The 56,058-nt window shown below is 42.7% G+C and overlaps 2 protein-coding genes across 3 annotated transcripts in view; both read left to right on the top strand.

Annotated features, from left to right (window-relative positions):
* Window positions 1-3,551, top strand: part of crk (v-crk avian sarcoma virus CT10 oncogene homolog) — a 54,466-nt gene extending 50,915 nt beyond the window's left edge. Inside the window, exon 3 of the mRNA XM_061718643.1 lies at window positions 3,497-3,551. Coding sequence (XP_061574627.1) covers window positions 3,497-3,523 — 27 coding nt within the window. The 3' untranslated portion in view covers window positions 3,524-3,551. The remainder of the gene's footprint in view (window positions 1-3,496) is intronic.
* Window positions 3,552-17,723: 14,172 nt separating this feature from the next.
* LOC133441396 (14-3-3 protein epsilon-like) lies at window positions 17,724-47,872 on the top strand. 2 transcript variants are annotated; one of them, XM_061718638.1, is made up of 6 exons: window positions 17,724-17,946; window positions 20,717-20,916; window positions 25,032-25,138; window positions 29,461-29,667; window positions 30,160-30,296; window positions 46,700-47,872. In XM_061718638.1, exons 1-6 carry the CDS (start codon window positions 17,883-17,885, stop codon window positions 46,753-46,755), a joined length of 771 nt encoding a protein of 256 aa, XP_061574622.1. In that variant the 5' UTR covers window positions 17,724-17,882; the 3' UTR covers window positions 46,756-47,872. The 2 variants fall into 2 exon arrangements, with proteins under 2 accessions (XP_061574622.1, XP_061574623.1); XM_061718639.1 differs by having other exon boundaries at window positions 17,725-17,946; window positions 46,703-47,872.
* The last annotated feature ends 8,186 nt before the right edge of the window (window positions 47,873-56,058 follow it).

Here is a 56,058-nt window from a genome sequence, read left to right as displayed (position 1 = left end):
ATATATATAATAATAATACATTTTATTTATATAGCGCTTTTCAGGGCACTCAAAGACGCTTAATTAAGCTTAATATATATATATATATATATATATATATATATATATATATATATATATATGTGTGTGTGTGTTTTATCATTTTCGAATCGCTGCTTGTAAACTAGTCTACGGTAAACTACTTCCGTAGGCTATATATATATACATACATACATGTTTTTTATTTTGTTATATAAATAAGTTAAAAAGACATCATTATTAGTAAGTACATTTATATTATATAGGCTATATATATATATATATATATATATATATATATATATATATACAGTATATATATATATATATATATATATATATATATATATATATATATATATATATATATATATATATATATATATATATAATGTGTGTGTTTTATCATTTTCGAATCGCTGCTTGTAAACTAGTCTATGGTAAACTACCTCCGTAGGCTATATATATATACATACATACATGTTTTTTATTTTGTTATATATGTATATAAATAAGTTAAAAAGACATCATTATTAGTAAGTACATTTATATTATATAGGCTATATATATATATATATATATATATATATATATATATATATATATATATATATATATATATATATTCATGTTATATTTTAATAATATACATCCCATATTGGAATAAATATGTAAAAAATATTAACTGGAAGAAGGTCTGGCTCTCACCCAACCAATACCTGGTGACAAACAAAGTTAAAGAAATTTAAGTTAAGTTAATTCATTAATTCTATCCTACAAATGATCACATTGTAAAAAGATTCAAAAGAAATATCGATTCAAACTGTACTTTTTGTTCTGCAAATTCTGAAACAATGACACACTTATTCTGGCTGTGCCCCATTGTTCAAACGTTTTGGAGTGATATGTGTAATTTTGTGTCGGAAAGAATTGATATTGATTTTAATTTATTTTGGAAGGATGTGTTGTTTGGTGTTTTTGACCATGTAACAATTAGAACAAAGCCAAAAGAAACATTTATTATTAATTTGTTGATTATCCTCGCAAAATTCCACATCCACAAATCCAAATTCTTACGCAAAAAACACTTTTTTTTTTACTTTTCATTGTGAATTAAAACAGTATCTGGACTCTATTAAGTGTTCTACTAATTCAAAAGCAATCAAAATCATAAATGTTTGTAAATGTTTTGGCTTTCTGTTATAATGTGTTGTGCTTTTTGTTTTGTTTTTTATTTGAGTAATACTCTTTATCCCCCCTATATTCTTAATCCCCCTGGCTCCTGTGTTGTTGTACTCTTATGTATTAACAACTGTTTTGTATGTCTGTCTGTTTATGTTTTTTGTAATATGAGAACTATTCAATAAAGCTTGAAGACCAACTTCCGGTATGAACTTCCGGTCTGGACCTCCGGTATGCATTGGTTTTGTTTTTTATTTGAGTAATACTCTTTATATGTTATAATTCAACGTGAAATTGAATAATGTGAAGTTTTGTTATCATTGTAGCCTACTGTTTGCAAAGGTTAATTTAAAAAAAAAAAAATTAAAAAAATATATATATTAACGAAGTGACCAACTTCCGGTATGGACTTCCGGCATGGATGGAACTATGGCGGCGCCCTTGTCGGCCATCTTGCCTGCAGCCAGGTCCCTCTCAAATTAATTGTGGCTGCCAGAGAGGAAGAAGGATGCAGCCAGGCAGAAATTAAAATTAGAAAAACGATTTTATTATTATTTAAAGACTTATGGCTATATATGTACTGTTGTTTTTTAGTGTATTCATTTATAATTTTTCAAAAGTTTATTAAAAAAAAACAAAAAAAACAGCTGCCTGCATGGCGCCCCCTGGCATGCTGGCGCCCCTAGCATTTGCCTAACCTGCCCTATGGGCGGCACGGTCCTGTCTGTGCTGATCACTGACACACCGGGTCGGAGCGGATTTGGTCATGATGTTTAACCTGTGTTTTGTGATTAATAGGCACGGGTTTTAATTAAATGTAATTTACGAAGGATGATTTCACGTTCAATAAGATAAGTAATCAATAAAACACAAAGTTTTGGCACAAAGGCTTGGCCTGCTTGTGGGCGAGTGGAGGGGGGCACATTAAAAGAAGGTGGCAAGATATAAGGCGAAGAACTAAAGAAAAAGTGGCCTTTAATAAAACTTGTGCAACCATTTTTAAAATAGCATGCAGCAGAATAAAGACTCTCTCTCTGCGTATTCTTTGATTTTGGATGTCGCCTCCTTGCCACAATAACCGCAGCAGCAGATTAGCACCTTCCTTTCGAATGTATTAAATACAGACGCAATCACAATACGCGCAATTACTTTCAGGCTTGGTAAATCTCATTGCGTGTGGTAAATTAACCTATTTGCATTTTCCCCCTCCCAGTATTTAGCGCTCTCTGGCGGTTACGCCCCATATTGATTATTCATCAGGGCAAAAGTACTAAATGAATAGCGTGCGCTATTCTGCGGATTTCAGAGACGCAGTCGTCTTTGCACGCCGTTAGTAGATCAGCTCGCACATTGGTTTGCGGGTGCTGTCAAGTTTGCACAGGTTTTTACGCACGCAAACCTTTAGTAAATCAGGTCCTTGGTGTTTTGTGTGTGTATTACACATTACACCTTTTATTTGCTTACTTTATTTTCAAGAGATTCAGATATTTGGGGCAGAGCTGAATCTTCTTTGCAACAAATTCATCTACCAATGTTGGAAGCATGTGTGAAAAGTTCTGGAGGTGTTTCATGTGTGTATCTGAAGTCTTTGTCAAATGAAATTTGGAACTCCAGGTGCTCAGTTGGTGTCCAGATAACCAGCTTGCAGCCCCAGGCACATCACTGCCAGCTGGACCTGAAAGAATAAATATAAAAGATGGCTTACAGTTTGTTTTAATGAAGGTTCACAAGTGCCTGTGACATTAGTTCATAGATTATAAGTAACAATATTTTCCCACCTGGAGGTCCACTTTGCCCATTGGGAAGAATGAGATACTTCCCATCTTCTAAGCATTTCTTCACTTCTTCAGGTCGTCCTTCCATCCCTCAATAGCAGTAGGCAGAGGTAAGATGATATTGTCCCGTTTGAGCTGTGACAGGTGGTGTTCCCACATGTTTTATATCCCCAGAGCTCGAAGAAAGAGGGTTAGCGCGTCCACTTAGCATGTAAACAAACGCCGGTTCCGGTACGCGCCGGATGTCGCGCCCATAATTCACGCAAAGCCTCATGGGGGCTAGGAATAAGGTGGATAGAACAAGACTATAATAGTCTCAAACATAGCTTTGTGGTAGATATGCTACTATAGGCCTATGCTGCAGGGGGGCACCAACATGATCCACTGAGCACCCCTCCTTCTCTTTCCTTTCTCAGTTATTAGTTAGAAGTATCTCTTAACCATCATCGTTCTCTATTGTTCTTGTAGTTTGTTGTGCTGGTCTGCCCCCACCTCCTTTTCTCTTCTGTGCATGTTTGCAGGCCAGAGCTTCAGGAGCAGCATGCTGATCTGCAGCCCCCCCTCTGATCATCTCACTGCTGCTTCCACCTGTCTGTGTGGATGTCTGGTGGATATCTACCGACATCTTGGCCTGCACCGCCCCCCTCCGACCACCTCAGTGTCAGCTGTCTACATTTGTTTATATAGTCATCCCTATAGTGCACCAGTTAGCCATGGTGTCTGTGTCTCTCCTTTCTCTGTTCTTCATTCTCTGTCTGTTCTCTCTTTTCCTGCTCTGTCCAGCTGGCCTCCAGCAGGAGGGTCCCCCCCTTATGATCCAGGTCCTGGTCCAGGTTTCTTCCCTCCTAAAAGGGAGTTTTTCTTGCCACTGTTTGGCTTAAGGTTTTTCTCCCACTAGGGGAGTTTTTACCTGCCAGTGTTTATTTTATGTTTAAACATGTGTCAAAACAGCAGTGGCAGATCAACACATTCCTGGTGCAGAGTCGTGCTCATGGGAAGATGCAGCCGTGATGATGCTGGTCGGGGTTTAGTCCACCGATCATCAAACATCTGAGCTGGATACAGAGGTTCTTCGGTTATCAGTCGACTGATACCGACTTTACTCCAGATATTTCATAAATTAATCTCCTGACATGTGCGTGCTGCTCCACCTGGCCGCTGCAGCTCGTCCCCGTCAGGCAGCGCAGCAGCTCTCTGCTGCGTCTGTCTGGTTCTGAATCAGCGGGACAATCCCAAGTAACACGTAGTCAAACCAAACGGAGCAAATACAGAAATATCTCCGCTGTTTCTCATCATCAGTTGCTGCATCGGCAGGACTTGGAGTGCAGTCTCCTGATGGCTCTGGTTGAACGGCCCCACAAACCATCTCAGATCGCGTTGTTTTCTTTACCGAGATCACAAGAAAATCAGAACAGTGATCTCCTGCGAACGCAGTTCAAACAGCAGGTGTATCCGCCCCTTTAATCTGATTGGTTGCAGATCCTTCTGTGTTAAAAAAAACGTATTTGTGGATCGAGTCACGTCAGGGGAGTCTCAAAAGTCACACGCAAATCCAGCGCAGCTCACAGACAAAAAAACTTTGTCAGGTTATATTTGTGTGTGCATCAAAAATACATTTGTATATCTTGTCCTACGCACGTGTGAATTGTTCTGTGCATGTGTGAAACGGTGTGTGTATTTGCAAATCGGTCTGTGCATTTGTAAAACTGGTCCTGTGCACGTGTGAAACGGTGTGTGCATTTGCAAATCGGTCTGTGCATTTGTAAAACTTGTCCTGTGCATTTGTCAATTATGAGACTGTTCTAGCTCCATACATCACTGTTCACAGATGGAGTAGGTTAAAATAAAAAGCATTTATGACCACCACAACATAATGGTCATTTGTCATTGCACCACTGGACACATTTGTTGACTTCAGTGAAGTACCAGGACATGTCTCTCTTTGTGTAGCAGACTGTGGATTTAAGGATGTGTAGTGTGGTCATCAAAAAATGTAAAAAAAAAAAAAAAAAAAAAACATATCTGGGTGACTATTTGTAGTCATTTATATGAATTCTGAAAGTATGTTGTTCAATTAAATTAAAAAAGACTTTTTGGGCGGGGAGATGAATAATTGCTGTAGTTTTCATGATTTCAGTCTCTTCAGAGATTCACTGTACTACTTTATTACAGATTTATCAGCTGTCAGCTGAGGTGGCTTGGGCATCTGTATCGGATTCTCCTGGACGCCTCCCTAGGGAGGTGTTCCAGGCATGTCCCTCCTCCCTAGGGAGGTGTTCCAGGCATGTCCCTCCTCCGTAGGGAGGTGTTCCAGGCATGTCCCTCCTCCCTAGGGAGGAGTTCCAGGCATGTCCCTCCTCCCTAGGGAGGAGTTCCAGGCATGTCCCTCCTCCCTAGGGAGGTGTTCCAGGCATGTCCCTCCACCCTAGGCAGGTGTTCCAGGCATGTCCCTCCTCCCTAGGGAGGTGTTCCAGGCATGTCCCTCCTCCCTAGGGAGGTGTTCCAGGCATGTCCCTCCGGGAGGAGACCCCGGGGAACAGCCGGAGGAAGAGCCGGAGGAAGAGCCGGAGGGATAGGTGGAGGAAGAGCTGGAGGAAGAGCTGGAGGAAGCTCTGAAGGAAGATGTAGCAGTGTGAGTGCCACGGGGGCCCGACCAACAGGATGGAGAGGACACGGAGTTTCGTGCAGACCCTTTTATTACAGCAGTTCATCCACACGCGTGCACAAGCACCTTCACAGCAGCTTCACAGGAGACCCTTGCTGCTGTGCAGCTATGCCTTATGAAGGCTGGCAGGGTGGAGAGGCTGATTGGGCCCACCTGTGCCCTAATCAGCCTGAGTGGCTGCAGCTCCTCCACCCTGCCACAGAAGAGTTGGAGGAAGTGTCTGGGGTGAAGGAAGTCTGGGCATCTCTGTTGAGACTGTTGCCCCCGCGACCCGGGAACGGATAATTGGTGGAAAATGGATGGATGAGGGGATATTTATTACAGAGGGCAGAAAGATAACCTGTAACAGTCTGTGCTGCACAGTCACTGGCTCTGATGTTGCTCCCCCAGCGGATGACTGGAGATGTGATTGCGCTCTCCATGACAGACTTATAGAAGATAAACAACATCCAGCTGCAATAGCTGAAGGACCTAAGCTTCCTCAAGAAGTAAAGTCTGCTCTGTCCTTTCTCATCATAAGCAACATCAGTGTTGTATCTCCAGTCCCATTTGTTGTACAGGTGAACACTGAGGTATTTGTAGTTCTCCACCTCTACGTCTTCTTTAATGAAGGAAAAACTATTTGACTTAATCTTGGCCCTCTTAAAATCCATAATCCTTTGTCTTGTTCACATTGAAGATGAAATTAGTGCTCCCACACCATGCCAGAAAACTGTTCACCAGTTGTGTGTACTCAATCTCTCGTCCACTGACACACCCAACAATTGCAGAATCGTCTGAGTATTTGTATACAAAGATAAGACTCGTACTTGTACTGGAAGTCTTAGGTGTACAGTGTGAAGAGGAATGGTGAGAGTACAGTCCCCTGTGGTGCTCCTGTGCTGCTGACCACCTATTCAAACACACAACCTTTCAGTATCACAAACTGTTTGTCAGATAGTCAAATCCAGCTGATTGTCCAGGTGATTGTGGAGGCATCCACCTGTGTCTTCTGGAGTGGGTTACATAGGGGTTGCAGGCTGGATGGTGTTAAATGCACTGGAGAAATCAAAGAAGACGATCCTCACAGTACTGCCTGCTTTGTCCAGATGACCAGATGTGGGTTCGTTCAAGCAGGTGTATAATGGCATCTTCAACTCCAACCACATAATGATGAGCAAACTGTACTGGGTCCTGGAAAGTGCTTATCTGCTTATTCAGGTGGGCTAATAAAAGTGTCTCCATTGATGAGAGAGATTAGACTTTTTTTTTTTTTTTTTTTTTTTTATACCTTGTCTGCACACATATTATTGATTGATACCATGACGGTAGAAACCAAAAGTGTATATATGTGCATTATTACTATATTTAATATATACATATATATACGCACACATATGCGTACACATACATAAATATACACATACAAACCCAGTGTTTTTTTGTTTTTTTTTTTGGGGGGGGGGGGGGGGGGGGGGTGACGACATCCACTGCCAATCCAGGAAGCAGGAACACACGGAGACACACGTCAAGCACTGGAAATCTGCAACAAAAAACCACAAACAAAGCACGAAACCGGCACGGAGCCAACCAAAACAATAACAGCAATCGACCCAAATCTTGAGATCTGATCGCAGTCTGAGCTAAGCTATCGCTACCGCTACCTAAACCCAAAGACTAGAGAGCCAGCATGCAGGTGAACAAGCCAGTGTGTATGTCTATGTGTGTGTATGTATATGATCATGCATGTGACTAAATGACTATATGTGTGTGTGTGTGTGTGTGTGTGTGTGTGTGTGTGTGTGTGTGTGTGTGTGTGTGTGTGTGTGTGTGTGTGTGTGTAATAAACCAAACAAAGCTCCACCTGAAGTGTATCTATAGTGGGGGAGGGGGGGGAGCAACCCCGCCACCCGCGAGACCAGAGGCCGACCCGGAAGAGCCCGGAACCCAGGCCACCAGCAACCCCACAGAGGGGAGAAGTAGGAGGGAGGCAACCCACCGCCTGCGAGGCCCCCCCCCCCCCCGGCGGCGGCCGAGGGGGCCCGCGGGCGGGGCCCCCACGGCGCAGAAAGAAGCAGCCAGGGATCCCACGGCGGCGGACCGCGACCCAGGCAATCCCCGGCCACCCGGCCCGGGCCGGACACGCGGCCAGGAGGCCCTCACCCTTCAGGCCAACGACCCCCACCCGGCAGGGGGCCAGCCAGCCCGGAGAGACAGAGCCGCCCCGGCCGCCGACGCGGGCAGGCGCACCCGTCCCCCACGAAAGTGGCCCTCCAAGACCAGAGGGGCGCCCCGCCGCAGAGGCAGCGGGGGGGACCGTAGACGGGCCCGGAGAGAGGGAACCCCCCAACAAGGCGACACCCGCGCAGGCCCGACAACGGAGGGCCCCAGACCCAGGCATCCCATTCATTCATCCATTCACCTATCCGATACCTATACTAATAATAATATAACATAATAATAATACTAATAATAATAATACTAATAATAATAATAATAATAACCATCTTTGTATAATATAATATTGATAAATTATTAAGTTTTTGATGTCCTGCCAATGGAGGCTCAAATCCTCCATGGCAGGACCCTTCCATACCGCATTCTCACCGACACAGACATACAATCACGCACCGTTTCCCCCTCCCCGGGGGGGTCCAGCACCGCCAGAAGGCACCCCAGGCTGCACGGCGGGCCCCGCCAGGCCCGGGTAACCCGACCCACCTGTCCCAGGCCGGTGAGGGAACGCGGGTGATGTGGGACCCCCTCCCGCCCCTGATGTTGAGTGCATGTGATTAATGCCATAAAAACAGGGAGGAGGGAGGGCCAAGTATCGATTGACACCGCCCCCCCCCCCCCCTCCCGAACTACGTGTCCTTGTCAAGTGTATTTATAAAGTGTTGAATGTGCAGTGTCTATTTTGCTGTCAAAACCGTGAGGCGGGGAGTGCCGGGCCACGCGGGGCGGTGCCCCCCACGACCCGGACCCCCCGCCTTTCGCCTATGTGCGTATGAATCGTGTAGGGGGGGCAAGAGGGGGAGCGGAGGCCGAAGCCAGGAAGCAGGACCAGCAAAGCCGGCCCTGATAAGACACCCGCGTCCCCCCACCGGCCATCCAGTAGACGGGGGCCGGCCCTTAGATTAGACTTTTTTAGTACTTGAACAAGTTACAGTGTCTTCCACAGCACTGGAATCTTCTTCTGGTTCAGGCCAAGGTTGGAAAGATACTGTTGAATCCCACATAGCTGATCCACACAGGCTTCCAGGACTCTATGGCTGGTGCTATCCAGACCTGCAGCCTTGATCTAGTTCAGTCTCTCCAATTGCCTCTTCAACTGACTGCTAGAGACATACAGGCAGTAGGGGAGGTGGAGGAGGCCCAGCATATCCTGATGTGATATGAGACAACGATGGGGAACCACCCAAGATCCATGACTGAGCATGTGACAGGAAGCTGAGGTGTGACAGGGAAACTGTGGGTAATGGGAGGTCTGTTTGGCTGGGGGTGGGAGAAAAAGATGTTGAGGTTGTTTCTGAACTGAACCTGATGAAGTGTGTTCAATATTTTCTTCCTCCTGTACACCCCTTTGTTGTCTGTAATTTTGATTTTCAGTTCAAAAACTGACCTCAGTAATTCTCTCTCCTTCCCTTAACCTTTTTTTTCTTGTTCAGTTATTTTGGGTCACTGGTGATCCAGGGTTTGTTATTAGGGAGGCACTTCACTGTTTTTGTGGGGATGATGAAGCGGATATACTCAGCAACACTCAGAAATGACATTGATGGGGGCGCTGTTGAGCAGTTAATGGAGTAAGACGTGAGTTTGGAGGCTCCTGCCGATTTTGATTTAAATTGAAATTTTTCTGCGCTTTTTGTCTCATATTTGAGCTTGTTTTACTCCGCTCCATTTATTGTTGGCAAGATTGATTTTGGTCTACGATAAAATGGCTGGGAAGAGCATAAAAACTCGCAACACTGTTCAAACCCATCTGAGGCCCAGCCCGAAAGCTACGACCCCGTCCTCGAGTGAGCCTGCCACCCCCGCTGAGTCCGTCCCGCCGGGAGCCGACCCTGACATGGCTGCTCTTAAGTTCGAATTGCTGGCTTCGCTGAGGGCTGACATCGCTGATATTTTTGAAAAGGAGCTACAGGCGACTCTCGGGGATGCCCTGTCCAATATTCAGCTCGACCTGCAAGCCGTGAAAGCTCAGCTGGCGAAGGATAAAGCTGATACTGATGCTGATGTGGCTGCACTGAAAGGTACCGTTGTGGAAATGGAGCAGGCTCTCACCGAGTGCACCGACGACGTCGCTCAGATGAGAACCACCATCGAGGGGCTCACTGCCTGCGTAGCCAAGCTGGAGGACAAATGCGAGGACTTGGAGTCCAGGTCCCGGCGCAACAACGTCAGGATCATTGGAATACCGGAGGGTCCCGACACCTGCACCACCGCTGCTGTTGCTGCCATGCTGAAGGACGCGTTCGGGTTGGAGAAGGAGCCACTTTTGGACCGGTCCCACCGGACCCTGCAGCCTAAACCCAAGCCGGGGGATCGACCGAGGGCCATTGTGTGCAGGTTTCATTATTACAGTGATTGTGCGGACATTTTGCGCCGCGCGAGAGAGCTGCGGGAGATTAAAGTCCGTGGTTTGACCATCTCCGTCTTCCCCGACCACACTGCAAAGATAGCCCGGGCTCGGGCTGCTTTCAACGAAGTCAGGCGGAAACTTCGTGGCATGGAAGGTGTTCGGTATGGGCTGTTTCATCCAGCGCGGCTTCGGATCACATATAACGGGGTGGAGAAGGATTTTGTTTCAGCGGAGAAAGCCGGTGATTACGTCAGAACGCTGATTGACGGGTGAGCTGTAATGACTCTTATACAGCCGGCTTTTTCACTCTTCACTGCACTCAGGTTTACCTCTATAAAGTTATGATTGTTATATTATTGGTTCGAGTTATGGACACATTAATCTCAAATCTATCTTTGCACTAATGAGTGGTTTTCCACCCTGCTGCACTAACTAGGTTAGTGTAACTTTTGTTTGTTTGAAATATGGGCTTTGTTTAATTGTTTTTATTTATTTACAGAACAGTAGAAATTACTGCATGTGCACTATTTTATTTTGAGTTTTTTGCATAGAGCTGTGACTTGGTTTGTTATTTAAAATATTTTTCTTTGCTGCATAGGCTACTGCCTATATTTCTATATTTCTGATCTCTATGAACATTTTTCTATCATTATCTTATTGGGATGTTCCCTACCAGACAAAACAAGTTTTTGTTGTGTCAGTTTTTTAAATTGTAATTGCCGTTTAGCGCATACTGTTAATCTGATTTGAAATCGGCAGGGGTTTTTCTTTTCTCTTAGTTTTTTTTTCTTTTTTTTCCCTACTTCTGTAGGTTCTGCTTACTCTCCGAGTTGTTTTCACTTTATTGTGGACAACTTTTGGTCACCTTGGGATACCCTGCTGTCTCCTTTGTTCTGGGGTTTTATGGAGACTTTTGGGGTTTGTGTGTTTAGGGGTGTGTTGGGGGGAGGGTGTCCCACCACGGCTCATTATGGCTACCTGTATTTTTGTTGTTTATTGTATTTAAATGGTTAACGGCAATATAGGTCCCAGCATTGCTGGGTCAGGCACACCTCTCAGATTTATTAGCTGGAATATCAGAGGAATGGGTAACCCTGTTAAGAGATCTAAGGTTTTTACACATTTGAAACGCTTAAACTCTGATATAGTATTCTTACAGGAGACTCACCTTCAGGTTAAAGATCACCACAGACTACAGTGCCCGTGGGTGAGTCAGGTCTTCCACTCAAACTTTAACTCAAAAGCGAGAGGAGTTGCCATTTTACTTAGCAAAAAAGTACAGTTTACATCCACTACTATCATTGCGGATAAGAATGGCCGTTACCTTATAGTCGCTGGAACCCTAATGCAAAAGAAGGTTTTGTTGGTAAATGTGTATGCACCAAACTTTGACGATGTTGATTTTGCTAATAGATTATTGAGTAATCTCCCCTTTTTAAATACTCACCTGTTGATTTTCGGTGGGGATTTAAATTGCGTGTTTGACCCAAAGTTGGATCGGTCTAATCCACATACTCTGACTCAATCTGCTATGTCTAAAACATTCTCTGACTTTATGAGGCAGAATGGTCTTGTTGACCCATGGAGATCCCGTAACCTTTTCGTAAAGAAATTCTCTTTTTTTTCTCGGGTGCATCAGTCGTATTCAAGGATTGATTATTTTTTTATAGATAGCACTCTCAATTCGTATGTAGTTTCCTCTGACTATTTAGGCATCGTAATATCTGACCATGCTCCTTTACTATTAGATATTCAATTATCTACTTACAAATGTAGCCCACCACTTTGGAGATTTAACTCTCTTCTTTTGTCAGATAAGGAGTTCTGTGACTTCATTTCGAATTCTATTGATGAGTTCCTTTCTTTCAATCGTAATGACTCCACTTCATGCTCACTGCTGTGGGAGACATTTAAATCTTATATTAGAGGACAGATTATTTCTTATTCTGCTCTTTCTAATAGAAGGCTCAATGCTAGGCTTAAAGTACTTTCATCTGCGATTGGTGACCTTGATCAAAAATGTGCACTGAACCCTTCTCCTGAACTGCTTAAACAGCGTTTAGATTTACAGGCGGAGTTTGATCTCATATCAACCAAAGAGGCGGAGCGCTTGTTATTACGCAGTCGTGGCTCTTATTATGAGCACGGTGACAGGGCCAGTCGTTTACTGGCTCATCAACTACGGCGACAGGCCGCTTCCCGTTTGATACCCAGTATTAAAAACGCTAGTGGTACAATTACTACAGACCCCCTGGAAATTAATGCTACTTTCAAATCATTTTACTCCTCATTGTACAAAGCTGACTTTCCTACAAACGATGCTAGAATGGATGACTTTCTTCAAAATCTTTCTAATCCTGTGATCGATCCTAATATTGCTGAACAACTGGACTCCCCTCTTTCTCTTGAGGAAGTATCCAATTCTATTACATCTATGCAGTCCAATAAAGCCCCCGGAAAATTGGCACCACTACTCTTATCCGTTTTTAACGAATCCTTGGAATCTGGTTCTTTACCACCAACTTTGACACAAGCCACTATAGCTCTCCTTCTTAAAAAGGATAAAGATCCAACCTCCTGTGGTTCCTATAGACCGTTATCTCTGCTTAATGCTGATGTGAAGGTGCTGGCTAAAGTAGTCGCATCTCGCTTAGAGAACATTCTCCCTTCTATTATATCCAAGGAGCAAAATGGGTTTATAATGGGACGCCAACTGTTTTTTAATACCCGTACACTTTTTAATATAATTTACTCTAAGCATTCGGCTGTACTTCCAGAGCTTGTAATTTCATTGGACGCTGAAAAAGCTTTTGACAGGGTACAGTGGAAGTACCTGTTTGCAGTTTTGAAAAAATTTGGATTCGGTGATAAATTTATTTCTTGGATTCGCCTTCTTTATTCATTTCCAAAAGCTAGTGTGCATACTAACGATATCTATTCTGATTATTTTGTTCTCAGTCGTGGTTGTCGTCAAGGCTGTCCTTTGTCACCTTCTATTAAATTAAGGTCCTCTCCCGTTTTTAGAGGAATCATTCGAAATGGTATTGAGTACAAATTATCATTATATGCAGATGATTTGTTATTGTATGTAACTGATCCTGCGACTTCTATCCCTGCTGTTTTGGGTGTTCTGGAGGATTTCAGTTCCTTTTCGGGTTACAAATTGAATTTGGAGAAAAGTGAATGTTTTCCCATTAACACTGCAGCATGTCTCCTCCAACATAAAGACCTGCCTTTTCGTTTTAGTATGTCAGGGTTTAAATACTTAGGTATAAATGTGACGCGTTCAATGTCTAACCTTACATCAGCTAATTTTACTCCTCTTATCTCAAAGATTACATCGGATATTCAAAGGTGGGGCAACCTCCCCCTTTCATTGATTGGCAGGATCAATGTTGTCAAAATGAATATTCTACCAAAAATTCTTTTCTTATTTCAGTCAATTCCCCTTTTTCTACCAAAACACTTTTTTGACTCTCTTGATAAGATCATTTCTTCTTTTATTTGGACTGGGAAGTCACCAAGGGTTCGTAAATCTTTATTGCAGACATGCAAACTTAGTGGTGGACTTGCATTACCCAATTTTCAATTTTACTACTGGGCTGCTCACATCCATAAGCTTTGCTACTGGTTACAATCTCCCGACACCTGCTGGTGTAAATTAGAACTATCGTCTTGTAAGGGATCCTCTATAGCTGCTTTACTTTATTCTTCTTTACCTACTAAACTCTCTTCATACACTGATAACCAAGTGGTTCTTAATACATTAAAGATCTGGTATCAATTTAGACAACACTTTAAATTCATAGCTATATCTTCTTTGGGTCCTTTAATCAATAACCACTTGTTTCCTTCTTCACTTTTGGACTCAACATTTTCGGTATGGTATGACAAGGGTATCAAACAATTCAAACATTTATATGTAGATGGTGTCTTTGATAGTTTTGCCAATTTGTCATCTAATTATGGCCTCCCTGTTACTCATTTGTTTCGCTATTTTCAGATTCGTAATTTTGTCTCCAAGTCTTTCCCTAATTTTCCCTCTGTACCTCCAGAGCAACCTTGGGAAAGCTTGCTTTCACGTACTCCACATCAAAAAAGAATGATTTCAAATGTATATAACTTCATTCTGGCACTGAACAGTCAGTCAAATGAGAGGATTAAGAATGCATGGGAAAGGGAACTGGGAATTCAACTGTCGGAGGAGGTTTGGGAATGCGCTGTAGGTAGGATACAGTCTACGACTTCTTGTGCTCGTCTTGGACTTATCCAATTTAAAGTTCTACACAGGGTGCATTTTTCCAAGTCAAGACTCTCTGAAATATATCCGGAAGTGGAAGACACGTGTGATAAGTGCCATGGCTCTCCCTGTCACCTCAGCCATATGTTTTTTCTTTGCCCTGAACTGAATCATTTTTGGACTGGCTATTTTTCCATTATGTCTGCTGTTCTTCAAGTAAATCTGCAGCCTTGCCCGTTGATTGCTATTTTTGGAATTCCTGATGCCTCGCTTGCACTGAATTCTTTACAAAAGGACATTATATCTTATACATCCTTACTAGCTAGACGTTGTTTACTGTTGCACTGGAAATCTGTTAAATATCCTTCCATCTCCCGGTGGCTTAAAGACACCATGTTCTTCTTAAAACTGGAGAAAATCAAGTATACATTGAGAGGATGTACGGAGAAGTTTTTTCACAAATGGCAACCCTTTATTTCTTATTTTACAAATCTAGAGGTACTGCCCAACTGAGTGTTACTGTTGTTGTTGTACTTTGGAATGTATGAGTAACCACTATTATCTGTTGTCATCTTGAGCCGTGGGGGGGCGGGAGGAATGGGAGTGGTGGGCGGGTGGGAGGGTAGGTAGTTTGTTGTTTGTTCTTTTTTTTTACAATTTAACTGTATTATTTACTATTCTACTTGCTTTTTTGTATTTTAAGTTCTGTATAGGTTTAACAGAAAAATGTAGACTGTGATTAAGTGACTGGAATTGTCTTATGTTCTTTTTCAATAAAAACATTGTAAAAAAAAAAAAAGAAATGACATTGATGTCATTTTGCATACAGAGAGGAAGTGGAACATCTGGTGGCTTGGTGCAGAGACAACAACCTCTGCATCAATGTGAAGAAGACTAATGAGATAGTGGTGGACTTCAAGGAAGAACAGACCCCCCCTGAGGAAGTGGCCTCCAGTCTCAGGTACCTTGGAGTTCATCTGTCCGAAGGACCTCATCTGGAGCTGCAACACTTCTTGCCTGCTCAAGAAGGCACACCATGGACTCTACTTCCTGAGGAAACTGCAGCATGCTGGACTGGGGAGCTCTGTACCAAGGATTTTCTACTGCTGTGCAGTAAGAAGCATCCTCAGTACCAGCTTCACGGTGTGGCACGGCAGCTGCCCAGCTGCAGAGATGAAGGTGCTGCAGACGGTGGTGAACGCTGCTAATAAGATTGTGGGGGGCAGCCTCCCCACCACCACAGACATTTTTACCAATAGATGTAGAAAGAGGGCTCTCTGCATTGTCCAGGACTCCCCCACCCTGCACACCCTCCCCTCAACCCCCTAACCTCAGGCAGACAGCTGAGGAACATCCGGAGTAGAACCAGGCTGAGAAACTGCTTCTTTCCAGTTAGACTGCTGAAATCCGATGGTGCACGCTAGCCCCCATATCCTTTCACCTCACACCAGGTGCAATATCAAGATTTTGCAATATAGGCCAGTGGAAAATTGGACAACCTCTTTTGTTTTAATTGCGTTTTTGCACACGTGTTTTTTTAATGTACTAAACTGGGCTATTTTGATTCTTATTGCTTTGTTGTTGTCTTTATAGCCTATATTACTATATTTGTTTATTTTTGTTTTACATTTTTCTCTAATTTAAATTATTTAACATAATTTGTCTCTTATATTGGGCTAAAACTAAGGAGTATTACATTTTGTGCCTTCTCAAATGTACAGTGGGGCAAATAAGTATTTAGTCAATCACTGATCGTGCAATTTATCAGTCAAGAGACTGAAAATCAATACAAAACTTGTTTCTGAATAGGGACACAACTCATTACAGCTGTATTAAGTTATAATCAGTTCACATAACATTACGATTACTTCAAGTTACTTTACTACAGTATACTGAAATCAAGATTTTCAGTTCGTAAAGGGAGGAATGATACATATTTTTGACATGAATTGATTTTGAACAAAGACAATACTGCTTTCTATCAGTTCATGAAACAGAATGAAACAAGTCACTTTTCATTCTTAGTTATTAATAAACCCTCGATTCACACAAAAACTGCAGCAAAGGGCAGTGCTATTTCATGTTCAAAATCCCTCATAATTTTGTCTTGTAAGTTAGTTTTACTCTCAGTTTAAAGACTGTACTGAATGTACAATATTTCTCACAGGTTGACTGTGATTTTTCAATACAGCACAACAATTAATAAAAAGCCTCTTTTACTGGAGAAAAAAAGGGGCTCGTTTCAACTCTGGTTTATTTTTTTCTTTCTGGAGCAGGAAAATGTAAACATAGTTTACACTTGCAAACTTATAGATAAAAATTTGTCATTTTGTGAGTCCACAGGAGAGCAAAACAGGCATCAACCTCCAACACGCAGCTTGTGTTAATTGTACTTCGCTCAGGCAATAGAGTGCACAAGAAGTTTCTAAAGACTTAATAACGTTACAGAAATCCTGTTTGTTATTTTCCATTCAATAATAAGCAGTACTCGAGTTGTAAAAAAAATCAGGGGGGATGGTGGATTTTATCATATGGGGACAGATAATTTGTGCTGATTACAAATAATATAATATATTACAAATAATAGCAGTGAACAAAACACCTGCAGAAATACTGCAGGAATGACATAGCAGCAGTTAAATGCAGCCTTCTGTAAGCTTTAAATATCCACTGGGCTTACATCAAATACATCAAAACACAACAATGAAAAACAGTTTTCTGAACTTATCAATATGACTCTGTCCTTCACAGGATAAGTAAAATGGATCACTGCAAAAACTCAAAATGTTAACAAGAATATTTGTCTTATTTCTAATTAAAATGTCTAAGTTTAGTAAAAAAAATATCATTGAACTTAAAACAAGACTCATCACTGGAAAAAACAACAATTCAAGTAGATTTTCACTTGAAATAAGTAGAAAAATCTGCCAGTGGAACAAGATTTTTTTTGCTTGTAATAAGAAGACAAATCTTGTCCCACTGTCAGATTTTCCTACTTATTTCAAGTGAAAATTTACCTGAAACAGGTGAAAATTGTCAAATAAGTTATTTTTCTGGTGATGACTCTAAATGTTGAAATAGCAGTAATACCACATTCATTGTTCAGTTTTACAGGGAGGATGATTTTGATCTTTTTTATTTCAGGAGGGATGCCACCTCCCCTCATCCCTCCTCAACTCCAGTACTGATAATAAGATACAAATAGGTGCTAGCAGAAAAGGGCGTATGTATATAGTATGGGAGGCCGGAGTGCGCATGCGCAGGGCCGGTGCAGACCGGCTGCCATCTTTAGTCTCTCCAGCCATCGCTGCGCTGGTGCGGAACAACCGGGAACAACGCTCCACCTCGACCAGTTGATCTGTTACAGGACTGCGCTCTCCTCCTGCACATCTGTCAGCTACACTTTTCTAGCTTGCCACTGTACTTGCATCTTGTTACACAATGGGAGAGCGGGAAGACCTAGTTTATCAGGCAAAACTTGCCGAACAGGCCGAGCGATATGACGGTAAGCTGCACTTAGAGGGCCGGCTCTGATTGGATCTCCTCCCCCTGCGAGCAGGCTGATTTATGGTTCCGCGTTACACCAACGCAGAGCCTACGTAGTAGGGTACTCGGCGACGCGCTCCATACGCCGTCGATTTAACGTGGAACCATGAATCAGGCTTTAGCACCACTCAGCTCCCTTGTTTGCCATGGCCAGCTGCGTTACTGTCATTGTTTTTCAGCTAACCGTTGATAGACATAACGGATGGCTATTTCTTTGTAAGAAATTCTCATGAGATCAAATCGCATGCGCCAGCGCTTTGAAGCTTTTTTGTTATGCCAAAACTAAAGGGATGTGATGGACACAGTGCTGTTAGCGATGGGGCTACAACAAAATGGCGGATGCTGAAGCGTGAGCTGTCAGGAGAAATATTCTCTCTGTGCTCTGCACTTTAACACTGGAAATATTCTCTCTGTGCTCTGCACTTTAACACTGGAAATATTCTCTCTGTGCTCTGCACTTTAACACTGGAAATATTCTCTGTGCTCTGCACCTTAACACTGGAAATATTCTGTCTGTGTTCTGCACCTTAACACTGGAAATATTCTCTCTGTGCTCTGCACTTTAACACTGGAAATATTCTCTGTGCTCTGCACCTTAACACTGGAAATATTCTCTCTGTGCTCTGCACTTTAACACTGGAAATATTCTCTGTGCTCTGCACCTTAACACTGGAAATATTCTCTCTGTGCTCTGCACTTTAACACTGGAAATATTCTCTGTGCTCTGCACTTTAACACTGGAAATATTCTCTGTGCTCTGCACTTTAACACTGGAAATATTCTCTGTGCTCTGCACTTTAACACTGGAAATATTCTCTGTGCTCTGCACCTTAACACTGGAAATATTCTCTGTGCTCTGCACTTTAACACTGGAAATATTCTCTGTGCTCTGCACCTTAACACTGGAAATATTCTCTGTGCTCTGCACTTAAACACTGGAAATGTTCTCTCTGTGCTCTGCACCTTAACACTGGAGCTACTGGATCAACGTTAGTGTCTCTGTAATGATGAACCTAACACATAACGGGGGACTATGGTAACAGTAATAGTTAGTTGAATCATGAGTGGGGTGTTTCCTATCGAGCAGGCTACACACATCGATCTGCCAAGGTGCACCACTCTTTTCCTCTCTTTTACACTTCTAATATACTATTAGACTTGGTCTTATATAGGCTGCTTTTGGACGAGTATCTTTGCCATCGGTCATACCAGTAACGTTAAATGAATGTATCATGACTCATTCATGGGATTTGGACTGAAAGTAGCAGACTTATAGAGTGATATATGGTTTCTGACTAAATGGTAACCTTGCTGGCTTCAAAAAGGTATGATTTTGCAGGATGACACCATACAGGACTGTCTCAGAAAATTAGAATATTGTGATTTTCTGTAATGCAATTACAAAAACAAAAATGTCATACATTCTGGATTCATTACAAATCAACTGAAATATTGCAATCCTTTTATTATTTTAATATTGCTGATCATGGCTTACAGTTTAAGAAAACTCAAATATCCTATCTCAAAAAATTAGAATATTCTGGGAATCTTAATCTTAAACTGTAAGCTAGGGCTGGGCGATATGGACCAAAAGTCATATCTCGATATTTTCTAGCTGAATGGCGATACTTGATATATATCGATATTTTTTCTGAGACATAATTGGGGCTTCCCCCAAAGCATTATAGCATAGCATCTCTGTTAGCTTCATTTTTTTCTGAGGCAAACTCTTAAAAAAACAGTCAGTTTTAATACAAAGCCTCGTACCAAATGTCACACAGGTTCCTTTATTAACAGAGGTCTGCACAATATCAAAATGTATAAAACAAATGAAATAAAAATAAACTGCCTGCATATATAGAATAAAAATGCTTCTTGAATAAATAAAACAAATATCCCTTTCCTGCATAACAATTAAATTAAAATACACTGTGCAATTACAATGTAAACAGTAACAGGCAGACTTTTCCACTGAGGTTGACAGTTGTGCAAATAACAAAACATTTGTGCAAGTCTCAAATAAAAAATTCAAGTCAATTTGTCACAAAATAAGCTATATCAAAATCATAATTTTTTTTTTTTTTTAAATCGATATAAAAGATATTGTCTCGTACCATATCGCGTTTGAAAATATATCGATATATATTAAAATCTCAATATATCGCCCAGCCCTACGAGCAATTATTACATAAACAATGGCAGGTAAAAAACTCCCCTAGTGGGAGAAAAGCCTTAAGCCAAACAGTGGCAAGAAAACTCCACTTTAGGAGGAAGAAACCTGGACCAGGACTTGGATCATAAGGGGGGACCCTCCTGCCAGACTGGGGGTCGGGGACGTCAGCAGCACAGCAGGCAGGTGGAAGCAGCAGCGGGATGACCAGGATTGGTTAAAAAAACCCAGTAATGTCACATTGAAACCAGTCTTAGATGTCAGGTGATGACATCAGGAACCGTCAACCATAACACAAGATCTTAGCCAGTCAACTCAATGATAGTGTTTTAATTAATTATGTCAAGCATGAATTACAACATCTACATCACCATCCATTTGGTGCTTTAGACATCAACTCCTGTGCAGTTTTTTTGGATTTAAACTCATTTAGACAGCCAATACAAGAAACTTAATAACTAATCTTTAAGTATACCTTTTAGATGCAGTGTAAATTTTAAAACGTAATAAAAAATTGCTGTCATTGTGCACAAAATACTAATTTTTGTCTCTTTAACAGAAATGGTGGTGTCTATGAAGAAAGTGGCAGGTATGGATGTGGAACTCACAGTGGAGGAGAGGAACCTGCTATCGGTGGCCTACAAGAACGTGATTGGAGCACGGAGAGCCTCCTGGAGGATAATCAGTAGTATTGAACAGAGGGAAGAGAGCAAGGGAGGTGAAGAGAAGCTGAAGATGATCAGAGAATACAGGCAAACGGTAAACCCTCATTAAAAACACTGAGATGTATTGTCAGGATTACAAACTGTATTTAGGCTGTCCAAGGATCCCCCTTCATGTTTATGTTTATTATTCATCCCACAAGGAGAAATGAGTCCTGTGCTTTTAACCCTCACTAGTTGGACTAGGAGCAGCGGGCTGCCAGGGGAGCACCGGTAGTTATGGTTAAGGGCTGGAACCTCGGTCCCCCAGACTGGAACCTCAGTCCCCCAGCGCTGGAACCTCGGTCCTCCAGGACTGGAACCTCCAGGACTGGAACCTCGGTCCTCCAGGACTGGAACCTCGGTCCTCCAGGACTGGAACCTAAGTCCTCCAGGACTGGAACCTCAGTCCTCCAGGACTGGAACCTCCAGGACTGGAACCTCAGTCCTCCGGGACTGGAACCTCCAGGACTGGAACCTCAGTCCTCCGGGACTGGAACCTCCAGGACTGGAACCTCGGTCCTCCGGGACTGGAACCTCGGTCCTCCGGGACTGGAACCTCCAGGACTGGAACCTCAGTCCCCCAGCGCTGGAACCTCGGTCCTCCAGGACTGGAACCAGGATTGGAACCTCCAGGACTGGAACCTCAGTCCTCCGGGACTGGAACCTCCAGGACTGGAACCTCGGTCCCCCGGGACTGGAAACTCCGGGACTGGAACCTCCAGGACTGGAACCTCCAGGACTGGAACCTCCAGGACTGGAACCTCCAGGACTGGAACCTCAGTCCTCCGGGACTGGAACCTCCAGGACTGGAACCTCAGTCCTCCAGGACTGGATCCTCGGTCCTCCAGGACTGGAACCTCAGTCCTCCGGGACTGGAACCTCCGGGACTGGAACCTCGGTCCTCCGGGACTGGAACCTCCAGGACTGGAACCTCAGTCCTCCAGGACTGGATCCTCGGTCCTCCAGGACTGGATCCTCGGTCCTCCAGGACTGGAACCTCGGTCCTCCAGGACTGGAACCTCAGTCCTCCGGGACTGGAACCTCGGTCCTCCAGGACTGGATCCTCGGTCCTCCAGGACTGGAACCTCAGTCCCCCGGGACTGGAACCTCCGGGACTGGAACCTCCGGGACTGGAACCTCCAGGACTGGAACCTCAGTCCCCCGGGACTGGAACCTCCAGGACTGGAACCTCAGTCCTCCGGGACTGGAACCTCCAGGACTGGAACCTCCAGGACTGGAACCTCCAGGACTGGAACCTCCAGGACTGGAACCTCCAGGACTGGAACCTCCAGGACTGGAACCTCAGTCCTCCGGGACTGGAACCTCCAGGACTGGAACCTCGGTCCTCCAGGACTGGAACCTCCAGGACTGGAACCTCCAGGACTGGAACCTCGGTCCTCCGGGACTGGAACCTCGGTCCTCCGGGACTGGAACCTCGGTCCTCCAGGACTGGAACCTCCAGGACTGGAACCTCCAGGACTGGAACCTCGGTCCTCCGGGACTGGAACCTCGGTCCTCCGGGACTGGAACCTCCAGGACTGGAACCTCAGTCCCCCAGCGCTGGAACCTCGGTCCTCCAGGACTGGATCCTCGGTCCTCCAGGACTGGATCCTCGGTCCTCCGGGACTGGAACCTCGGTCCTCCGGGACTGGAACCTCGGTCCCCCGGGACTGGAACCTCGGTCCCCCGGGACTGGAACCTCCAGGACTGGATCCTCGGTCCTCCAGGACTGGAACCTCGGTCCCCCGGGACTGGAACCTCGGTCCCCCGGGACTGGAACCTCCAGGACTGGAACCTCCAGGACTGGAACCTCAGTCCTCCGGGACTGGAACCTCCAGGACTGGAACCTCGGTCCCCCGGGACTGGAACCTCCAGGACTGGAACCTCCAGGACTGGAACCTCCAGGACTGGAACCTCCAGGACTGGAACCTCAGTCCTCCAGGACTGGAACCTCCGGGACTGGAACCTTGGTCCTCCAGGACTGGAACCTCAGTCCTCCGGGACTGGAACCAGGACTGGAACCTCCAGGACTGGAACCTCGGTCCTCCAGGACTGGAACCTCGGTCCTCCGGGACTGGAACCTCCAGGACTGGAACCTCGGTCCTCCGGGACTGGAACCTCCAGGACTGGAACCTCGGTCCTCCGGGACTGGAACCAGGACTGGAACCTCGGTCCCCCGGGACTGGAACCTCCAGGACTGGAACCTCGGTCCCCCGGGACTGGAACCTCCAGGACTGGAACCAGGACTGGAACCTCCAGGACTGGAACCAGGACTGGAACCAGGACTGGAACCAGGATTGGAACCTCAGCCCTCCGGGACTGGAACCAGGACTGGAACCTCGGTCCCCCGGGACTGGAACCAGGACTGGAACCTCGGTCCCCCGGGACTGGAACCTCGGTCCCCCGGGACTGGAACCAGGACTGGAACCTCGGTCCCCCGGGACTGGAACCAGGACTGGAACCTCGGTCCCCCAGGACTGGAACCAGGACTGGAACCTCGGTCTTCCAGGACTGGAACCAGGACTGGAACCTCGGTCCCCCGGGACTGGAACCTCGGTCCCCCGGGACTGGAACCTCGGTCCCCCGGGACTGGAACCTCGGTCCCCCGGGACTGGAACATCCAGGACTGGAACCTCGGTCCCCCAGGACTGGAACCTCGGTCCCCCGGGACTGGAACCAGGACTGGAACCTCGGTCCCCCGGGACTGGAACCAGGACTGGAACCTCGGTCCCCCGGGACTGGACCCTCGGTCCTCCAGGACTGGAACCTCGGTCCCCCAGGACTGGAACCTCGGTCCCCCAGGACTGGAACCTCGGTCCCCCAGGACTGGAACCTCGGTCCCCCAGGACTGGAACATCCAGGACTGGAACCTCGGTCCCCCAGGGTCCTTAGTGACTCATTTTCTCAAATCTGTTCCTTGTTTCAAAGAGATCACAGGTTTATTGGTATGAGCAGCTACAGGACAGACTGCAGAGTCGTAGCTGCAAGTCCTCCCTCCATTCTCCTACTTGTTATAAGAAATAGCTGCTATAATTGAAGAAACAGTTGGACATTTTTTTTTAATGTCTTGCAAAGAAAATGCACCTTGATTTTCAAAGTTGCTAAGTTCTGTATTTGGGGATCCATCGATCCATTATTGACATGAATGCAGGATGAGTTTTCTTTTTCTTTTGAGAACGTCGATAAAGTTCAGTCATCCTACATTGGGTGTGTAGACTTTTATTTCACATCCACAACAAATGCTGGTGCAGTTCCATCAACATGTTGTAAATTGTGCTGTAAACGTGACATTGTGAACAGTGCCAGATACAGACGATGACTGTCCTGAAAAAGCACCTCAAAAGTTGTGTGAGTGAAATAAAAAGCGTTAATACTAACTTTAACATAATGGTGATCAGCACTGAAAAACTGTCAATTACAAGCAACAAAAAATATGTTGTATAATATCACAATGAAAAGACAGTAAAAAATGATCTATGAGGCTGAAAAAAGAATGTTAAATTGCCAATCTCATGATTTATTACTCAGGTATATGAAATGAAATTGCCACTGCATTGAATCCATCACTGGCAACTTTAAGGCCCCAGCTGGTGGAGACTGTTTGTAGGACAAATCTTTCACTCAATGCATGCACTCAGACTTAAAACAGAAGTTGCTTTCTTTTTTCACTTTATTAACCTATGGGAAAGCTGGCAAGGCTGGATCCAGAAAGGAAAAGTCCAAAGAAGATATTTGGTGCTCACCCCCTCACCCCTGAAGAAAGAGGGTGCCATCAAATCAACCGGGGTCATCATGATTAGATTATTTTAGACTTATTCATTTTTAGATGATACCCGCCTTTTAAAAATGTTCATAGCATTTAGTTTGAAGAACTAAACAATGCTCCAAATAAAGCTGAAGACAGCTATAGTTGGTACCAGCATTCATGGATATGTTTAATGGCAACCATAATCCATTTGGACATGGTTGATTTTGCATATTTGTCCATGTGGATGGTCCACATGGACTGTTGAAGACAGAAAGAATAAATTCAGGTCATGTGGACCCTCCTTCTCATTTGTAATCGCACTGGAGCAGGAAAGACAATTTGAGGGAGACTTGATTGCTAAATGTTGAAAAAAAAAAAAAAAAAAAACAATGTTTGTGACTGAATAATGTTTTTGCTGGCAGGTTGAGAAGGAGCTGAAGTCTATCTGTGGTGACATCCTAGATGCACTGGAACGGCACCTTCTCCCTTCTGCAGTCATGGGAGAGTCTAAGGTCTTCTACAATAAAATGTAAGCTTTCTCCTTTGGTATTTATTAGCGCTGGGCGATATGGACCAAAAGTCATATCTCGATATTTTCTAGCTGAATGGCGATACTCGATATATATCGATATTTTTTCTGTGCCAAAGCATTATAGCATAGCATCTCTGTTAGCATCTCTGTTAGCTTCATTTTCTGAGGCAAACCCTTAAAGGTATTCTATGCAACAAATCCCTGATCCCTGATCAGCTAGCAAGATTTGAAAGAGGCACTTCTAAGCCCCCCCCATTCGGTCCGAATGATATGGATTGGTCCAGGTCCAGGAAGGGAAAGAACCAATCAGATGTCTTCATTTTAAACCACGCCCCCCCGCCCTGTCCTATGCGCGCACTCGCTTCCAGCCGCCCCCGTGTCCACTTCCCACGGGTTCTCCTGGGCTCGCAGTGTCCCAGTGTAACCCCCCCCCCTCCCTTCTGCCACGGAGCCCAGTATATAGATATTATGTAGTTATTTCCAGAGCAGCTCGGTCCCGCTGTGTGTGACCGGGGAGCGGGAGCCGTTAGTCCCCCGCAGCAGCCCGCGGGGACACGTGAACAGCCGCAGCCGTGAAAAGCCGCAGCAGCTCATGCTCGGAAGCTGTATGGGGTCCGTGGGGATGTAGGCGTCTCACGGCGAGAGCGGAGAGCGCCGGTGCACGGCTACGCCGTAGGCTACGGCGTAGGGTACGGCGTAGCCGTGGCTTTAGAGCCTGCAGCGCACGGCAGCGCGCTCCCGCTCTCCGGGATGGAGACAGGCAGGATGCACGTTTGGGTGGGCACAGCCCCCCCCCGCCCCCCCTTAAACCGGCCTCGCTTACAGGTGAATGAGACATGGGGTAGTTTTGCTGTAAATGTGCTGTCCAAAATGTTTAATAATCGTATGCGCGTTCGTGTTTGTGGGGGCGTGGCTTTGGACGGAGCGCTCGTGGGTGGGGGCGGGGGGGGCGGGGCTTAGAGGAAGCGCCACTTTCAAATCTTGCTAGCTCTAGGAAGTTGCATAGAATAACTTAAAAAAAAACAGTCAGTTTTAATACAAAGCCTCGTGCCAAACACAGGTTCCTTTATTAACAGAGGTCTGCACAATATCACAATGTATAAAACAAATGAAATAAAAATTAACTGCCTGCATATATAGAATAAAAATGCTTCTTGAATAAAATAAAACAAATATCCCTTTCCTGCATAACAATTAAATTAAAATACACTGTGCAATTAATACAATGTAGACAGTAACAGGCAGACTTTTCCACTGAGGTTGACAGTTGGGCAAATAACAAAACATTTGTGCAAATCTCAAATAAAACATTCAAGTTAATTTGTCACAAAACAAGCTATATCAAAATCATTTCATCAATTTTTTTAAAATCGATATAAACGATATTGTCTCGTACCATATCGCGTTTGAAAATATATCGATATATATTGAAATCTCGATATATCGCCCAGCCCTAGTATTTATCAGATTGATGACCCTCTTAGGTGCTCTCATACCCCATTTGTTTTGTAAGTACAATCAAAATAAATAATAAAAAATATCCCCTTTTTTGATTTTTAAAATGACTTTAAAGACGCACTTCACAAAACAACATTTATTTTTACGGACCATTGTGTAAACGGAAAACATTGATACTTGCTGTTAAAATCCATTTTGGGTTAAATGTGAGAAACATACCTGTCAAGTCTCCTATTTTGGCTGGAAACTACCGTATTTTAGCCCTCTTTCCCACCTTCCTCCCATATTAGTATTTTCCCTTAAATGTCCCGTTTTATAATATAATCATTTTTAAACAGCATTCCTGTGCCTCTCCAAACGGAATTGTCCCTGGCCTCACGAGAACTGCCCCCTGCTCAGCCTGGGGGCAGTTCTGGGAGGTTAGTGGATACAACAAATCAGAGATGGATGGATGGATGGAACAAGAGAGAAGGCATTTCTGCCCAAAAAGCCAAGAATTTGTGTACCGGTAAATATCTCTAAAAAATGGGAAAGCGATTTAACTTTCCTAAGGAGGAGCAGGATGGGGCTCAGTTGCGCGTTCTGAAAGACGTGTAAGTGCGATGTTAGTGTCTCTCGGGGGAAGAACGATGTCCGTCAGCAGCACCGGCGGCTCCAGGCTCAAACATGTCTGTCATCAGTCAGTGAAGGCCGGAGACAATAGGTGGAAAAAGTACAAAAATATTGTACTTAAGTAAAAGTACAAATTTTCTGCTTGAAAATTACTTAAGTAAAAGTAAAAAGTACCAATTAAGAACATTACTTAAGTAAAAGTATAAAAGTACCTAAAATTAAATATAATAAAGTACCTTAAGTACATGGTGTAAAATGTACTTAAGTACAAAAGTACAAAATTCAAAGTACAAAATTATTTTCAAAAGGATTGCAAAGAAATGAAGTCCCAACATTGTCATGCTGTCGAAAGTGGCTTTATTCCAAGAATTTGTTTACAACTCTAAATAATGGTGATATTATTCTGACCTCTTTAGCGTTTGTCTCCATTACCCCATTTTAATTTCTCATTTCGCCTGTAGTATGCAGTGATAAAATTAAGCAACCCCAGCTGAAGGAGGATGAAGGAGACTCTTGAACTGATTGAACTTTTAAATGCCAAAACCACCTTAGAAGGGGTGGACTGAAAGAATGGTGCCCATGGACACGCGTCGGCTGCTGTAGGCTACGGCGTAGGGTGTGCGTCGCCGCGTACCCTACGCCGTAGCACTGCGCCGGTGTAATGCGGAACCATAAATCAGCCCCCGCTGTGCTGTTCTCACAACAATAGCCTACATTTTCATTTAATGTAAGACTTTAATTTGTAGCGAGTAACGACGTGTCCAATTTTAAATATAGCAGATTAAAAGTACGATTTTTTTTTTTTTTTTTTTTTTTTTTTTTTTTTTTTTCCTTGAAAATATAACGAAGTAAAAGTACAGAAAAATGAAAGTATCAATAAAAGTACAAATTCTCAAAAATCTTAAGTACAATAACGAAGTACTTGTACTTCGTTACTTTACACCACTGCCGGAGACACACATGAGTGAAAATGACAAATTAAAAGAATGTAAATGTTTCACTTGAAGACAATCAATGCGTATTTAAAATGAAATTATTTTAAAATAAATAAATGTGCTTTAATTCACTTGTATTTTCATTTAGACTCTTAACATAGCACATGCATAGCACAGCATTTCAGTGTCGACAAAGGTTGGCCTGTCGGATTCTTAACACATAATTGTAGGTTGTAAGCGGTTGACAGTTAGTTATTTTAGATTTCTTGTAAACCTGTCTTAAAATGTAATCTTGGTTGGGCTGGTGGGACAGCATGTGGCGGAAAATGTCCCTTATTTCTAAATGTAAAACTTGACAGGTATGGTTAGAAAATGATTAGGGTAGAAATAAAATAAAACAAAAGTCGACCACTGAAATATTTTAACAATAACATGATCAGCTGTTAACATACACTCTAAATAGTTCCCAATTATTCCTCCAGTTCTTTTATTTATCTAACTTTTCTCTTTCTCTTGGTTTTCAGTTTTTTTTTCTGTGACCTTCCTACAAAGTAGAAGATATTTGGCATTAAACGTGCACTGAACCGTTGGTCAATCACTATAATTGCCTCTTTTTCTGTAGCTTGGTTGACCATGACCACAGACCAATTAATTAGGCTCTGAAATATGGGATTCTGTGCCAGTCGGATATGCTTAAGCCGTGTAACGGTTTGTTCCAGGTTGCATGTGAACGGCAGTCATGTCAGTTTTAGAACTGGTCAAAGGGCTAGACAACCAATTTTCAGTTTGAAAATTTAGAACTGGTCTATTTTTCGATTTCCAATTTGGAGATTAGTAAAATAGCTTCTAAAATTGAATTCCAATAAACCTTCCAGGCCAGAAATGTCGGGAAACAAATGCAGTAACTTATAGCCTTTACTAATTCCCAAATATGACACGACGTATGCCTTCATCACAGAAAAGTAAAGTCATAACAGCTGGACTCATGAAGAACATCACAGAACACCAAATTGATTTTAGATTTGATATACACTTCCAAAATTCAGTCTTCTGTCCCTATTTCAGTGTGTTTACATGGGAAGTTTAATTCCTCTTTAATTCAGAATTAAAATTAAATCCAATTTAAAATGAGTAAAACACATGTAAACACCTAATTCCGAATGAAAATGGCCATTCCGAATTAAACTTAATTCCGAAGTAAGTGGGTGTAAACTTGAAGGAAAATAGTTTAATTCCGAATTATTTAATTGGGAATAATTAATTCTGAATTAAAAACCATGATGTAACCGTGGCCTTTGTCTCTCCCTCTTCCAGGAAGGGTGACTACCACAGGTACTTGGCGGAGTTTGCCACTGGCAACAACAGAAAGGAAGCAGCAGAGAACAGTCTGGTGGCCTACAAAACTGCAACAGATCTGGCGATGTTAGAGCTGCCGCCCACACACCCTATTCGTCTGGGACTTGCCCTCAACTTCTCCGTCTTTTACTATGAGATACTCAACTCGCCCGACCGAGCCTGCAGGTTACTGTCTTATCAATACAGCTCCAGCCCCTGTGTGTCTCCTCATGTGCCCTTGGGAAGCAGGGGGGATATTCTTTGTTACACTTCTAGGATTGTTCCTCCAAAGCCACAACAGTCACAAGAGACTAAATTGGAACTACTTGTTAGCTGAGCATTATTCCACATCATAGCCTGCTTTAAGCTGCAGATCGGCTTCTGAGTTAACTTGTGGAAACAAAGAATACTTTACACCCTTTCATTTGTGGATGTGGTTGTATCTTCACATGGATGGAAAATATACATAAGAAAGTACTTGCAGGCAAAAAAAAAGTGGGCCACATCAGATAGACACATTCGTATTATTAAGATCTCTATATATTGTCTTTATTTTGCCCATTGCATATTTCAATTGAAAAGATGACCATTAATGTATTGAAGGTTAATTTAATTTTCATGTCAAACACAAATGTTATAGTATAAATAATGAAATTTAGCCGGAGTGTGTTTGCTCAGGTTGGCGAAAGCTGCGTTTGATGACGCCATTGCAGAACTGGACACACTGAGTGAAGAGAGCTACAAGGACTCCACACTTATCATGCAGTTGTTACGGGACAACCTGACACTATGGACTTCAGATATGCAGGGAGAGGGTAAGATACTCACAACACCATCACACCCTTCTCATGTTCTTGTATGACAGTATTTAGAAATGTTGCTTTATCTGCTCCCCAGAACCTGACTATAACACACACCAACTAACTCCATCATCCCTTTCCCCACCTCACAACCTTTTTACATTACATTGGGTTTACAGTGCCTTGCGAAAGTATTTGGCCCCCTTGAACTTTGTGACCTTTTGCCACATTTCAGGCTTCAAACATAAAGATATAAAACTGCAATTTTTTGTGAAGAATCAACAACAAGTGGGACACAATCATAAAGTGGAACGAAATGTATTGGATATTTCAAACTTTTTTTAACAAAAAAAAAACTGAAAAATTGGGCGTGCAAAATTATTCAGCCCCTTTACTTTCAGTGCAGCAATAGGCCCATTAAAGGAACCAATTATGGCATTTAATGTATATTTTAAACAGGCCTTGGATGTCTTAAAAACAATCAAAAGCTTGTTTTTTCTACATGAATTAGAAATTCAGCCTGTGGGCCATGTCTCTAGTTTTACCGCTTCTAATCTCCTTCTCTATTGGCGCTTTTGCACTAGTCCCGCCTCCGCCCGGCTCGGCTCGGTGCAGCCCCGTCTTGCACGTTTGCACTAGGGGCTGAGACGGGTAGAGCCCCTCCAAGCCGATACTATTTCTGTAACCATTCTGCCGAGGTTCTTTGCGGGCTGAGCCTATTTCTGACGTCACCACCCTCCGCGCCACTGATTGGTCGGGGGGCGGGGCCGGCAGACGTTTGAATCAGGAAGCGGGAGTCAGCGCGAGAGCGGCTCGCGGCGATTTTATTATAAAGCGCAAAATGTCTGTTTGGTGATCCAACTCTGAGGTGCAGATGTTCATAAACCTGGTGGCTGAGGAGAGAATTAAAAAAGGGATGTAGACGGGCTGTTTTACTCTCAGCAGCTCCAGCTGATTTCTGATCAGCGCCGACATGAACAAAGCGGTTGCGCAATCGAGTACGTCACAGCAGCTTCACCCCAACCTGCCCACTTCTCACCTGGCTGTGGAAAAACAAACGGGTAGAGGCGTGACGAGCCGAGTCGGGCCGAGTAAGTCCTAGTGCAAAAGTGCCATATGAGGGATTCTGAGGGGCAGGGCTATGATAATGAGGCTCTGTGCTGATTGGTTGCCTGAATGACGTGTAGCAGGGGAGGGAACAAAGCCTCTCCGGGCAGAAGAGCAGCCGGCTGTCCCATGCGAGCGTCAGCGACTAAATCAATTCCATTGCTTTATTTATTTCGTATTAGACTGTCCTAACTGGCCGCGAGTTTAACGGTTTCAGTGTGGACAGAGAGAGTTTAACGGTTTCAGTGTGGACAGAGAGAGTTTAACGGTTTCAGTGTGGACAGAGAGAGTTTAACGGTTTCAGTGTGGACAGAGAGAGTTTAACGGTTTCAGTGTGGACAGAGAGAGTTTAACGGTTTCAGTGTGGACAGAGAGAGTTTAATGGTTTCAGTGTGGACAGAGAGAGTTTAACGGTTTCAGTGTGGACAGAGAGAGTTTAACGGTTTCAGTGTGGACAGAGAGAGTTTAACGGTTTCAGTGTGGACAGAGAGAGTTTAATGGTTTCAGTGTGGACAGAGAGAGTTTAACGGTTTCAGTGTGGACAGAGAGAGTTTAACAGTTCTGCGTTAAATCGACGCGTACCCTACGCCGTAGGCTCTGCGTTGGTGAAACGCGGAAGCATAAATCAGCCTTTAGTTCCCTGAAGAGGGAACGGATCACCTCGTCTTCACACTAATTCACACAGGAAGATTTAAGTGAATTCTAAACAGTTACAGCACAGTTATTTACTCCGATTCCTCATCATATCATTTCTTATGTTACAAGACAAATGAATCATGTTAACTGTAAAGAAATCACAACACTGAATTTTCACAAATGGCAACTTTATTGTTAAAAAAAGACAAAAAACATTTGTACACATTGTATACACCACTAATATACACCATACACTGTTTATATACACCAAGTTAGGGCTGGGCGATATGGCCTTTTATTAATATCTCGATATTTTTAGGCCATGTCACGATACACGATATATATCTCGATATTTTGCCTTAGCCCCGAATTAACACTTTGATGCATACAATCACACCAGTATGATGATTCTATATGTCTACATTAAAACATTCTTGTTCATACTGCATTAATATATGCTTATTTTAAACTTTCATGCAAAAAAGGGGGAATAAGTCAAATTTATCAAAACTGTATTTATTAAACAGTTACTAAGCAGGGAGTGGCACAAACATAAAAAGTGTCATTTCAAAACAGAAAGTGCACATTCCATCTCTCTGACTCTGTCTGAAGAATATCTGCTAAGAATCTTCTGGTCCCGGTGTTGTGCCAAAAAGTGATTGCCTGCCAGAATCTGATTTCTTCTGATTTCTGTCCGCGGGAGCGCGTTGAACGTTAGTGCTAAAACGTCAGATTTTCAGATTATGAAGCTCAAGAAGGAGATCAAGTCATATTTAGGCAGAAACAACTTTTCATTAACTGTATTTGGCGTTCAATCAATTTTTGGCAGGTGAAAATGCCTATTTTGTGTTGTAATGGTCCTTTAAAAGAGTTAAAAGCAATCATGTGAGCTCTAGTGTTTATGAAGCTCAAGAATGAGATCAAATCATATTTAGGTAGAAACAACCTTTCATTAATTGTATTTGGCCTTCGATCAATTTTTGGCAGGTAAAAAGACCCATTTTCAGGGGAGAAATCAGATTCTGGCAGGCAATCACTTTTTGGCACGACACCGGTTTTACCTGGCTTTACCAGCATGAGCTGCTCTGAGCAGGAGGGCCTTTACAGCACCTTTATATTAAGACTAATTGTAGGTGTAGGGACTGCAATGTTTCATCCTCTCCTCCTTTAATTTGCATCACTTTTGCTTACTTTTAGAAATATGATTACATATAGTCTTGTTTGACTTTGTTTCGATGATAGTGATTGATTTCATGTGGCCACTTTTAAGCAACACTAGGTGACGTTTCTCAGCTCTGGAAGAGAAAAGCCTGAATTATGGTTCCGCGTTAAATCGACGCAGAACCTACGGCGTAGACTACAGGGCGACGCGCACTTACGCCGTAGGCTCTGCGTTGGTGTAACGCAGAACCATAAATCAGCCTAAAGGCTCGGCTGCGCGTGTAGCGCTGAGCGACTCCTCAGCTCTCTGGAGAGCCGTGCGAGGAGAAAACATCCCCTCCCGTCCCGTCACGCTTAACAACCGCGCGGATGAGCTCACGGCCGAGTTTAGGAAAGTTAAAGTTAAGTTAAAGTTAAAGCGGGGTGGAAGTGACCAGCGGTCCCGGACCGCAGCGCCGACACCTGCAGCTGCGGGGGGCCATCGGGGCCAATGATGATGCACACACGACAGCACGTATGTGACAGGGTGCGCTTGTTTTATGTCTCAGAGAAGGAGAGACGAGACGAGAGAGTGAGAAAAGCCTGTAATTTAATGCCCGCGGCTAAAAGCAAATGCGTGAAAATTTATATTCGAATATGCACGATAGTCATTTTGTACATCGCACAGAGTAGAAGCCGAGATACATCGGCTATACTCGATATATCGCCCAGCCCTACACAAAGTTGTATATAAATAACATGTATGCACTATTGCTGGCTCAAGGAAGGACCGTGTCTTCTCAAGGTGTCTGAACAGCTTCAGGTGCTTGGAATATCTGAAACCATCGACAGAAAAACATTTATTACTAATAGAGCTCTGGTGTTCCCTAACGAGTAACACCAGAGCTCCGGTGAGTGGCTCCGTTAGGGAACACTGGAGCCACCGTAGCTACTCACCGCAGCTCTGGTGTTACCCGTAGACAAATATAAATAACATAGAAAATTAACGTCACTTACCACTGACTCGTGTGCAGTTACCGGGTCCGTACTGTTGGTACTGATCCTTTTTATGAGGGTATGTGTCGATGCAAAACCTCATTTTTACTGTCCCTTTACAGCCAGCGATATACTTTGCTTCGGAACAATGGAGGAGCTCCGGCCGGTGGAGTTAGTTGTGGGCGTGGTTTCAGCAGCGGAGGCCGACCTATGGAAATCTGCTCCCGTCGTGACTCACGACGGGAGCAGAATCTGAACGGCTCGTAAAAGTCACATCACACTGGACGGCTCATCCGGGCAGCTGTACAGACACTGCAGAATCTGGTTATTTCCTCCTTCTCTGAGTTGGCAGGCTGAGGAGAGAAAAAACTTGTTTTTCATAATGGGTCCCCTTTAAGTTTAATTCGGAATGGTCATTTTCATTCGGAATTAGGTGTTTACATGGTAATTTTTACTCATTTTAAATCAGATTTAATTTTAATTCTGAGTTAAAGAGGAATTAAACTTCCCATGTAGACGCACTCAGTGACAGGAGTCTGCTGGGATTAAAGTTCTCCGTCTCTAGACGGATTTCCGTCAGTTGGAAAATTAGGAAAAAAAAGAGAGAACAAAAAAACATCTGCACATGCGTTATCATGTTAAGCCTGAATTATGGTTCTGCATTAAATCGACGTTTAACGCGGAACCATGAATCAGCCTTTAGGCATTAAACTGACGCTGTTGTAAACCAATTAAGCGAGCCAGAGCCTTGGTATTAGCCAATCAGAAACAGAGGAGGGCGTGTTGGATCAAGGGGGGTAGTCTGGGGGAGCAGTCGCCTGTCGCTCTCCTCTCCCGGCCGCCGGAGGCCCCGCGCCGCAGCCCGGCCCGCCTCGCGGGGCCTTCGTCCGGAATTGTTCGGCATTTGCGCGTCGTCGGGCGGGGGTGTCGCGGGGCGGTGTCCGGTGCCGCGCAGAAGGCGGACCGGCGGGGGGGATCGGGTACGGCGGTCGGCGGCGGCGACTCTGGACGCGTCGGGCCCTTCTCGCGGATCTCCCCTGCGCGGGCCCCCGGCGGGGACCCGTTCACGCGGGTCGCCCCGGCAGGTCGCCTCGGCTGGCCCAAGCAGCTAAACTTAGAACTGGTGCGGACCAGGAGAATCCCACTGTTTAATTAAAACAAAGCATCGCCAAGGCCCACGGGGGGTGTTGACGCCATGGGATTAAGAAAAACCTTCCTCTCAACAATTAGTTTAGTTTATTTGCACATAAAACAGAATTTGTATAAACAGTAAAAACAATGGTCAAATTAAACATTGTGCAGGAGAGGTGGAAGCCAAAAAGGCTTCTGAAAATGCCTCCCCTTTATAAAACAACAATAACAGCAGTAGTAGCAGCTGACTTCAAAGCAAAAACACAATATAGAAATGCATAATATAAAACAGAAAAAGACAATTTATCATGAAAAAGTAAAACGATACTGAATTATTGAAAGATAAGACAATAACATCATCTCTTTGTCTGCACTAACACCATCACTGATTGTCCATGAAAAATGCCAGGATTCATTCATTCATTCATTCATTCATTCATTCATTCATTCATTCATTCATTCATTCATCACCTTTGCCAAAGCCTTGCCAAGTGCAGTGACATCAGAGCAGCTGGTCAACTGGATGAATAAGAGCAGTTTACCAGGTTGACTCAGATCTAGGAGAACAGGCCTAAGGCTCTAATGAGAGTACTGCACCAATTGATGTGGACTATAAATTAAAAGCAAACTGACAATAACAAAACTGCTCAAAATCACCTTCCTCCTATAAAATGCTATTGGTCTTGAGTATTTAAATTATGTTGGTTAAAGTAGTCTTACACCTTAAATGCTGTATTAGAAAACAGAAGGGCTAAGACAGCATTTAACTTATACTTTAAACCTTTTGGAAGCGACCGCACGGCAGAAAAGGGGCCGTTCTTAATGGAGAACTATTATGGCATCTAATACCATATTTTAAACAGGCCTTGAATGTCTTAAAAACAAGCTTTTGATTGTTTTTGCTAAATAAATTAGAAATTCAGCCTCTGAGCCATGTCTTTATCTTCCCATTCTCTAACCTCATTATCTATGCGGGATTCTGAGTCGGCGGGGTTATGATAATGAGGCTCTGTGCTGATTGGCTGCCTGAATGACGCGACACACTGCTACGGAAAAATGGTGGAAGCTCCGGACGGCGGAGTTAGTTCTGGGCGTGGTTTCACTCATCGGAGGCCGACCGATGTAAATCACTCCCATCGTTCCGTAACGACGGTAGCAGAATCTTATTGGCTCGTAGATCCACATGACACTGGACGGCTCATCCGTACAGACAATGCAGAATCTGGTTACTTTCCTCCTCCTCTGAGTTGGCAGGCTGAGGGGAGACCACTTTATATATGTTAAAGCAAGAGAAAACGTGTTTTTCAGAATAGTTGCAGTGCATAGAAGGCGGGGGAATATGAACTGGCCTGAAAAAAAATGTTCAGTCAAAAATATATTTTTTTGCTTTAATCCCCGAGTCTGTCACTCAATATGGTTCTCCACTTATGGAGAGCACTGTGCAGTGATGGTGTTCTTTCTCCAGGATGGGGAATTCTAACGTCAAGTTAAAATTTCTTGGGAAGTGGTAAAATGTTTTCTCATTGTGGTTTTGCACAGGCATATTATCCATTACTTTGCTTTATATGTTAATTTGTTAATGGAACTCTTAATGGAATGGGATTCCAACAAACATTTAGCTTGATGCAACTTTGGTAGTTATATCAACAAAATATACATTAGAGAAGCCTTACTGTCAGAGTCTGGCCTTTAACATACGCCTGATTTAAAAAAAAAAAAAAAAAAACATGTATGTTTCTTATAAAAATCCAGTGTTTTTATAAAAAAAAATTCTAGGTGGCAAAATGCATTTTGTAAAGTAATATTTGTCCTTTCCAAATAAGAATGCAAAGTAAAGTTGTCTGGTTTAAATGCATATCTGTTTTTATGTAAAAGCTGAAGTAACTGAATTGGACCAAAAGGTTTTTTTGGTCCAACCTTGTGCTCTATCTCCAATCTTTGTCTTCAAATTGTTTGACAAATCTCACCACACCAGCCATAGATAAAAAGTTGGCATGCAGATGATTTTTATGTTTTTGACATTGTGGTGGCCATTGCTGGTTGATTCTGATTCTTTACATTTAAAAAAAAAAATTTAAACAAACACGTTTTTTTTTTTAGATGTTTTCAGATCATAAAGAGTTGCTTTTAATCGGTATTTGTATTGTGGTGTTTTATTTCAACATCCCAACTTTGTGGAATTTATGGTACTTTATAGCTGGGAGGGAATTCATGAAAATCGTGCACTTGGTGACACGTTTTTGATATTTGGCATGGTGTTAGGTATGGACATAAGGTTTTCAAAAACCACTGCAAACAAATTGGGACGGCCCCCTAGTGGCCGGTTTGCAGAGTTTCTCTTAGTCCTAGATTGTTGTATCTTGTCACTTTCTCTACTTGTTTTGGTGCTAGGAATTCAATTCTGAGATAGATTTCCTATTTCAAGGTCAGGTTGAAGGTCAAATTCAATTTTCAAGGTCATTTTTTGTACATAAAAACTCCATATCTCTAGAATTAAGTCACATAGAAAGCTTATATAGGGATCTAGACCCCTATTTTCACCCCCAAGAAATGTCATTTTATGTTTATTGGACAGGTCACTATCGCTGTAGTATCAATAATCTAATTGGGTGAGCATTATGGCCATCGTTCAGGCTATGATGAACTCAACTTCAGAACAAAGCCACAACGAAAGCAAATACTGGTGGAGTTGATAATATTGACGAGTGTGGTCGATTTGAGCTCCATGGCACCGCTATATCCCTGACTAACCATCTGACATGTGACAACATGGGGGGGATAGTGGTGCCTTCAGCTTCTGAAGGCACCACTATCAAGCTTCCGGATGACTTTGCCATTGTGCCGTATATAGCTGAATATGCTGGGGAAATCAAGCTTTCATCAATTCTAGTTGGAACAGCCAGGCCAACTTTTTCTTAAAACAACCGAGCAGGGGTGCCTGACGAAGCATAGCTAGACCATGTCCACAAGGTCCTGATAGAAAATGATGGAACACTTCAAGACACACCAGTGACCTACTCTGGGTTCATCTCACATGGCCAAAGCCATGAAGATGTCAAGCATTGGGCGCAGAAACCCTCAATGCTTGTGGTCATGAAGGCAACAGAGTTTGTGAATCCTGGCCAGATTCCAGTCATAGCGGATGACTGTCCTCTGTATGCCCAACAGAAAAATGTCAGTGGAAGTTCCCTAATGAGGTTGGTGAATCAAAGATGGTGTGCTTCATGGGCTTCCTTCACATCAAGATGATGTCCCAAGAGTCTGGGCGTAAGCTGTTGGCTGGGTCTGGCTGGGACCGGGTGTTTTCCCTCGCAAAATGTTCAACACTGGTATTGCAGCATCTCTTCTAAGTGGCGTGTCAAACGTACACGGTATGCATACCAGCTTACTCTTGCCTGGCTCCATGTACTCAAAATACAGGCATATGATGAATACTGCCAAGAGGGCTATGGGCCTCATGAAACCAAGGAGATGTGGGAGAATCGACTTATGAGTAATGCTCCAACAATCTCTTACTGACTGACAGTGAGGGACTACCTGATGATCAACTGCCGCCTCATCCAGGGTCAGCGAGTGGGCAATTGGCCACTAACCCTGAAAGCTTGTGAGGATCTGTGGCCATGGTTATTTGCCTTTGGACATACAAACTATGCCCGCTGGATGCCAGTCTTCTTGAAAGATGGCACGTCTACCAGATACCCACCCATCAGTACATGAGGCTTTCATGGAGGGCAAGTTTGTCGTACAACGTGGTGAAAAGAAGTTCACATTAATGGCACTTGATCAAAGTCAGAAGCACAGCATCAAATTTCTAAAGGAAGATGGTGGATCAAAGGCCTCTATGGTTAGCAGCAATAGGACAAGGAGATCATCGAGTTCTTGAAACCTAGTTTCCTACGGGCCATTGATGAGTTTGAGGTGGCCTGCAAGCAAGCTGGGCTCTGCCAAGGCAAATGCAGCTCTAATCACCAAGGTCTTCTTGTCCCTACAAGCTAGGGCTGGGCAATATGGACCAAAAGTCATATCTCGATATTTTCTAGCTGAATGGCGATACTCTATATATATCTCGATATTTTTTCTGTGCCATAATTGGGGTTTCCCCCGAAGCATTATAGCATAGCATCTATGTTAGCATCTCTGTTAGCATCTCTGTTTGCTTCATTTTTTCTGATCAAACCCTTAAAAAAACAGTCAATTTTAATACAAAGCCTCGTGCCAAATGTCACACAGGTTCCTTTTTTAACAGAGTTCTGCACAATATCAAAATGTATAAAACAAATGAAATAAAAATAAACTGCCTGCATATATAGAATAAAAATGCTTCTTGAATAAAATAAAACAAATATCCCTTTCCTGCATAACAATTAAATTAAAATACACTGTGCAATTAATACAATGTAGACAGTAACAGGCAGACTTTTCCACTGAGGTTGACAGTTGTGCAAATAACAAAACATTTGTGCAAATCTCAAATAAAACATTCAAGTCAATTTGTCACAAAATAAGCTATATCAAAATTTAAAAAAAAAAAAAAAAATCGATATAAACGATATTGTCTCGTACCATATCGCGTTTGAAAATATATCGATATATATTAAAATCTCGATATATCGCCCAGCCCTACTACAAGCCCGTCCTGATCTGGACATCGATGAATTATTTGAGCACGAGAATCAGCGTGAGCCTCCATCCTTGTCTGATCAAGGCAAGCTCCGGTCAGGAACCAAGTCAGATATTCGTGGATGCCTACCAGGAATGCCTGGTCCTGGCCCCTCTCCATCAGCCAAAGAGGCTTCTGTAGTTGCTTGATATGGCAGCAGTTATACTTGCGCAGCCTGATGACTGACAGAACGACAAGAGTGGATGCGGTCTGGAATAAATATATAGAGGCAAGTCTCAAATCCCAAACTCGTGTCAAGCGGGGTGGGACTGCAGGGTCTCGAACACGAGTGTCCGCTAAGATACCTCTACCAAAGGGAGCTCAAGGGCAGAAGTTCCTCAAGGACAGTCAAAATAAAGACCAGCTGTTTCAGTACCTTAGTCAGAACCTTCAAGAGATCACAGCTGGCTCAGAGTACCGCCTTCTCACAACAAAGGCTGACCTTGTCCTGAGCAACAAACCAACTAACCTAGAAGCCTTTTTGTTTGTTTTGTTTGTTTATGTATTTGAGCACATTGAATCCATGCTCCAAGGCTTACCTAAAGACAGTAGATAGTGATGTAGTGGTGCTGGCCATCAACCTGTTCAAGGAGCCGGGCCTCTCAGAACTGTGGATTGGCTTTGGATCAGGAAAAGCATATAAAGATATTCCAATTCACCACATCTCAGAAATGCTGGGACCTCAAAAATGCCAAGCACTGCCCTTCTTCCATGCATTCACCGGGTGTAACGTTGTATCAGCAATGTTTGGAATCGGCAAAAAAAAAACACATGGAATGCATGGACAGCTTTTCCTTAAGTCACCAACACCCTCATTGAAATCACCCAAGACCCAACCAGCCTCACACTGGAATCAGTGCATATGCGACATCTCGAACGCTGGACTGTTCTAATGTATAGCAAGGACTGCAGTGTAGAGTCAGTCAATGAAGCCAGGAAGCTTGTTTTCACCCATAGCCTCAAGTCCCTGGATTCAATCCCCCCGACCCAGCACGCCTTATTCCAGAATGGCAAGCTGGAAGCAATCCCTCTCCAAAACTCCTAAGATTCCAGACCCATGTGATTGGGGTTGGGAATGGAATGCCAGAACCAAAGTGTGGGTGCCATATTGGACAGATCTGGAAGATGTCAGCAAGGGATGCGCACTTCTCCTTCACTGTGGCTGTGTGGTTTGCTGTAAGGGAAACTGTAAATGCTACCGAGCTGGATTCCGCTGTACCAACTTTTGTAAGTGTGAGGGAGGCTACACTAATAATGAAGAGTGAAGTCGCTCTGATTTCATACTCTGGGCCCAATAAACAAGGCCATAGAGGCAGGCATTGTAGATTTTAAGTGAGTTTAAATATGCACAGCTGATGTTTTTTGTGTGTGTTATTTTAATAAAATCCTATTCTTTCACTGTGACTTAGTTCTGAGGTTATGTTCATCTTAAAGCTAGGGTCTATGATCTTGAGTTAAAAAAAAAAAAAAGACACCTACTCCCCACACAAACTCCCTTCCCCGTGCTCTGCCTCACATGAAGCTCCCGCCTCCAACACACGCCCTCTGGTACGGGAGCCAGCAGGACCAAAAACAAGCGCCGCTTCGGCAAATATTCTCTCTCAAATCTCCTTCGTGTTGCTGTACTTTGGGAGGCGGGGAGTAGGTGAGGACTGTCCAATCACTGGCATTCAAGCAGATTGACCAATAGGCGCCGTTCGGGCCGAATGGCGCCTATTGGTTGACTTCTTTGCAGGATTACAGCAGATAGAAGAAATATTTTCTTTTGGTTCTTTTTGCTAATCATATTTCATAGGTAACACTATTGGGCCATAACAACCTTATAAATGATTTTGATAAAAATGTACAATATGTAAAATCGTAGACCCTAGCTTTAAGCCTGAATGAATGCCACTGCACTCACCCAATGAGATTGACACAGTGATAGTGACCTGTCCAATAAACAGAAAATTGCATTCCTTGGGGGTGAAAATAGGGGTCTAGAGCCCTATATAATCTTTCTATGTGACTTAATTCTAGAGATATGGAGTTTTTTGTGCAAAAAATGACTTTGAAAATTAAATTTGACCTTCAACATGACCTTGAAATAGGAAATATATCTCAAAATTGAATTCCTAGCACCAAAACAAGTAGAGAAAGTGACAATAAACAATAATCTAGGACTAAGAGAAGCTGAGATATGACCTTTGGTCTTTTCAGCGGGAGCCATTTTGAATTTTCTGCAAACCAGCCACTAGGGGGCCATCCCAATTTGTTTGCAGTGGTTTTTGAAAACCTTATGTCCATACCTAACACCATGCCAAATATCAAAAACTTGTCACCAAGTGCACAATCTTTATGATTTTTGACATATTCCCTCCCAGCTATTAAGAATTTACCTCATGCAAATTACCTTGTTTCCTTTTGTGTTTATTTACTTTAAGCCTCCTGTATTCTTATTTGTAAGCCTTTTTAGATGTTATGCTTTTTAAATAGAAAAACTAATTCATACTGAAATGATGTTATGTGTGTGTATCTCAGGAACCCCTTGACTCCACCAAGCAGGACTTTTAAGCTGTATTTTTGTTGCATTCTTCTGCAACCGCAGCTTCCATAGGGAAGGTGTTTGAAGGTTTTTAGATTACAATGAAAATGCCATAGTCTACAAGAAACCTCTGAAATCCTCTCAATTGTTTACTGATAGGCACGCCAGGGGCCTCATGTACTAAGAGTGCGTGGATTTCAACGTGAATCCGTGCTTGGAATTCTTGTGTACGCAAAAATAATTCAGTAGTTCAAAACTGTGCGTACGCCCAAATCCACGCAGGTTTCTTTGAACATCACAATCAGGGTGGATTTGAGCGTCAACACTCCGCCCTGTCTCCTCCCTCAAATACATATGTTTGAATATGATAATGAAGATAATTATCCATTAAAAACCGCTCATCTTAACAAGAAATTTGCAAAAACAGGTAAAACAAATAAAAAAAAAAAACATTGGTTGTGAGCTGGAGACGCTCCTGTCAAAAGTTGAGGCATGGAAAAAATAATTTATTTTGGGCATTTCTTCCGATTTCAGCTGCATTGCATTATGGGTAATGTCGTTCTTTGGTTTGTGTTGCGTTCCGTGAAGAGTTGTGGGTTTATTATGATTGTAAGGGTTTGTGAATGTTTATGGGCAGCGTTAGTGCATCATTACACTCTGCTTTTCTTGTTTGTATTTTATGAACCGACACCAGAACTTAAGTTGGTGGATTAAAAATGGCTCCTCGTTCCGCTTTATTGTCACACGTATTATATACTCACGGATTAAGACCAACACATTAACAACATGCTTATGCATATAAGTCGTAATCTTCTCAAATTATAGAGGCTAAATAAATGAAAACAAAAAATATGTGCGTTGACTGGCTCAGAGCGGGGCCCCGCGGCTGCTTGAGACCCGGTCGGATCGGTGATTTTTGTAACAAATTAATCAAACAAGCCTTTCAGAGAGGCATTGAACTCTTCCATTTTCTTTAGTTCTTTTCTTTTTTCATCCCCTGATGGAAATTTCCTGAATCTGTCTCTTTCTCTCGACATTGTGTGACAGTTTGTTCCAACTCCACCCGTCTGGATCAGAGCAGCTTGTGTCTGCGCTTGGTCTGATCAGTTGTATTGAACAACAGACACGCGCATCTGCGAGACAGACATCAATCAGCAAGCACATCATTGCATATATATTTATTGATACGCACAGACTAGTACACATTTAGGTCTGTAATGGAACGTGACTGTTGATATTTATAAGGGAAAGAAGAAAAAAAATATATAGCCCATAGCACGAGGCCCTTGGGGCGCGGGGCCCCGTGCGGTCGCACGGTTCACACCCCTGTCCGCGATCACCTCTCTCGTAAGTAGGGATGGGAATTGATACGTTTTTTCCTATTCCAATTCCATTTTCAATTCTGTTTAATGATTTGATTCTTTATCGATTTTCATTTGGAAAAAAGGAGAATGTAGCACTGCTCGTTGCTACGGGGGGTCACACAGACAGCGGACACCGGGATCTTTGTAGAATATTTATTTTCTACGTGCACAATATGTTTTCCACTTAGAGGCTCCTTGTGCATCAGCACCGTCCGCAGAGCTGCTCTCCCGCTCTGCTTCCGTCCTCTCCCGTCTCCAGACCCCGCACCCTACTGAAATACACGGAGAGTGATTAGACACACCTGTGTACCGTCAGCTGTTCCAGCCGCGTCACCTGTGCGCCACTCCCCCGCACTCCCTCTCTCCCCTGCAGACCATGCCCCAATCCTGCACCCCGCCACAGAGAACAAACTGGTCGATTAGCAACAACTAATCAACAGAGGACTGGCTAACATTGTCGCTGCTGCTCAGTTGAGAAGATTAATTCCGGACTCGGAACAGATCAAACACGCGACATGCATTAAAAGTTATTGCATGCTGTGTTTGCAAATGCTTTTGCATGATGCTACTGTTTCCTCCCTTTGTTGAAATGTCCACATTGCAAGTATTGCAAGTCGCCCTGTTGTCATCCTTTTTGGTAAAATGTAACCAAACTTTCGAGCGTTTATGCCGCTTTGTCGCCATGTTTTCCTGCTAGGCGCAAATGGTGAATTGATAAGGGAATCGTTTGCCAAAAAAGGCAAACCATTCCAAGGAATTGAAACACTGGGAACCGGTTCTCAAAAAGAACCGGTTTTCGATTCCCATCCCTACTCTTAAGTATAACAATGTGAACAATATACATTTATATTTAAAACATGAAGCATCATGATCTGATTCCTCCGCTGCAGAAATAAAGACAACTTGTGCCAACGGGATTATCAAGCAAACGTGAGAAATAAATAGCAAAGTTGCTTTAACTCGGAGTGTTGCATCGGCAGGAGGAGAGAACGGTCCCGGTCCAGGTCCCGGTCCTGGTCCAGGTCCTGGTCCTGGGAGGAGAGACCGGTCTAGATCCCGGTCCATCGCCGGAGAAACACTTTCTATAGTCCTGCAGCTGCTCCAGCTGACTAATATCAGACTCTGAAAGTTGCCTAAACATTCAATAACAACTTTATTCATCATTGCTGAGTCACATCAGTTCGTACCAACCAACCTTCTGTGACATCTTAGTTTTATTTTAAAAGACAACTTTACAGAACCGGTTTTTCGCTGCAAAATGCATTTTAATGTTTTTCTGTTCAGACACAGTTATGAGATGTTTTAGGATCTGGCTTTTATCTCCAGTACTCGTCCCATACGGTCGTCATGGTGACAGAGATGTCCGACCTGTAGCAGCTGCAGCTGATGGTCCAGTCTTAGTCCTGGACCAGCAGATCCAGACTAAACCAGCTGATGGTCCAGTCTTAGTCCTGGACCAGCAGATCCAGACTAAACCAGCTGATGGTCCAGTCTTAGTCCTGGACCAGCAGATCCAGACTAAACCAGCTGATGGTCCAGTCTTAGTCCTGGACCAGCAGATCCAGACTAAACCAGCTGATGGTCCAGTCTTAGTCCTGGACCAGCAGGTCCAGACTAAACCAGCTGATGGTCTAGTCTTAGTCCTGGACCAGCAGATCCAGACTAAACCAGCTGATGGTCCAGTCTTAGTCCTGGACCAGCAGATCCAGACTAAACCAGCTGATGGTCTAGTCTTAGTCCTGGACCAGCAGATCCAGACTAAACCAGCTGATGGTCCAGTCTTAGTCCTGGACCAGCAGATCCAGACTAAACCAGCTGATGGTCCAGTCTTATTCCTGGACCAGCAGGTCCAGACTAAACCAGCTGATGGTCCAGTCTTAGTCCTGGACCAGCAGATCCAGACTAAACCAGCTGATGGTCCAGTCTTAGTCCTGGACCAGCAGATCCAGACTAAGACCCCGTCCACACGCAGCCGGATATCTGCGGGTATCTGCTAAACCGGAGATATTTTCCTACGTTTGGACCTGTCATCCACACGAAAACGCAAATAAACGAAGGTTTAAAAAAACTCCGGGCAAAGTGAAGATTTTTGAAAACTCCGTTTATGTAGATGCGTGTAGACACACACAACCGGAGTTTTGCGTTTTCGAACGTCACATTATGCTCCAAAACAACAACAAATCTGCTCTGACGTGCGACTTTTGTTTAGAACTACAGATGATCCAGCATCTGTTCTCCAAGCTATTTATTAAATAAATGGTCTCTGCTCTGGACAGCCGTTTACTGCGTTACACCGACACAGAGGCTACACCGTACGGTACGCGGCGACGCGCACCGTACGGTGTGGAGCCCGCGGAGCCGACGCGGAGCCGACGCGGAGCTTTCCCGGGGGCTGCAGATGATCTACAGGTTAGAATGCTTATGAATGTGGTCGAAAACGCAGATCTTCGGTTATGTGTGGAAGGGTTTTTTTTTTAAAACGATGTAATGTGGATGCAAATTTTTTTATAAACGGAGGGGGGAAATATTCGTTTTTAAAAATACCCGGCTACGTGTGGACGGGGTCTAAACCAGACTCAACACAGATGTACACACCTTGATAACAAGCTAATGAGGACCATTAGAACCAGGTGTGCTTCTGCAAGGAAACATCTCCAACATGCAGAAACATCTCCAACATGCAGAAACATCTCCAACATGCAGGAACATCTCAAACATGCAGAAACATCTCCAACATGCAGAAACATGTCAAACATGCGGGTTAGGGTTCGGGACTGGGGGTCCGAGGACCAGAGGCCCCTGCTAGAAAACAATGTAGACACTTCTGAACCACTTCTAACAGCAGATTTGTTTTGTCCAGCAGGTGAAGAACAGAACAAAGAGGCACTGCAGGATGTTGAGGACGAGGCCCAGTGAGACTATGCCACAAACTACTTGAAACACCCCCCCCCCCCCAAACCCTTCCCACCTCCTTACACTCCGCATCCCTCCACCTTCTCCACCTTTGTCTTCCTCATCCTCTCCCTCTCGTTTCCAGACGTCACCTTCCTCCCCACCTTTTCCTTGCACCTCTGCTGTTCCAAGACCCATCAGGGACATGGAATTAAGAAGTTTATTTTTCTCTTTTTTTAATTTTTATATTAGTCCTTACACCATTCAAATAAATACCACTTGAGACAAGAAATACAAAGATAAAGGATAATACTGTATCCCTTGATTGTTTGCTGTATTTTTATTTTTTGGCCTGGTACAAGCATTTCTGAAAATGTATTATTTGTTTTCACTATTGTGTATGTTTTTGAACAACCCCCACCCCCGTATTTGTATCTGTTGCTGGATGTATTTTTTTTTTTTCCTTTAATGTAATTACAAAAATTAACTTTTATTACTGATGTTAAATATTAGTTATGGGAGCTATTTTATCTCTGTTTTAGTGAAATGTCATGCAGATTATTTTACCTTTTTTATTTTGGAAAACAATCGGAATCCCCTTTTTTTTTTTAGTTTTTCAGAGGAAGTTAGCAAAATGTGTGATCCATGCGGGGGGCAAAAAAGTGCTTAACATTTACATTTTAGTGATTCTATCATACTTGTCTTTGGACTGTATTTTGTGCTGAAATACTGTAACGTGCACACATGTTTAATCTCTGAAGGCTGCTTTATCTGTAGCTGGTGGTTTTAATTTATATAAACAAGAAAACTGGGGAGATTTTTCACCTGTGTAGAAGACAAGTCTCAGTTTGTCCCCAAACCTAGACAGGGATCCCTGAAGTCATGGTCAGTGCTTGCATGAATGAACATGTTCTTTTCTGCTGTTATGCAGGAGCTTTTTACAACAGCTCCTCTAGGTCAAGAGATTTTCTTTTGTAGTTTCCTTCATTGCTCTTTTGGTTTTGCTTCATTTTGTGTAACTTTGACCTGATTTATACTGCTGGATATCTGACTGGAGCCACAGACAGGGAATCTGTATTGTTCTTAACTGAAACACAGCATGGAATTAACATCAAACAATCTAATTAAAAGTTACAAACTGGCTTGTCTTGATTTTCTTTTTTTCTTTTGTCACACCTTTGCATTTATAGAACTTTGAAGAAATCTGTTTTGTCACTTTAGCATGCCTTTAGTATAATTTAATGTCATGATAGACAGGTTTCCGAGATTCGGTGTCAGGCTGTAAACCTGTGCTAGGCAAGGCAGATGTTGCAGGAATTTGACTCAACTATTTAGTTCCAATCTCAGTTTTTGGGACAAATGCGATCTGGAGTTCTGTAGCTGTGTATGTTCTCTTACGTAGGTGATCATTCATGTCATCAAGTTCAGACTATTATAAGAGTAGCTGTGTAATCATTCAGCAGCTTGAACATTTTAAAGATCTCATTGATACCTTAAACAATTTCCATTGTGGATGAAAGTAACGGTACAAAATATTTAATGGTTTGCATTAATGGGTGTGGCAAAATGGCTCAACAGCGCCCCCTAGAAAACTTTGTGCTTCAAGCCCCACGATACAGTTTAACGTACATGAACGAAAATCGGTACACACCTGTATCATGTCGCAAATTAAACAAAAGTCTCTTGGCGCCATCATAGACATATATAAAGGCTAGATGACTCACGGCGGAGTCTCCAGCGTCGTTCACCCGCGGCCATCTTGCCACAGGAGACTCTGGTGCGCATGCGTGCGTTATAGTTGTTGCTGTTGGACTTGCTGAAATCTTGACGGATTTACAAACGGATTGGTTCATCATAAACGTCATTAACGTGGGTATGATTCGGGATGCTTGGACATGTTGAAATTGTATCTCTTCGTTGCGAAAAACGACCTAATCATGCAGCATATACAATAATATCAATATCAATATAATAGTATCGCCACTAACTAACGTTAACGTTACCTGCCCAAGTTATCAAGGGTGACCACCAGTACTCAAGTTGTAAAAAAAAAAATAAAAAATCAGGGGGGATGGTGGATTTTATCATATGGGGACAGATAATTTGTGCTGATTACATATAATATAATATATTACAAATAATAGCAGTGACCAAAACACCTGCAGAAATACTGCAGGAATGACATAGCAGCAGTTAAATGCAGCCTTCTGTAAGCTTTAAATATCCACTGGGCTTACATCAAATACATCAAAACACAACAATAAAAAACACTTTTCTGAACTTATCAATATAACTCTGTTCTTCACATAGACACACATATGTAATGTCATGACGTAAATACATCATAATGTAATAATATATTAATGTGTTATGTCATATGAATACATAACACATATATATATAGTGTATATATATATATTTATGTTTACTTTTTGTTCATTTTTGTGGTGTACAGTTTACTTGTTTATATAGTCTTGCATTTGTTTTGCACTTTGACGGAGCTGCTGCCTAATTCCATTGTAGAAATATAATGATAATAAAGGCTATTCTATTCTATTCTATGTTATATGGTAATAATATGTATATATATATATGTATATATACACACACACACACATATATATATATATATATATATATATATATATATATATATATATATTTATATATATATATATATATATATATATATATATATATATGTTATATGGTAATAATATATATATGTTATAATGTAACTATAAATATTACTAAGAATACTATAGAAATATTGATTAAATATGAAAACCATGTCATGGCTATCTGTGTCTGGTTATTTTCATATAAAAGTACATTTGTCAATGTTTATAATTATTCACAAGTATGCAGTGTCATAACTACATCTCTGACGTTCATGACAAACCAAACTGTTTGAAAATCTGTTGAGAATTGAGCAAGTTAAGGTGGTTTAAGCAGTACATGCTCCATTGAACACAATGGCCGGGTTTCCCAGATCAGTTAAGTAGTTCTTAACAGCGAAATACTTCTTTCAAACCTTCTTAAGGAGCCTGTGAAAGAAAATCGCGTTTCCCAGAGTCGCTCTTAGCTTAAGTATCTCTTTCATTAAGAAGGAAATGAAAGATGCTGCTGACCCAGTCTTTACAACCATCTTAGTGAACAAAGACTCACAGATCCAGCCGCGTCAGGCAAAACAATATTACACCAAGCAATGAGATATTAAAACAATGCACCCCGCACAAGTTTTGATCTATTTTATACTTTAGATTTATATTGTTTAGCATTTATTGGTGACAGCAAAGGGGGAAAAAAAAAGAAAAATAAGGAATAACAAGTGTGTTCCTGTATATGCTTTATGCATTACGCACAAATAAAACGATCATCATGAATATCATTTATTTGATGATTTGGCTGCTATACAGCATGTTCTCGCTGCAAATCAACCGCGTCACCGTGCGCGAAGCAGAACTGTTTATGAACGCATTCGTGCGTCAGCACTTCAGTCCTCTGGACGTGCTGTCGGACCGGGCTGTCCAGGCAGCCGGGACACCGATCCTCCTGCGCCGCGCCCGAGCGCATCTATGTGATGACAGGGAAGCAGCAGCTGATCAACGGGATCCTTTGATGAATCGTTCATTACAGTCTCAAATATAATCAATGGTGTCGGTTTATATTAAAGAATCTTTTTGCCCAGAAGAAAAAAGAGCGAAGACAACGACCCATAACTATTTTCTTCTCTTGAAAAAACCCACCTGCGGGATGCAGCAGCATCAGAAGAGCAGGAATACATGCGAGGCGGGGATGATCTCTGCAATCTGAAGCCCTCTATAATTGTAAAAAGAATTTCACTTATCACGGGTTCTTTTTGGAACATAACCCCTGCGAAAAACCAGGGATTGCTGTAATTCCACGTTGCGATTTGCGAAACTCGCCTTCTCTTGGCTCATGTTTTTGAACGCACACACACGCCCACCACGTTTACTCCCGGTTTCTGCGTGTGGGGAAAAAAAGCCTCACTGTAGCCAGAAATAACGGAGTAACGCACCGTTTGGATGAAAAAGGGTCATTGAATTATATTTATCATCTTAATTTTTCATTATAACGCACAGGCAGCAGGGAATTAGTGCGTTAGGTAGCAGTGCTGCGTGTGAAAATGCGCTGATAGTGATCGGTGATCGATTTGCCTGGCATCGATTGATTTGGTTTCAGAACCGGACAGCTGCTCCAAAGAGCTTCTGAAAGAGCGAAACTAAAGAACGGTGTTAAGAAGTCATCTGGGAAACACCCATATCTTAGGGTTCTCTCTTAGTTCAAACCTTCTTTGAACCTCTCTTAAATCCTTAAGAGAGGTTGGATCTGGGAAACCCGGCCAATGTTATTCTGAGCGAGCTCTCCTGTGGCAAGATGGCCGCCGTGTGACGACGTCGCTCTCCATTGGCAGCAGCGCGGACGAGTCATCTAGCCTTTATATATATATGGGCGCCATGGCCCAAACCCAACAGGAAGTCGGCCATTTTGAATTAATTGTGTAATTTTGGCGCAATTTATACCATTTCTTCGGCCATTAATGCGGCCCGAACCGTAACGTGCACCCAGGTGTGTTATACATCAAAATGTACGTCTCCATCCTGCGACAACGCGCATTACTTTTCTCAGTCAAAAGTGTTACCGTGGTGACGATAGACACCAAAAAGCGCGCCCCCCCCCTAACCCTATTGGACCCTATTGGACCCTTGTTCTTTCTTTTACAGGAATGTGAAATTCACAGTCTCGCTGCTTCACGGATTTGCATTAAGTTCTGCATTCTGATTGGCTAAACAGTCTCCCCGCTACAGTTCTCAAATATAATCCATGATGGCATGTCGGTTAATAAGAATCTTTTTGCCCAGAAGAAAAAAGAGCAACAACTGCCCATAATTATGTTCTTCTCTCGGAAAAACACTCCTGTACCGCGGCTTTAGAAGAAAACGCTGCAGAGCGAGTCAGGATGCTGCAGCATCAAAAGAGCAGTGAAATACACGCAAGTCACAATTTGTCCTACTCTACTCATTGTATTTTTTTTTCATAATCATTTTTCATTTTCTCCCGTTCAAATCCAATTAATCGGGTCGCGGTGGGGCGTTGCTGATCTCCGCAATTTCAAGTAATTGTAAAAAAAAATTAAGGTTACTACTTCACGGATTTCACCTATCACGGGTTCTTTTCGGAACGTAACCCCCGCGCAAAACGAGGGATTACTGTATGTATATATATATATATATATATATATATATATATATATACACTGTATATATATATATATATATATATATATACACTGTATATATATATATATATATAGAGAGAGAGAGAGAGAGAGAGAGAGATAGTATGATAAATTAGGAATTAAGGTGTATTTTATCTTATGACATTAAAGGAAAGGGTCACATAAAAATACTAAATATCTGATTTGTGCGTGTAGTGAGAAGACATCCTTTTATATTTAGAACAGCAGCGTCCACCATCTAGTGGAGAAAGAACAAATTACATCAAGAGTACACTGCCAACAAACTCCCCCTGGCGGAGAGGAGGTATAATGCCCTCTGGCTCCATCTGCTGGACAAAGACTGTAATTGCAAGTAATTGATACCAATACTAGATAGCGTTAGGTTTTTTTCCGCTCACAGAACGACTTGTAACATTAGTTAAAAAATAAAGTTAATTAAGTAAAAATAAACAGACAAAACAGATTAATCAAAAATGCAAACGCACACACAAATAATGAATTATCTGGAAAAATAAGTACATATATAAATAAACAAGCAACAGACAACACACACTGGAATAGTAAATAAATAAATCAATGATCTTCAAAAATAAATAAACAAATACATTTAAGAAAACATTTTTTTGAGAAAAATGTAATTGCCATTTGGGGGAATTTCGAGTGACCCAAGATCACGACATCTTGGGATGAAGAAGAGACTTGATCAATGAAGAGGACACCTCGAACACTCAAGCCAAGAAACTTCATTTTCAGCTGGAAGGAAAGCCCAAAGGAAACGTCAGATCTACGTCATCGACTGGTGACCGGAGACTCAACCCACCAATGGGGAAGAACTGAGGGCCTGGGTGCTTCAGCAACTAGTGATCCTTGTAACAGGAGAACGAAGAGAAGGATTTGGACAAGAAACTCAACAAGATGTGGCAGAAAGGGCACGATTAGGGATTCATCGTCAAGACCCCAGATGACCTTCTCACCAAGACATCACCGGTATTGCTATAGGAGCGAAAGGGACACAAGAGAAGCAAAAACAGTTTGGGAAGATGCTGGTCGGCATTGTTGGGGTCCATTAAAGACGGCAATGGAGAAAGAAGCGGCCAAGTCTGAACTGACCATGTCCATCTGCAAACTTATGACAAAAGTAAAGAAGGGCCTTTCAAAAGCAGCAAAGTCTACCGCACCCACCCCCACAATAATCTGAAAAACCACAAGGTGAAGATGCCACTCGTATCGAGGCAAAGAAACCACAAAGCTCTGGGGAAGAAACTGTTTTTTCTGACAGAAGGCAAATTCATCATGCACTCTACCGGCATAAATCTATCTTACATAGCTCAGCAGATTTTTCTCATTCTCTATGTTTGTGGATTCATCCAACTGTAGTGAGAAGAACCAGGTTTGGCGTAAGCGAGTCACCAGCTGATCTTCAACACTTTCAGTCATCGATTATATCCGCCGTTGAAAGGTGTCATTGGATAGTGGAATTCTGTCAGTCATTACTAGCTTTATCGCCAAGTAGTTTGTTAGCCATCACTTTGGCAGCTGGTTTTATTAAAGTGGCACCAATTGAAAGAGGCTTTCCTGCTTTTGCGATCAAGAGGGATACTTCATATGAAGCCTCTGTACTTTTTGCATTTTCCCCTGGTGCAAGAAACTCTGAAGTTTCCTCCATCATAAGCCTTTTTAGTTCATCAAGTTTTCTTTCAAAAAATACGATGACCCAGTAAGCCACTTATCTATTATTATTTTAAACAATATATTCGTATTATTAGGCTAACTGTATGCGTCGCACTTTGAGCTCACGGTAAATAAAGGGTAGTTTACATGCAGTACCTTGCAGGGGACCACAGTTTGAGAAAGACTAGTCTAGAACAAGGGATTGGTACTGGATTAAGATATAAATTACAAAAGAATCAATTGCTAAAACAACTGAAAGTACTTGATAAATGGGTGATATATCACAGTCTTTTTGACAGTTTGATTATTTTAAGAAAATAAAAGCATATAACATAGTACTTCTATCTGTGGGATTATTACATTATCCAAATTGTATGATATGAGGCATCATGTCTGCCTCATTTCACTTTAAAAAAAATAAAAATTGTACATATGTTATTTTATTTAGAGCCGTCATTTTTCTACCTCATACTGCTGCGCCTTTCAGTTCTCTAATTGTATATATGTTAATAAGTGCCTGTATTTGTTTATTTACTACATTTGTTTATTTACTTACTGTTTTTAAATCTATTTAGCTATTTTTAAATCTGGGTACAGCGAGTGAAACAACCAGAGTCAAATTCCCTGTTGGACAATGTTCAAACTTGGCCAATAAAGATGATACTGATTCTGATTCTGATTCCTTAAACAATCGGTAGAAATCCTCTTCAGCGCAGTACAACAATCATTTATTTATTTAAATAATGTGTTATTGAGATTGTGGGTTATGTTTTAGACATGGTGTCATGCCAGGTTACCATGACATGTTCATCAAAACCTCAGGAGGGCAGCAGGTTCCAACTGACACAATGCTACATGACTCACCCTGAAGTCATATCCATATTTCCATAGGAATTGGTTTTAGGAAGTGCTGTAAGTGGGGAAAAAAACAAAGAGCAGCTTCCTATTCAGTACAATATTCTAGTGTAGCCAACATCTTCTGGCTTCCTGTGGAAACTGGAAACCAGTGTTTTTGTTGTAATGATATTTCTGCTCAGAGTGGGACATTGGGAACAAACGTCGATTTAAATATTAGTAACGTCCTTTCCTGGTACAGATACAGTACCTTCTTTCCTTCAACATGGGCCTCCATGTTGCTTTTTTATAAAATGTTTGCACTCTTTTTGCCCATTGTTATTTCTGTTCTGATCCACACAAACTGACCCCCATGTAGGAATGAATGAATGAATGAATGAATGAATGATAGAATGAATGAATGAATGATGGGATTTGGAAAAAAGAAATCGGGTGGCATGCTGTTCCTATGGCTGAGACGCTACAAGCAGGGATGACGAGAGATCCACTTCACTAATCCAGAGGTCGTGCAACCACCCTGTTTAGCATTTGCCTCATCCATGTTCCATATTTCAGATGGAAGAAACGTCTCCCTTGTCATGACTGCCTTTATGTTTTTACCACGAAGGCTCCTTAAAAACATGCTTGTGGTCTCTGTTTGTTGTGCTGTTTTTAATAAAGGGTGCCGTTTCAAGAATGTTGTAAACCAGTCAGGACCATCTTGCTGCATCTCTGACCAGGAGTCATGTATTTTAATGGAATTCACAATAGCAAATTCGTAGGAAAAATGTATTTAACTACTGTGTTAAACCTGACTTGGCCAGATACTCACCCAGCGTACTCTCCAGTTCTGCTAAAAAAATATCTATCTGTCATTGTTTAGCAACGGCTACATCTAGTTCCCTCTGGCCACCACTCTCATCCTGGCTGAACCAAATACCACCATCATCTCTGCTGCTTTCTTCCCTTTAACACAAGACTACTGGAACAGTGTCCTTGGACGGATGAGACCAAAGTGAAAATATTTGACAATAATGTAGCATTTTAACACAACTACTTAACTTAAACTCAGTCCACAGCTTAGATAAGAACCTCTACTTTTGCCTTGCGAGTCTTCTTCTTCTTCTTCTTCTTCTTCTTCTTCTTCTTCTTCTTCTTCTTCTTCTTCTTCAGGTCAAGGTCATTGGGTGGGGGGAAGGTGGGGCACTCGTGGATGATGTGGTGGGCGGTTTGTTCCTCGGCTCCGCATGGGCAGGCTGCTGATGGCCGCAGCTACAGCAGCAGCAACTACAGCTACGGCCTTGCGAGTGATTACCATGAGTAGTCTGCATTTGTAGCCATTGCATTATTTATATTTCATCTACTTATATTTTATTATATCCAATGTTACATTTATTTTGAAAATTAATTAATCTGAATCTATGTTTTCTAATTGTAAAATTTTTTCGGTTTTGTTTTTCAAGAAAAATGTGTATGTATGTGTGCATGAGTGTGTGAAGGCCACAGATTTCCTGTTGATGCCAAGCAGACAAGCTAAGTTCAGAGCTTGCAGGATATGT

The sequence above is a fragment of the Cololabis saira genome, chromosome 4 (genome assembly GCF_033807715.1).
Source record: "Cololabis saira isolate AMF1-May2022 chromosome 4, fColSai1.1, whole genome shotgun sequence".
Classification (NCBI taxonomy): domain Eukaryota; kingdom Metazoa; phylum Chordata; class Actinopteri; order Beloniformes; family Belonidae; genus Cololabis; species Cololabis saira.
This window is presented reverse-complemented; position numbering and strand designations above follow the sequence as displayed.

Bases quoted from the DNA above. Each gene is read 5' to 3' on its own strand.
- LOC133441396 (XM_061718638.1), top strand. From the start codon at position 17,883: ATGGGAGAGCGGGAAGACCTAGTTTATCAGGCAAAACTTGCCGAACAG. The intron at 25,139-29,460 runs GTAAGCTTTCTC...TCCCTCTTCCAG, and splicing joins AAGGTCTTCTACAATAAAAT to GAAGGGTGACTACCACAGGT. The intron at 30,297-46,699 runs GTAAGATACTCA...TGTTTTGTCCAG, and splicing joins TTCAGATATGCAGGGAGAGG to CAGGTGAAGAACAGAACAAA.